The sequence below is a fragment of the Carcharhinus amblyrhynchos genome, chromosome 28 (genome assembly GCF_965287045.1).
Source record: "Carcharhinus amblyrhynchos chromosome 28, sCarAmb.v2.hapA, whole genome shotgun sequence".
NCBI lineage: Eukaryota > Metazoa > Chordata > Chondrichthyes > Carcharhiniformes > Carcharhinidae > Carcharhinus > Carcharhinus amblyrhynchos.
The window spans coordinates 24,351,446-24,423,534 of record NC_137351.1 but is presented as its reverse complement, the minus strand read 5'-3'; the positions used below and the strand labels follow the sequence as shown (position 1 = coordinate 24,423,534).

General features: G+C 42.6%; 1 long non-coding RNA gene across 3 annotated transcripts; it reads right to left on the bottom strand.

Annotated features, from left to right (window-relative positions):
- Window positions 1-37,278: 37,278 nt before the first annotated feature.
- LOC145359518 (uncharacterized) lies at window positions 37,279-70,804 on the bottom strand. 3 transcript variants are annotated; one of them, XR_013889592.1, is made up of 4 exons: window positions 41,614-42,018; window positions 39,278-40,908; window positions 38,925-39,159; window positions 37,279-37,893 (listed from the first exon to the last, which is right to left on the bottom strand). It is a non-coding gene; the product is annotated as an uncharacterized LOC145359518 (long non-coding RNA). The 3 variants fall into 3 exon arrangements; XR_013889591.1 differs by lacking the exon at window positions 41,614-42,018 and adding an exon at window positions 70,626-70,804 and having other exon boundaries at window positions 38,925-40,908; XR_013889590.1 differs by having other exon boundaries at window positions 38,925-40,908.
- Window positions 70,805-72,089: the final 1,285 nt, after the last annotated feature.

The following is a 72,089-nucleotide window of genomic DNA, read 5'->3' as shown; positions in this document are numbered from 1 at the left end:
GGGATCAAACCCGGGTTCCTGCCACTGTGCCACCGTGCTGCCCTGTTTTAAGGCCATGCAACTTGTAAATGCTGATCCTTAGTGAGACTTGGGTGTGCTCACACAAGAGAAACAGTAAGCAGATTGCATGTTTGCCTTTATTGCAAGGGGATTGAAGTACAAGAATGAAGAAATCTTGCTTCAATTATAGAGGACTTTGTGAGATCACACCAGGAATATTTGTGTAATCTTGATCTCCATATTTAAGGAAGGATTTGCTCACACTGGAGGCAGCACAGTGAAAGCTCTTTGGATTTGTGCATGAGATTAGAGATTAGAGATTTGTGCTATGATGAGAGGTTGAGTAAATTGCATTTATGTTCTTTGGAATTTCAAAGAATGGGAGAGGACCCTTTTGAAATATTCAAAATTATGAAGGAGCTTGGCAAAGGAGAAACTGAGATGTGGACTGGGACAGAATTGCCTATTACCCTTGAGAAGGTGGTGGTGAGCTGCCTTCTTGAACCACTGCAGTCCCTGTGGTGTAGGTACATCCACAGTGCTGTTAGGGAGGGTGTTCCAGGATTTTGATCCAGTGACATTGGAGGAACGGTGATATTTTTTCAAGTCAGGATGGTGAGTGACTTGGAAGGGAATTTGCACCTGGTGGTGCTCCCATACATCCTCTGTCCTTGTCTTTCCTGGTGGTACAGGTCACAGGTTTGGAAGGTGCTATTGACAGAGCCTTGGTGACTTGCTGCAGTGCATCAATGGTGGAGGGGTTGAATGTTAAAGAGTGTGGATTTTGTACAAATCAAAAAGGGCTGTTTTGTCCTGGATAGCACTGTGCTTCCTAAACGCTGTTGCCACTGAACTTTCAGCCAAGTGGAGAATATTCCATCAGACTCCTAACTTGTGACTTGCAGATGATGGACAGTGTTTGTAGAGTTGGGAGGTAAGCTATTCATCACAGAATTGCTAGCCCTGAGTTGCTCTTGTTGTCACAGTATGTATATGGCTAGTCCAATTCAGTTTCTGGTCAACGCTGATCCCAGGATTTTGAAAGTGGAGGATTCGGTGATGATGATTTCATTGACTGTCTTGAGATAGTTTGATTCTTTCTTTGCCTGAAACTTGTGTGGGGAGAAAGTTACTTGCCACTTATCAACCCAAGCCTGAATGTTGTCCAGGTCTTGTTGTACTTGATCACAGACTACTTCAATATCTGAGGAGTTGCAAATAGTGCTGAATATAATGTGAACATCAGTAAACATCTGTGTTCCTGGGCTTATGATGGAGGGAGGTTCATTGATGAAGATGGTTGGGCCTAGGATCCTATCCTGAAGATCTGCAGCACCAATGTCCTAGGACAATGACTGATGCCCAACAATCACAACCATCTTTCTTTGTGCTAGGCATGACTCCAACTAGTGGAGAGATTCCCCCAGGTCCCATTGACTTCAATTGTTCCCAAGCACTTTTATTCCACTCTCGGTCAAATGCTGCCTTGTTGTCAAGGGCAGTCACTCTCACCACACCTCCTTTGGCCATATTTGGACCAAAGTTTGATTTGACTTGATTTGATTTATTATTGTCACATGTATTAACATACAGTGAAAAGTGTTGTTTCTCACACGTCAAACAGACAAAGCATACCCTTCATAGAGAAGGAAATAAGAGAGTGTAGATTGTAATGTTACAGTCATAGCTAGGGTTTAGCGAAAGATCAACTTAATGCAAGGTAAGTCCATTCAGAAGTCTGACAGCAGCAAGGAAGAAGCTGTTCTTGAATCTGTTGGTACATGACATCAGACTTCTGTATTTTTTTTCCTGACAGAAGAAGGTGGAAAAGAGAATGTCTGGGGTGCATGGGGTCCTTAACTATGCTGGCTACTTTGCCAAGGCTGCGGGAAGTCTGGACAGAGTCAATGGATGGGGGACTAGTTTGTGTGATGGCTTGGGCTACATTCACGAAATTTTGTAGTTCCTTGGGGTCTTGGGCAGAGCAGGAGCCATACCAAGCTGTGATACAACCAGAAAAAATGCTTTCTATGGTGCATCTGTCAAAGTTGGTGACAGTCATAGTTGACATGCCAAAATTCCTTAGTCTTCTGAGAAAGTAGAGGCATTGGTGGGCTTTCTTAACTATAGTGTCAGCATGGGGAGAACAGGACAGGTTGTTCGTGATCTGGACACCTAAAAACTTGAAGTTCCTGACCCTTTCTACTTTGTTGTAATAAGTTATAATGAGGGCAGATGCTGAGTGACCCTGGTGGAATCCAGATGGAACATCAATGAATCATTAATTCACAGAAATGTTACAGGTAGAAGGAGGCCATTCAGCCCAACATATCTGTGCCAGGTCTCCAAATGAACAATTTAATTAGTGCCATTCTCTCACTTTCTCCTCATAACCCATCATGTTATTCCTTATTCTCTAGAAATCCCTCCAGAAATGAACCACAACACTTTGTTTGATTTTTTTTATGGGCTTAATGAGCTGAATCGCTAATGTTGGTGATTTGTGGGCCAGTGCCCAAAGATCCCTTTGCTCCTCTGTTCCACTTCTTTTCCCCCCAAGGAGTATGTGATCTTCTTATCATGACAAGGAAAATACACCTCCTCAAGCTCAATATTATTGACATTAATTTGGCTAATACACACTTATTCTGAAAGCTTACGATCGATAAGGCAGTAATTGGCCAGATTGGATTTGTCCTGCTTTATCTGGATGAGACATACCAGGGAAATTTTCTACACTGCTGGGTAGATGCCAGCATTGTAACTGTACTGGAACAACTAGGCTAGAGGACACGGCTATGTCTGGAGCACACATCTTTAATACTACCAGTGGCACTGTGGCTAGCACTCACAGCACCAGGGAGCTGCATTCCATTCCCAGCTTGGGTCACTGTGCAGCGTCAACATATTCTCCCTGTGTCTGCATGGCTTTCCTTCAGATACTCTGGTCCGAAAGATATGCCATGCATTGACCATGCTAATTTCTCCCTCAGTGGGCCTGAACAGGACCCAGAGTGTGGCAACTAGGGAATTTTCATAGTAACTTCATTGCAGTGTTAATATAAGCTTACTTGTGACACAAATAAACTTAAACTTAAGGAATATTTTCAGGGCCCATAGCCTTTGCAATCTCCATACCTTCAGCTGTTTCTTGATATTATGTGGAATGAATTGAACTGGCTGAAGACTGACACTCGTGACACTGGGGATCTCTGAAAGAAGCCAGGCTGGATCATTCACTTAGCACTTTTGGATGGAGAGGGTTGCAACTGCCTCAGCCTCATCTTTTGTACTGATGTGCTGGGCTCCCCCATCACTGAGGATAGGAATATTTGTGGAGGCTCCTCCTCCAGTGAGCTATTTAGTTGTTCACAACCATTGGATGTGGCAAGATTGCAGATTTTAATTCTGATCCTGGGTTTTAACAGGGCCAACGCAGGAACGATGTTTTCTCTGGCTGTGGAGTCCAGATGATGAAGGTTCACCTGACGAAGGGGCAAATCCCGAAAGCTTGTGAGTTTACTATCAAATAAATTGGTTGGACTTTAACCTGACATTGTGAGACTTCTTACTGTGTGGAGTCCAGAACCAGGGGACATTGTCTCAGAATATGGGCAGCATGGTGCCACAGTGGTTAGCACTGCTGCATCACAGCACTGGAGACCTGGTTTCGTTTCCTGGCTTGGGTCACTGTCTGTGTGGAGTTTGCACATTCTCCCCATATCTGTGTGAGTTTCCCCTGAGTGCTCCGGTTTCCCCCCCACAGTCCAAAGATGTGCTGGTTAGATGTATTGGCCGTAAGAAATTCTCTCTCAGTGTACCTGAACAGGTGCCGGAGTGTAGTGACTAGGGGTTTATCACAGTAACTTCATTGCACTGTAAACGTAAGCTACTTGTGACTAATAAATAAACGTTAATTTTGAATAAGAGGTAAGCCATTTTGGACTGTGATGAGGCTGGTAAATCTTTGGAGTTCTCTATTCCAGAGTTTCAGTCGTAGGTATGCTCAAAGCAAATGTTGATAGATTTCTAGGTTCCAATAATATCAAAAGACAAGGGGATAGTGCGGGAAGATTGAGTTGAGATAGAAGATCAACCGTGATCCAGTAAATGGTGGAGTTTGTTGGAGGGGCCAAATGGCCTACTCCTGCTCCAATAACCTATGTTCCGATTATTTATTAGTTATGGAGTCTCTTAATTCTGTTTATGGCATGCTGCTTCTACTCTTTGGCATGTTGCAGCTTCACCAGGTCAACACCTCGTACCTGCTTCTGGCAGGCCCTCTTGTACTCTTCAGTGCTCCCAGGTTGATCCTTTGGTTCGATGTGAACGGTATAATGGGAGATACGCTAGACTATAAGTTAGAGATTGTGATTGGATACAATGCTGCTAAAGGCTCACAATGCCTCATGGTTGCCAGTTTTGAGTTGCCATGCCTGCTTGAGGTCTATCCCATTTAACACAGTGATAGTATCACACAACATAGTGGAGGGTAACCTCAATGTGAAGGTGGGGTGTGGTCTCCACAGGTCTGTGCGGTATGACTTCTCCCAATACTGTCATGGAATGATGCACGTGTGACAGATAGATTTGTAAAGATGAGATCAAGTATGTTTGTCCGTCTTGCTGGATCCATCACCACCTGCGGCATACCCAGTTTAGCAGCTATGCCCTTTAGGACTTGGCCAGCTTGGTCAGAACTCCCTCACCTTAAGTACATTTTGTGCCCTTGTCATCCATAGTGTTTCTTCCAATTGGTGTTCAACAGTGGGTGAACTGATTCATCAACTGAGTGGGGCGGGCTGTGGGGGGGGGGGGGCTGCTGTGGAGAGGGGACAACGGTAGGTGGTAACCAGCGGGAGGTTGCCTTGCTATGTTTGACTTGATTCCATGAGACTTCATACAGCGCAGAATCGATGTTGAGGACTCCCAGGCCAACTCCCTCCCGACTGTATGCCACCATGCTGCCATCTCTGCTGGGTCTGTCTTGCCAGTCAGACAGGGCATAGGCCAGGGATGATGATGACGGTGTCAGGGACATTGTCATGATTCCATGAGTTTCACAGTGTCAGGCAGGCTATTGCCTGACTAGTCAATGGGGTAGCTCCCCAAAGTTTAACACAAGCCCTCAGATGTTTTAAGTACCATTTTGCAGGGTAAATAAGCTGGATTTGCCATTGCCGTTTCCTGTGTCTAGATTGATATTTTATTGTTTTCTAGGCTTTGATAAACCCTAGTGGCTTGTAATCCATTTCAGACTCAACTGTGCGTCAGGTGTCACAAGTAGACTAGATCAGGTAATGATGGCAGATTTCCTTCCCTAAAGGGCATTAGCAACCCAAATGGGTTTTTATGGCATTTGGCACCAATAGACTATCTTTTAATTCCAGATTTATTAATTATCCTGTCAGTAGCCATGGTGGAATTTGAATTCTGTGTCCCCAGAACATTAGTTGGTCCTTTGGATTATTTGTCCAGTGACATTATCACAACACCTCTACTCAGTCTGTTTCCCTGGCTTATGAATCAAAAAAAATACAAGGGGACACTGGTTCAGGAGAAAGGCACAACCATTTGGAATTGTGATGAGGATAAACTCCTTCACTCAAATGTGAATCTTTGGCATTTGCTGCCTCAGAGGGTTGTGGACGCTCCATCACTGAATATCTTTAAGGCAGGGATCAACACGTCTTTTGTCTCTCAGAGAATCACAGGATGTGGGAAGTGGGCAGGAAGGTAAAGTTAAAGCGGAAGATTAAAGCCAAGATTGTACAGAATGGTGGGACAGACTCAATGGGTCATATGGCCTTCACCCGCTCCTATTTCTTATGTACTTTTTTCCTTTACCTTCTAGTTTGTTGTGTGTGAATATGTCAATTGGATTGGCCCCTTACCTGTCTGATTGCATTATTACTGCTGTATGACAAGGCATCCTTGGACTTGGAATCAGAGTTGTCTGCACTTCAGTCTCACGGTCCTGATCTACGGACATCTGGTGAGAAGGAGGAGGAAGGACCTCCTTGTCAACCTGCTCCTGGGCTCGGCCAAGCTTGCCATGAACAGGTCCAGACAGGGGGCAATAAAGTCCAACCTGACTGTGTCCCCTCTAATGTGGCTACATTAGCAGTCCGGTGTCCTTGCAGAGAAAGTATGCTGTATCCACGTGACTGTTGTGGCCGTCCATGCCCATTGGGCCCCACAGGAGCTGACGTGTATTATTGACTTCTTTAATCACATTTTGGTTTGATGTTTTAAGTTCCCTTTATGGTTTGCTTTTTGTTGGGGGCACTTCCCCCCTTCTTTAAGGAGCTGCCCCTTTTATTTTGTCCCTCAATTTATTTGATTTGTATTTGATTGGCCAAAAAAATTGGCACCAGAGTTAAACTGCCCCTGAGAAAGGGGAAAAACACACCACAGGGATTTCTGGATCCCGTTCCATTGGGAATTAGAATCTTAGCTTTGCCTGAGGGCCCTGCTTCACTGCTGTCTCCAAAATCCTCTAAGAAGTCTCACAACACTATGTTAAAGCTAGCAATGATAGATAGATTTATTTCATAGCAAAAGCCATTATCTTTCGAGCGCTGCCCCTTCAACAGGTAAGTGGGAGTCCTGTTCACAAACAGGGCATATAAAGACACAGACCCAATTTACAAAATAATGGTTGGAATGCAAATCTTTACAGGTAATCAAGTCTTAAAGGTATAGACAATGTGAGTGGAGAGAGGGTTCAGCACAGGTTAAAGAGATATGTATTGTCTACAACCAGAACAGTTAGTGAGACTTTGCAAGCCCAGGCAAGCCATGGTGGTTACAGATAGTTTGATATGAACCCAAGATCCCAGTTGAGGCCATCCTCATGTGTGCAGAACTTGGTTATCAGTCTCTGCTTAGCAACTCTGCGCTGTCATGTGTCATGAAGGCTGCCTTGGAGAACGCTTACCCAAAGATCAGAAGCCAAATGCCTGTGACCGCTGAAGTGTTCCCCAACAGGAAGAGAACACTCTTGCCTGATGATTGTCGAGCGATGTTCATTCATCCGTGTCCAAAATCCTGATGCAATGTTGGAAGTAGATAGGTTGGGTAAGATCTGACGTCAGTACGTTTTATCTCTAGAATGAGTAATTTGCAGGTGGAAAATGAATGGATCATTGCAGTTTGGGGAAACATATTAGCAACCCAAATCTATCTGTTGGATTATCGGAAGTACAGAGAGATGTCATTTACAGTAAACCACAAAACAGGAAGACTGGATATGGAATACATTGTAACACCATTCACCCATACTGACATAGATTTAACCTATTCCCAATTGAAGAGTGAAAGTCTCCTCCTTCCCACTTGCCTTATGAATTTACAGAACAATGAATTGGTACAATGCCACCAGATCTCTTTTGTGTGCTTCGGCCTATTGTGTCTGGACGCATGATCAATTCAACACTATTTGGCCATTTAAGTCACAGAAGCAAACAAATGCCTGGTAAAGGAAACCATCATATCATAGTGGTGAAGTAAGAGAGGTTTGTCGAAAAGGCATGGGGATAGTACAGTGGGAATTAAAATCTCAGTCTGGACTGCAATTCTCACCTCTGACTGGCCCTCCCTTCGTGACTGAACAAAAGAAAATTTGACTTGCTTTTGGTTTGATTTATTATTGTCGTATGCATCAGTGTAAAGTGAAATGTGTTGTTTCTTTCACCCTATACAGACAAAGCATACCATACCTAGAGGAGAGGAGAGAGTGCAGGATGTTGTGTTACAATAATAGCTAGGGTATAGGGAAAGATCAGCTTAATATAAGGTAGGTCCATTCAAAAGTCTGATGGCAGCAAGGAAGAAGCTGTTCTTGAATCAGTTGGTACTTGACTTCAGACTTTTATATCTTTTTCCCAATGGAGGAAGGTGGAAGAGAGTATGTCCAGGGTGCCTGGGGTCCTTAGTTATGCTGGCTGCCTTTCTGAGACAGCGGGAAGCGTAGACTGAGTCAATAGATGGGAGGCTGTTTTGCATGATGGACTGGGCTTTGGAAGAATCTACAAAGAATTATATTTAAAAGTTCACACTGACTTCCAGAGGAAAAAGAACAGTCAACAATGAGATGATGAAGCATGGGACAGTTCCTAACTGTCCTAAACATCATAGTAAGATACACACGACATGCCCTTATCCACAGACTGAGCTGCAAAGCGACAAATGTGATCAACTCAAATGATTTTCGGTAGAATGTTTAATTGTTCTTTCATATTAAACGTTTGTTTTGCTGTGACCTTTCCATGATGCTGGGTGTAATGAGGGACACTACCAGCGTTTAGTAATCAAGAGACGTATTTGTTAAGCCTCACGGAGATTTATTATGTAAATGCAACTTAAAAAAAACTTTCAATTGTGTTTTACTATTTCTAAATGACCTTTGTCTGTTGGTTATATCTTCTGAATTAATTTGCTCCAGCAGTTATAATGGTTGACCGACTGATCAATTAATAACCAGATACAGGTCACGATTAACTGACTGCACTATTCATTAATCATCACATCCCTAAATGTCAACACATAACGTCTGGGGAATATAGGCTGAACCTTGAAGATTTCATTGGATGCAGAACAGTTCAGTCTTTGCATAAGCTCATGTGACAATACCCAGCATGTTTAAAGAGCTCTGATTTTTTTCCTGTTTTCTGGTGTATCAGATCTGCTTTTCTATTTCCACTTAGCATTGGATTTCCAAATGAGGTTCCAATCCTTCCCACCTACATTGTGGTTTGCAAAAAAAAAGTGTTGCGTTGAAATGTTTGACAAATATGTTTTTTTGGTCTCCAGAGCTCCTGCGTCTGTTTTATTTCAGAGCTGCAGTGCTCTCCTTTAGCTGGTCTTGGGTGATCAGTTTGCAATCCGTAAAGCATTAATTTTCCAAAATTGCCCTTTATTGGCCCTCCGTAATGTCTCGAGTGTATCCAGCATTCAGAAACACAATAAGCATTTAGATACGAGAATCTACAAGCATGTCTCTCTTCAGCTCCACACTGTATCATTCACCCTCTCTCAATAAAGAGCAGCACCTATCTAGAATGTAGGAAACGCTGTAAACATACTTTAAATAGTTTACCTAATCGGCACACGGAAGGAAACTCAATCTCCTTGTTAAGCCATTCCGTTAATCTCAGTTTTGCAGGGAGATATTAAAGTGCCTTGTATTTACATATGCACAGAATCCCGCTGTTCAGGACTCTCCATTCACAAGACAAGGCAATTAATCACAGCCAAATACTCCTGCAGAGTCCCCGAGTACCCTAACTGTTCTATCTGCCAATGAATAAGCAGGTGTAAACCACAATGCAGCAAATCTGTCAGAGGAAAATTAAAGTCTACAATAGTTTGAATGGGCAAAGGATGCATTATAATTTACCTTATTAATCCACGCAAAGTAGCATGAAAATTTTGAGGAAATAAATAACTTTTTCATTTTCTAAAATAGCTTTTTGTTTATTTTGGATAAGGAAGTTTATTAAAAGCTGAGGTTTACAGTAACGCTTTCAGTTCAAAGCAACAGAATAATCAGAAAGATTCAAGCAACAGATTCCTGAGAGTTTTTGTTTTGTTTAGAAAGTATTTTAACATATAAATGTTTGAGAGGAGTGTGTGAATTAAATACGTGTCCCTTTTGAAACAGTCTGGTAATTTTGGTAATTCTCCACGCTTATACCAAATCAATAGCGTTTCTAATTAAATCCAACATTATGCTCACAATCAGCTCATAAGAGGTTAAGACTATTTTGTGAAAATGCACACAGGCTCTATCACTTGCACCCTTCCGCGATGAGATATTTGTTCATCTGCAGTCCAAATATGATGACATTCAAATGATAAAAGGTAGTAGTCAGACTCCAGACTTGTGGATATAAATGATATCCGTGTACATTAATTCCCGATCTACTAAATCTTTCTAATTGTTTTGATAAATTGAGGTCGGTCAGTTGAAACTTCATGTTATTATGACGCAATGCGTTATTGTTTAAAAATTGTATATTCAAAGGCAATTTGCACTTTTGTTGCTAATGGAGGTGGTTTAATGCGTAAAAGTGAAATTCATTTTTCGGGGCTTCAATTCAAGATCATTCCTGGAGTCATACTACATAAAGGACTTCACCATGAAAAGCTTCACTCTAAACAGTTTTTCTCTCTGATAAGCTACTTTCCTCAAAAAATTAAATTCCTTCTCTCCCCATTCTTGTTATTATTTTTAGTACCAGGAGACATAGAAACTAGAAACAGGAATAGGTCGTTCAGCCCATCCTGCTCCACCATTCATTTTGATAATGACTAACCATTGAATTCAATATCCTGACCTTCCTTTCCCCACATATCCCTTGATCCTTTTAGCCCCAAGAGCTGTATCTAATTTCTTCTCAAAATCAGATGTTTTGACCTGAACTACTTTCTCTCGTAGCAAATTCCGCACATTCACCACCCTCTGGGTGAAGAAATTTCTCCACACCTCTGTTCTAAAAGGTTTACCCTTTACCCCCAAACTATGGCCCCTAATTCTGGATTCCCCCACCATTAGGAACATTCTTTCTAAATCTACCCTATCTAACGCTGTTAGAATTTTATAAGTTTCTATGAGATCCCCCTCTCACTCTTCTAAAGACAAGAAACAGAAAGGGATTTGTTTAAGAAGAATAAATAGATAATCTTAACGTGGTTTTTATGCCGAGGTGACATGGATGGGTGATTAATATATTTGATAATGTGCCAGTATTGCTTACATTGTGTGCGTTTGACCACACAGTAAGCATAATTATTTTTCCTCAGTATAGCTATTATCTTCAAGGTTTTACGATCAATAATTCCTGTGATATTTGTGTAACAGACATAGAATAATCAATAGCAGGTCATATAAAGTAAATTACATTTCTCACGAGTGATTCTTTCTGTTGATGAGAAACATATTTTATTGGTTGATTAAAGTCTAATATTCTGCATTAACTCTGGGAATGCCAAAAGCGGATTACCTTTTTTTCAAAAATGTGAAGAAAATATTTCCCATGTTCAGATTAGAGACAACCTCAGCGAACCCACCTCCTCAATTCTATGCAAACCACAGCACTTTGAGTGCACAAAGCACTCAGCGAATGTGCAAACTGCAAACAACAGATTCAGCAATGTTAGCAAAATTATGGATGAATGAGGAAACAATGAGAAAGTGAACAAGGGTTAACAGTGATCTGTTCAGTACTGGATACTGAAGGTAAAATAGAATGACAGACATGTATGGACACAGATATTAGAACAGAGCTATTAATGAACATTTACTGACAATGCAGGCATCACGATATAGATCTACATTCAAACTACTGGTGCTCTGAGCCAGAAACCCCATTGCTCATTTCCAACATTTTGATGTTTGCCACTTGCTTAGCTCATATGTCTTGGACTATCAATCACTAATTGCATCTATAATCGTAGATACCAGGATTAAAAAGAGGCGGACACAGGGGATTACTAGAATGCGCTGATATTAGCTATTGATTTGTATATGAAAAGCAGCTGGTTCAGTCTGGAGCTACACCTTACAGGAGCAGACTGAAAGAGGTCTACAGCCTCATGCGACACGTACAGAGCAGAAGTAAATAACAGCACTTAAAAAACTGTTTTAAAAAAAAACCCATGATAGTCATCACAAGTCTCTGGAACTACACAATAGACTTTCACAAAGTGTTAACCTAATTAATTCTGTACAATATTCTCAAGCTTGCGTACCAAGAGATAAGTAGCTTTGTTTATTTGAATGGTTGTTACAACCATAAGGAGTCTGCAATTTACCCAAATATTCAACCCCAATGTTGTAAAATCGGCAGAAGATTCAGTGCAAGTGTTTTGCAGTGTAGAGTCAGGGATAGTGATTACCGAACAATCTCCTCCGAGAAAATGTGAAGGGCTCGGGAATGTCTAGACTTTGAATGTGTGCCCTAATGTCTGTTGTCTTTTGGCATTTCGTGAAGCAACTCCGGAGATCATCTTTCCCTTCTGGCTGGTAGCAAAATGACGAACACTCGCTTGTTCATCTTTATAAATTACTATGATATAGTCATAATCAATAATCTTACTATTACCAAATGACTGTCAGTGTGTGTTACTTTTGTACCAGTGCAGTTATTTAATTACTCTTGAAACAGGTTAAAACATTAAGTGTGCTGGAAATCTATTGAACTACGCCTGTTATTACTATGTCAGTCTTGACAGGAGAATTACTTTAAAATGTTAGACCTGGAATAATCATGGCAGCTCACCTAGTACTCATGAAATGCACAGGGAAAAAAAAACATTTCCAATTATAGAGTAGTAGATAATGGCTTCACTATGTCTTTTCCCTGTCAATGCCTTTTCAGGTGTTGCTTTCTGAAAAATACCTGTTCAACAATGATTTCACATGCAGTACTGGGAGGACAGATTATCTCAAAGTAATAACAAACAACGTGGTGCAAATTGATTTCCAGTCCCCGACAAATGAGGATTATGATAGAAAGCAATGATTTATGAATTTTAATATCGGTGCCAGTATCAAGTGGATTTCAGGACTTTATACCAGCGAAGACTTTAAGTTTATTTTTTAGTGCCACAAGTAGGCTTACAGTGAAGTTACTGTGTAACCCCTTTAGTTGCCACACTCCGGCCCCTATTCGGGTGCACTGAGGGAGAATTTAGCAAGCCATTGCACCTAAAACAGCACATCTTTCGGACTGTGGGAGGAAACCGGAGCACCCAGAAGAAACCCACGCAGACACGAGGAGAACATGCAAACTCTGTACAAACAGTGACCCAAGCCAGGAATCAAACTCAAGTCCCTGGCACTGTGAGGCAGCAGTGCTTCCTTGGTTATTAGGCTGCTGATTATACCTGTGAGCAGGTCTTGAATGGGTGGAGGGTGAGTTGGGAACTTTTTGGCTACAGTAGGAAACAAATTCACATGTTGTCAGCCCACTCCACATCCAGAACTAATGGGCAATGGGTGGGAAATGATCATAGAAAGGCTACCATCCTTCAGAAAATTAGTGGCTAATTGCCAGGTGGGCAAAGAGGTATGTGGAGCAAGAAAAGCATCCTTTCTCCTCTTAACCTTCTAAAGACAAAGGAAAAATTATCATGAGCAGCATCTTAGAATCTCTACAGTGCAGAAGAGGCATTTGTGTCTGCATCGACTCTCTGACAGAGAATTTTTGCCAGGTCCTCTCTCCTGCTGTACCCCAGTAACCCCACTTATTTCCCATGGTTAATCCTTCTAACCCCAACACATTTAAGTTTATTCATTAGTGCCAGAAGTAGGCTTACCTTAACGCTGCAATGAAGCTACTGTGAAAATCCTCTAGTCACCACACTCTGGCTCCTGTCCAGGTACACTAAGGGAAAATACACCTAATACACCTAGCTAGCGCTAGATTCAACTCCCAGCTTGGGTTACTGTCTGTGTGGAGTTTGCACATTCTCTCCATGTTTGTGTGATTTTTCTCCAGATGCTCTGGTTTCCTCACACAATCCAAAGATGTGCGGACTAATTGCCCCTTAATGTCCCAAGATGTGTAGATTAGAGGGATTAATGGGGTAAAGGTGTGGGGCTGTGGTGATAGGGCCTGGGTGATGAACCGAATGGCCTGCTTCTGTACTGTAGGGTTTCTGTGATTCTATGATTCTAAGTCTGACGGCATCTGTGGAGAAAGGACTCGAAACATTGGCTTTATTTTCTCTCCATAGATGCTGTCAAACCCGGTGAGATTTTGCAGCATTTTCAGATTTACTGTTAATTCTGTTTCCAAGTAAAGGTCATAAAAATGAAGTGTTAACTCTGTTTCTATCTCCTCAGAGGCTTCCAGACCTGGTGAGGATTTTCAGCATATCCTGTTTTCAATTTCAGATTTCTGCTGGTGGAAGCATTTTGATTTTGTGCTAGAATATTTTTTCCTTCTTAAGGGAACAGAACTGGTGTTTAAAAACAGGGTCCTGAAGTCGTGTGGTGAAATTTTAGCTCGCAGGTAATAAACGGATGAAATAAAGTTTCTCTGTCCCTACTTTAAGCAGAATCATCAAATAGCTACAATGCTGAAGTGAGGAATTTTAAAGCAAACATGTGGGAATGGATTTTACAGCCTTCTGCCTGGCACAGAAAATAGGTCAGATGGTTAGCCCACCACTCTTCCATCCACCCCCCCTCCCCCATCCAGTCCAGCTAACATGCTAACTGGGCAAGTGCCAAAATTGGCAGCCCACCCACTGTTTTTTAATGAATGATTGAAGATCAACTAAGCCCCTGCTCCTGGCCTTAGCATCAACCAAGTGTCTGCTGAGATATTAGATGCATTGGTTTTAATTTTCCAACCTTCCTGAAGGGTCCCATCAAATTGGAAAATAGCAAATATGACTCTATTCGAGAAAGGAAGGAGATAGGGAGCAGGAAACTTCAAACCGGTTAGCTTTGCATCTATCATAGGCAAATTGCTGGAATCAGTGACTAAGGAGGTTATAGCAGAGCACTCAATGCAATCAGGCAGAGTCAACATGGGTTAGTGAAAAGGAAATCATTTTTCATCAGTTTATTGCAGTTCTTTGAAGAAGTAACAGGCAATGTAGATAAAGGGGAACTTGTGGTCGTGCTGCACTTGGATTTTCCTTGATATGATGCCACATCACAGGTTAAAATACAAAATATGTTTCGAGATGCACTAGTGTAAGGCCTTTGAATGATATTGATATTTATTTAAAATCATGTGAATCAGGCTCATGCACTTTCTGGGTATGAGTCTGATGATGTTATTGGCAGGGTGTGAGAAAGACCTCAACCTTAGATCTCACCGACGCAAATTCTGTTATGACCCTCTCGTGAAATTTGTCAGCTGTAAGGGGATTTGAGCCTGCGGCAAAGGGATGCATAAAATCACACCAAAGGGCTGGAATTTTACCATCTCGCTCTCCCCGGAATCAGGCGGGTTCGCAGAATGGAAATCTCTGTTGGCCTTGGGCAGGATTTTACGATCTCACCCTAACGAGGTTGTAAAATCCTGCCCCAGGAGTCTGCAAATGGACTTAGGTAGGTTATGGGGGTGGGCAAAAATGTGGCAGTTGGAGCATGATATGGGAAAATGTGAACTTGTCCTCTTTGGCAAGAAGAATAGAAAATCAGTTTAAATGGAGAGGAATTGTAGAACCATGAGGTACGGGGGGATGTATACATGGACAAGGAAGGGTTAATATGCAGGTACAGCAAGTGATTAGAAAGATAAGCGCCTTATTGTTCATTGCAAGGGGAATGGAATATAAAACTAGGGATGTTTTGCTACAATTGTACAGGGCACTGGGGAGGCTACATCTGGAGTTCTGTATACAAGTTTTGGTCTCCTCATTTAAGTAAAGATATAAACGCATCAGAAGTAGTTCAGAGATAGCTCACTCAACTGATACCTGGGAGGGGCTGGTATCTTACAAGGTCAGATTGGAAAGGCTTGATCATGTATCCATGGGATAAGAATATTGAGAGGTGACCTTACTGAAGATCCTAAGAGGATTTGACAGGGTGAATGCTGAAAGAATGTTTTCCCTTATGGGAAAGACTGGAACTAGAGAGCACAGTTTAAATAAAGGAGATAAGAAGAAATAGTTGTTCTCAGAGGTTTATGAGTATTTGGAACACACTTGCCCAGAGAGTTGTGCAGGCAGGGGCAATAGATATTCTTAAGGCAGTGGTTGAATGATTCTTAACTAACTAAGGAGTCAAAGGTGATCGGGAGTAGGTGGAATATGGAGTTGGGGTCACAATCAAATTAGCTACGATTAGCCATCTGGGTAGCACAGTGGCACGGTGGTTAACACTGCTGGCTCACAGTGCCAGGGACCCGGGTTCAATTCCCATTTTTGGGTGACTGTGTGGAGTTTGCACGTTCTCCCCGTGCCTGCCTGGATTTCCTCTGGATGCTCCCTTTTTCTCTCGCAGTCCAAAGACATGCAGGTTAGATTGATTGGCAATGCTAAATTGTCCCTTAGATGTGCAGATTAGTGGAGTAAATATATGAGCTTATGGGGATAGGGTAAGTTTCTCTAATGGGGAGTCAGTGCAGACTCAATGGGCTGAATGGCCTCCTTCTGTACTGTAGGGATTCTGTGATTTCTATGATGATCTTATGAAATAGCAGAGAAGGCTAAAGGGGCCAAATGGACTGATCAAATGCTTCAGGCACTGTTCCATTTAGTCACGATGTGGAGATGCCAGCGTTGGACTGGGGTGGACACAATAAGAAGTCTCATAACACCAGGTTAAACTCCAACAGGTTTATTTGGTAGCACGAGCTTTCAGAGTGCTGCTCCTTCATCAGGTGATTACACACAAGTTTAGCCTACTTTATGTTTGTTTTTGCCTGACTCTCTATTATCTCTCTTTAAACTTTTGGACAAGTTAATCCTTCTTCTACTTGTTTGGCTATTCTTCCAAGAAAAACATTTCTTGGTGATCATTTCATTGTCAAGCACAATTAAGCTTTCCGACAGCAAATTTTAGCTCCATTACCAAGTTAGCAGGGTTGGTGCCAATAATTTTTCGGCAGACAAACAAAGTATATAAGTTCCAATTGTTTTAATATTATTCCAGCAGATATCTGTGGTGATAAAAGCAAAATACTGCAAATGCTGGAACCTGAAACAAAACACCAAATGCTGGAAAATCTCACTGGGTTTGACATCATCTGTGGAGAGAGAACAGTCAACGTTTTGAGTCTGGGTAATTCTTTGTCATAGCTGCGGTGAGGTGATTTTTTCCATAATACGTCAGGATTGTGTTTGAAACAAGAGGCAAAGGATTGAACTGGACATCTAGGGAAGGATTTTCCATCCGTGTTTGCCCCAAAGCTGGAAAATCCCACCCGAGGTCAATGGACCTTTGCATGGTCCATGTCCTGCTTGCTACAATTCCTGTGGTAGATGGGAAGATTCCACCCCTAGTGTTCCAAGAAGCAAAGGTTAGTGGAGTAAATCCATGTGGATAGGGTGGGCGATGGGTCTGGTTGAGTTGCGCTGTGCTGAATCAGAGAAGCCCTACAGTGCAGAAGGAGGCCATTCAGCCCCTTGAGTCTGCACTGTAAGGAAAATTCCACCCCAATAGTTTCCATCTTAACTGGGAGACACCGAACACTTATTTAATATATAGGTCATCACACACAGGCTGGTGAACATGTGGAATAGTCCAGTCATGAAAATGGAGGATTTTATGAATAGAAAGAGTGGATTGGAGACATTCCTGGTTGGTGGGAGTAGAGAGAGCGATGAGAGTTAACAGAAGGCATGTAATCTGACATTTTGGGACTAGTCTGCTGAAAAGGAGCTTTGCATTTATAGAGCACCTTTCACAATCTTCGGACTTTCCAATCCATCTCAGATACAATCTTACCAATTGTAATTATCAGTTGGCAAATTGGAAGATATAGCACTACCCTGACCATCCCTTCACTGTCACGGGGTTAAAAACCTGGAACTCCCTTTCCAATAGCACTGTGAGTATACTTACATCACTTGGACTGACGCGATTCAAGAATATTTGTGCGAAACCTCTGATAATGCATACATCATTTGTTTTTATGTGAGGAGGCATGGTGGCACAACAGTTGGCATTGCTGTCAGACGGTACCAGGGATCTGGTTGGATTCTGTGTGCACAGCTTGCAAGTTCTTCATGTGTCTGGGTGGGTTTTCTCTGGGTGCTTTGGTTTCCTGTCACACTACAAAAATATGCAGGTTAGGTGGATTGGCCATGCTAAATTGTCCTTTAGTATCATAGGGATTTTCTGGGTAAATACATGGGATTACAGGGGTCGGACTTGAATAGGAATGTTGTTGGTGCAGATCAATGGGCCAAGTAGTCTCCTTCTGCTCTGTATGAATTCTATGATTTGACATCGGTTGATGGCTAAACATTGGCCAGGACATGAAAGAAATCTTCCTGCTCTTCTATTAGGGAGATAGAATATAAAAGCAGGGAGGTCTTGCTGCAACTGTACAAGGCACTGGTGAGGCTGCAACTGGAGTACTGTGTGTAGTTTTGGTCCCCTTATTTGCAAAAGGATATATTGGCCTTGGAGGAAGTACAGAGAAGGTTCACCAGGATGATACCAGAGATGAGGGGGTTAGCTTATGAGGAGAGATTGAATAGACTGGACCTGTACTGGTTAGAGTTTAGAAGGCTGAGGGGGGATCTTATAGAGACTTACAAGATAATGAAGGGGCTAGATAGGGTAGAGGTAGAGAGATTCTTTTCGCTTAGAAAGGAAAACAGAACTAGAGGGCACAGCCTCAAAATAAGTTGGCGGGGGGGGGAACAGTTTAGATCGGAGTTGAGAAGGAACTTCTTCACTCAAGGGGTGGTGAATCTCTGGAATTCTCTGCCCGTTGAAGTGGTGGAGGCTACCTCGCTGAATATATTTAAGTCACGGGTAGATAGATTTCTGATAGACAAGGGAATTAAGGGTTTTGGGGAGAAAGCGGGAAAGTGGAACTGATCCACTTCAGATCAGCCATGATCTTATTGAATGGCGGGGCAGGCTCGAAGGGCTAGATGGCCTACTCCTGCTCCTATTTCTTATGTTCTTATGTTCTTAGGTATTCACCTTCAGAAGGCAGACAGTTTACTGTTTTATCCAAAAGACACCACGTCAAGTATGAACCATTCCCTCAGTGCTGAACTGAAGTGGCAGCCTGGATCATAAGCTCAAGCCTCTGAAGTGAGGCCTCCACTCAAGTCAAGGGTCTGATGGACTGAGCTACAGCTGCTGAACAGAAATGTTCTCCCTTTGTCCTGGTTGCGAAGGAAAGGAGATTAGTCACATACGCCTAATGATTCTTCATTGGTCTTCCAGGAATTCCTTGATAGCTTTCAGGGATCATGAGAAACTTGCCAGAAATGATGGCCTAAGTTTTCCAGTCTTGCCCATCACAGGAATTGTTGTGGGTGGGATGGAAGATCAGATAGACCGGCATTGACATTGGGCAGGAATTTCCAGTCCTGTGGCAGGCAGGATCGGAAATTTCTGTCCTATCTTTTTTCTTGCTGCAGTTGGGAATGAGCACTACTAATGGTTGGGGGTGAATAGTACATTATGCTACCCTGTCGAATGCACAGCACACATATTACTTAACTTTTTATCACCCTTTTTCCCATGTGTAAGTTTAGAAATTTGGTTGAGTTCCCATTTAGCATACCTCTAGCATATTCACACACATAAGTTATTTAGAATGGATTAACCATGATACTGACTAAAAGGAATTATTGCTACCTGTTGTAAGGCTGGCATAGTGGTTAGCATTACTGCCTCACAGTGCTAGGAACCTGGGTTCAATTCCTGGCTTGGATCACTGTGTGGGGTTTGTCTGTTCCCCCGTGTCTGCGTGGGTTTCCTCCGGTTGCTCTGGTTTCCTCCCACAGTTCGAAAGACATGCTATGCTAAATTCTCCCTCAGTGTACCCGAACAGGCAACGGAGTGTGGTGACTAGGGGATTTTCACAATAACTTCACTGCAGTGTTAACATCAGCCTACTTGTGACAATAATAAATAAACTTTAACCTTTAACATTTACTATCCTGGATGCTTGCTAACTCTGTCACCCAATGTACAAAATAATAACAACTGCAAAGCTGAAATAATCACAAAAATGGAAATGAAACAGCACAAAGTTGAGGTTGAACTGTGTGAAAGCGTCTGAACTTTGCAGTGGAGATCTTTATATGAGAGCCTCAAGGGCAAAGTTTGTGAATTCAATTGCCAGCAGAATCATTCCCTTTTAGTCCTTCCCCCCTCCACCGCCCAACGCCCCCATTCCCACCATTAATGCATTGCTTTACTGTGAATGATATCCTCCAACATTGTGCTGTCATAACTCCTTGTCAGAAAAGCATAAAACACCATCTGTACAGCACAATCACGAAGCTTGCAACTCCGCTGTGCAGAAGTATGTTTGTTTTAATTCCTGCAAGCCCGGAATTAAAATAGGCACAGCTTAAATGTGGGGATGTCAGAGCTAAGGAAGATCCTTTGTCTCCTGCACTTTCTACATCACCTTCAAAAAGGTTCTGCAGCTTGGAAAACTGTTTCCATCACAGTTCCTTTCTCTGAAGTTGGGAGAAAGGGGAACGTCTCTATATCATTCTGGGCGTTCGCTTTCATTGAACTGGAAAATGATACTGATGTTTCGACATGAATAACAACAATGTTGATTTATAAACTGCTTTAAGTGTAATAAAATATCACAAGGCACTTCAGAAGAATGTTATTGAATACTGAGCCACAAAAGGAGATCATAGGTGGCGTTCTCCAGCCATGCTGGTCTAAAAGCTGGAAATTTCCTCCTGACTGTCAATGGGGGTTCACGTTGCCTGCAACCCATCCGCTAAATTTCCGGTGGAGGGCAGGATGGAGAATTCTGGCCAATAGGACAGGGGACCGAAAGCTTGGCCAAATTTATAAGAACATTTTAAAGGAGATGACAGAAGTAGACAGTGGAGAGGTTTCAGCGGAGAATTCTAGAGTTAAGACAGCAGACGGTTGAATAATAGAATCCTAACAGTGCAGACATGATGGGCTGAATATCCTCCAGAGGGCTTCCATTTCACTGGAAACCTTTGATCTGCAACAAGTTCAATCTGCAGAGCCTCATAAAAGAGTCAGCTGTCAGATCAATTTATCATCCTCCAGCCACCTGTGATTATTGTGACAGCAACTCACAAGTTAAAGTTACTCAGTCAGCAAAGAAGCTGCTTCCTTTACCAATTAACATTAACTTGCTCAGCATTTTACAATTGGATAACGATGGCCAGGATTTTCTGGTCCAGCCTACCGCAGGACTTGATATCCCTGTCCAAAGTCAGAGGACCTTTTGCGAGTCTGTCAAATTTTCCTTCCCATCCATGACTATGCCTGTTTCTAGTGAAAGTCCCAGCCAATGTTCATGTTATGAGATTTATGTTGGGACATGGAGTTGGGGGTAGGGTGTTAGCGTGGATAGAGGACTGGTTGTCAAATAGGAGGCAGAGAGTGGGGGTCAATGGGTGCTATTCGGATTGACGGATGGTGACTAGTGGAGTGCCCCAGGGGTTGGTGCTGGGGCCTCAGCTATTTACCATTTATATAGATGATCTGGAGGAGGGAACCGAGTGTATGGTGTCGAAATTTGCTGACGACACCAAGATTGGTGGAACGGCAAATTGTGCGGAGGGTGTGGAGAGTCTACAGAAGGATCTAGATAGGCTGGGCGAATGGGCCAGGAAATGGCAAATGGAATTTAATGTTGGCAAGTGCGAGGTGGTCCACTTTGGTAGGAATAATGGTAGGAAGGATTATTACTTACGGGGCGAAAAACTGCAGCAGGCGACGGTGCAGAGGGACCTCGGGGTCCTTGTGCATGAGTCACAAAAACCCAGCTTGCAGGTGCAGCAGGTGGTCAGGAAGGCTAATGGGATGCTGGCCTTCATAGCGAGGGGGATTGAATATAAAAGTAGGGAGGTCTTGCTGCAGCTGTATAGGGCATTGGTGAGGCCGCAGCTGGAGTACTGTGTGCAGTTTTGGGCGCCGTACTTATGCAAGGATATTTTGGCCTTGGAAGGAGTGCAGAGGAGGTTTACTAGGCTGATGCCGGAGTTGAGGGGGTTGAACTATGAGGAGAGGTTGAATAAACTAGGCTTGTACTCGTTAGAGTTTAGAAGAATGAGGGGAGATCTCATTGAGACGTATAAGATGATGAATGGGATGGATAGGATAGAGGTGGAGAGACTCTTCCCACTCAGAAAGGATAGTAGTACTAGGGGGCACAGCCTCAAGATAAAGGGGGGGCGGTTTAGAACGGAGTTGAGGAGGAACTTCTTCACTCAAAGGGTGGTGAATCTCTGGAATTCTCTTCCCGTTGAAGTGGTGGAGGCTACCTCGCTAAATATTTTTAAGACGCGGGTTGATGGGTTTTTGATAAGAGAGGGGATTAAGGGTTATGGGGAGAGGGCGGGGATGTGGAACTGAGCCAAGACAGATCAGCCATGATCTTATTGAATGGCGGGGCAGGCTCGAAGGGCTAGATGGCCTACTCCTGCTCCTATTTCTTATGTTCTTATGTTCTTAAACATAAAGCACTCTGGGGGTAAATAGGTGATAGCCAGTCCATTTCCATGTCTGTCTGATCTACACCAGCGACTCCAGTGGAAAGGAAATGAGAGATCAGATGTATGATGGGCAACTAACTCAACATCACCCAGTTTAAACCGTCATCCAAAGTTCAGATAGCTTTCTTTCTTTTTGTCACTGATATTTAATAATAGCATTTCTATAAAAAGAGAGATTTCAAATGCCATGGGGGAAAAGTTCATTTTAGCCAAAGGTACAAATTGATGATACCTGAACGACCACACATTATATGCTGCCCTTGGTATTTAGTTCTATTGCTTTCACTGGAATTAAACATCAGGCGCTGTGTATAATTGCCTGCTGATTTGATATCACCTGGTTTTCAACACCAACGAAAGCATCCTTTCCGGGTGCATCACAAGTTGGTACGTCTCCTGTTCTGACCAAGACCGCCAGAAACTACAAAGGGTTGTGAAAGTAGCCCAGTCCATCACACAAATCAGCCTCCCATCCATTGACTCTGTCTGCAGTTCCCGCTGCCTTAGAAAATTAGCCAACACAATCAAGGAGCCCATGCACCCTGGACATATTGGCCGGAATGCTACCACCTCGCCCGCCATGGAATCGGAGAGCCCTACATTCCGAAAACAAAAATCTCTGTTGATCTCGGGCAGGAATTTCCAGTCTCACCCAAGTGAGGCCGTAAAATCCCACCCACTCTCCTCCACCTTCTTCTGTCCAGAATAAGATACAAAAGTTGAGGTCACATACCAACCGACTCAGGAACAGCTTCTTCCCTGCTGCTGTCAGACTTTTGAATGGACCTGTCATATATTAAGCTGACCTTTCTCTACACCCTAGCTATGACTGTATTACTACCTTCTGTACCCTCTCTTTTCCTTCACCTGTATGTACTCTATGAACAATATACTTCATCTACATAGTGTTCAAAAAACAATATTTTTCACTGTCTCCCAATAAACATGATAATAATAAATCAAATCAAATCAAATCACCACAAATTTTGATGTCAGCCATAGGTCCTCTGATCCTTGAATATTCAAACAAAACTTTAAAAAAGAATAATGTTCCATCACATCCTCATTGCATCTTCCTGTGGTATTTTAAACAAGAAATAACTGAAAAGAAAGCCAAAATTTTCCAGCCGCTCTTGCCAGTGAGATCTCCTTCAAAAAATCCTGCCTGAAGACTCTGCTTAGTCAGCCATGTTGTTGCACTTTATTCAGACCTCCCAAACAGAGAGGGCAGTATCACAATCGGATCAACTCTTAAAACATATTACAAATATCTCTCCACATCTAAATGTATTGTCGATACTAATTCAGTCAACCAACTAGAGGTAAAAGTTCCTTTTGACGTCGCCATATGGAAAGGTGTTTTCTTGTATGTTTGATCTCTGCAATGAAAATCAAATTTGAAAAAGATCATGTGCAAGAAATAAGCAAAACTTTACAAAGTGTAACCTGGGTTTCACTTTACTCAGGACAATGGTCCAGATCTGTGTCATGGTCAAAGTTTATTTACTCTTGTCACAAGTAGGCTTACATTAACACCACAATGAAGTTACTGTGAAAATCCCCTAGGCCCCTCATTCTGGCACCCGTTCAGGTACATGAGAGGGGAATTTAGCAAGGTCAATGCACCTAACTAGCACATCTTTCAGACTGTGAAAGGAAACCAGAGCACCTGGAGGAAACTCACGCAGACATGGGGGGAACATGCAGACTCCATACCACAGTGACCCAAGCTGGGAATCAAACCCAGGGTCCTGGCACTGTGAGGTAGCAATGCTAACCACTGTGCCACCGTGTTGCCCTCAAATTCCTTGTACAATGTACACACGTTACAAAATGTGATGGGAATGATACCCCAGGCTTAAAATGTCTTGAAAGATGTTTGCACAAATGAGAATGGTGATTGTCAAAGTGAACAAATTAAAACTCACAGTTCATTATTTTACTTATTTTATTAAACAAGTGAATAGTATGTTCCTTGCACTGATAGCATGGATCACGAGTTCAAAAATGCCCTCTATAGCATTTAAATGACTTCTTTTCTACACCCATAAAGTAGCGCACAAGCACCAGAACACACTTTGTTGCTGACGAACCCTTTGATTCAATTATTCCAGAATTGAGATCAAAGGCTGCACTTGATCATCGATGACACTGTGCTGATTTTTGTTAGGATACATTTGATACACGTGGCTTTGATTAACACTACCCACCCCACCCCACCCCACCATCTCCCCGCCGCTCCCCCCCCTCCCCCCCCTGCAACAGAGAGATCTTATTCACCTCCTGCGTCCACACCCCTACACACCCGTCAGGAGCAAACTGCTCTCCCAAATGCAGTTTTGTGTGTACTGTACCAGCTAAAAATAGCAGACAGGAATCCGAAACCGCAGCATCTGCTGCGCTCACGTGATGCCGTCCAGATGTTTAATTCCAGATGTTAGCAATCTCACCTGTGTGCTGAGGACCTTGTCCTCCTTCAGATGCAAGGCTGACCCTCCTCCTTCCCCCACTAACCCCAATCCCCGATGCCAATGAGCTGAAAGGCTGGCACTAATCTCTGATATTGATTGGCTATCTTCAGGACAAGAGCTGTAAATCCTCATCTGAGATCTAAGTCGATTTATTATCAAATCACCCATCGACTGGCTGATTCATTGCCATTCCGTGCTGCTGATTTATATGCAGAATCTTAAACAGATGCAGTATGTGATACATATTTATGGTGAGTGCTGTTGAGAAGATTTATTACTGATTCTTTCATCAGGGGTGTGCATGAGTAAAGCGATGATGGCTTGTATTTCCTCTCAGCTGTCAATGCCAAACTCATTAAAAGAGGTGTGACTATTAATATACATTGTAATACTGACAGACACTAATTTATAATAGTGTGGTCTGCTCTAGATGCTTGACGTAGAGATGTTTTGGGTCCCTTTTCTCTAATATTGCTCCTAAATGGTGCTTCTAATCCAGGTGATCGCTAGTTAGAGACGCGGAGGAGTATTAGAGAATTGAATCAGAGAATAATAATTCCTGTTGACTGTGCCAGTCTTCCATCTCCGGAGATACTGCTTTGTACCGCGTTGGTGAACTCTGAGTTAAACATTGCCCGGTGTGGCTCAGGACAGTCTATACTTGCCGGAGGAGGTGGTAGAATTAGATACAACAGCAATGTTTATGACATTGACAGATACACAAATGAGCAAGGAATATAGGGATATGGACCACGTAGGGACAAAAGAGCTTTAGATTAGAAAAGCGTCATGTGGTTGGCGCAGACTTGGTGGGCCGAAGGGCCTGCTCCTGTCCCCTTCTTTGTTGCGGACAAGACAATGAACTGAGAAGGTGCACGATTCTCTGGCCTTTCTCTTCTCTGGGCCTTAGCTCTCCAAGGGTTTTTTATTTCTGCTTGCCTCTTCCAATAGCCTTCCAAACAGTCAGAGGTTGTCAGCGACGCTCTCACAGTTATCAGTGTCAATGGCTGCCTTCTTTCTATCTCACTTGCAGGTGTCCTTTTGGCAGAAGGGAGTCATGACTCAGATTCACTGTACAGAAGGGTCTTTGAGTACCTGGACGTCATCCATTTGATTAACGTGGCTGAGCCAGTACAGACATTGTTGGGTTGGTAATGAGGCTGCTGATAGAATGTACTGATAGAATTAACACACGCAGTGGCCTCTGAGTTAGTGATCAGGTTCTGCCAAGGATATGCCTGAGAAATCCAAGACATAAAACGTTCAGCCTTTTCTCCTGCCTTGCATATGTCTGTCCACTGTAAAAGAATGCACTAAGGATGCAGGCTTTTTCAACCCACAGTTTGATGTTGTCAGTCAGGTTGCGGTTGTTCCACACTCTCTCACTCATCTTGAACGCAACACCTGCAGATTTTGTGAGCCATGTATGGATTTCGGCATCAGTTGACAGATTGCTGGTGATTGTGGGGCCTAGATGTGTGAAGTGATCAACAACATCCATCGACATATAGTCAATACTGATAGTGGTACAGCAACACCCTGGACCATGACATTTGTCTTCCTGATGCTGATGGGTCAAACCAATCTCTTTACAGATGTGAGCAAGTCTGTCCATTTACTGCTCCAGATGTTCCTCAGTGTGGAATGCTGGTACGGAATCATCAGCATAGAGCAACTCCCTGAGGTGGATTTAGGACACCTTTGTCTTGAATGTAGGTGAGCAATGCTAAGAAGAGAGAAATAAGACGATAAATAAACTGGTCTATGTCTTCAAGTGATACATTTGTCACAGCACATTCTTGGAAATCACCACACAAGTTCCTTTGGCAGAATTTACACTCCCCACAAATATGTCTTTAGGTGAGAAGGAGGATGAAGCTGAGGGGACGATCTTCCCTCTGGGTTCCCATCTGCCCCAACTACACCATGATCTTTTACTTGGGCTGGAAAGGCCACCTGCCCTTGCCATAAGTGAGACCTTTAAGTGGCTAATTATTGGCCACTCAAGGCCCAAAAGTTACACCTCAGGTGGGAAAAGAGGGGCAGCATCTCCATTAGAAGCTCCCTTCCAAATGCAGGCACCACCAACACACCACCCACGTCCCCACTCTTCTTCCTCCTCACATCTCCAGTGGCCTCTAGATGTCCCTCCTACCCTGGCCTCTACCCGAGACCCCGATTGCTCCCCTCAGACCACCCCAGTCTTCCCTACCCTTGTTTCCCTGGGACTCCTTGAACTTACTTGCACTTCCCATAAAGTCAGAGAGGTTTACAGCATGGAAACAGGCCCTTCCGCTCAACTTGTCCATGCTGCCCATTTTTTTAACCACTAAACTAGTCCCAGTTGCCCACGTTTGGCCCATATCCCTCTATACCCGTCTTACCCATGTAAATGTCTAAACGTTTTTTAAAAGGCAAAATTGTATTCGCCTCTACTACTCCCCCTGGCAGCTTGTTCCAGACACTCAAGAGAATTGTCTCTCTTGGACCTTTTTGTATCTCTCCCCTCTCACCTTCAACCTATGCCTTTTAGTTTTAGACTCCCCTACCTTTCCCAGACTTAGGGGGGGGATTTTCCATCTTCCCCAGTGAGGCGGCACAGTGGCACAGTGGTTAGCACTGCTGCCTCACAGCGCCAGGGGCTGGGATTCGATTCCAGCCATAGGTTGCTGTCTGTGTGCAGTTGGATGTTCTCCTGATGTCTGTGTGGGTTTCCTCCGGATGCTCTGGTTTCCTCCCACAATCCAAAGATGTGTGTGTTAGGTTGATTGGCCTTACTAAAAAGACCTTTAGTTTCAGGGGGATTAGTGGGGTAAATACACAAGATAATGGGAATAGGGCCTGGGTGAGATTATGTTGGTACATGCTCGATGGGCCAAATAGCATCCTTCAGTACTGTAGGAATTCTGTGATTCTATATTTGGTGGGCACACATAGCAGAAGTGTCAGAGTTCAGGGGGAAACCTGAAACAGCTTTTAAGCTGGTGGGATTTCCCCACTCGCTTGTCCCAGCCACTCCCTCAGTAATATCCCCCTCAGTGCAATGATGGGAATCCCATTTGAATTCAGTGAAATATCATTCCTGTATTAATCTCCCCGCTGAAAAATCCCCCCCACACTGAAAATGGTTGGAGGTGGTAGGGATTCAGTGTTCATGAGGGTGGGTGAGGATTCCATGTCCATGGTGGGAGTTCCTTTGGGGTGTGGGGCCGGTTCTGTGTCTGAGGTGGAGGGGTTTTTTTTTAACTTGTGTTCTCTTTAACATCGGAGCACCCTGATCCATCAAGGGCCAAGGTTACGGGTTTTGAATGAATCTGCCTTACCAACATGACATCATGGGAACCTTCTCCAGGAATTTTCTTTTCAGAGTGTTTACAAAATTGGCAGGAAAAGCTGGTGGGGTGGGACAATGGGTGACACATCCCTTTCCCTGACTGAGTTGACACTCCGGGAAAAAAAATGGGAAAATTCCCCCCAGTGCCTTGAGCTTCCTTTTCTATCCACTGCAGCGCTGTTGCCAAGCAACTGGAGCGCTGCTGGCCAATCAGATTGGCCGGCAGTTCGCTGAGGCGGGGCTTCCTCCCGAGTGAGGGGCAGACGACTTGCCTGTAGCCGTCAATGCTCATTGGAGTGTAGATTGACAGTAGGACAGTTGAAATTGGCAGAGTTATGGCAGATTGACAGTGGGGCAGGTGAAGTTGGCAGAGTTATGGTCCCTGCCGACATTACGGATGGCTGGAAACAAGACCCCACCATCTGAAAAGTTCAGGCTTTTATAACTAAAGTGCTATGCTGATCCTGGATTGCTTCGGGGCCATTTTGGGGTCCACAAGAGCTGATCTCTTTTCCTTTGTGTGGCACTGACAAGAATTTTCTCTTGGGTTATTTCTTAGCATTGTCCTACATTATGGACAGAATTTTACGTGTTATTTAACCTGTGTTAGAATGTAACCGGTGATAAAGCTGAATATGTTGTACCGTGACCGATGGTAACAAGCTGTAAGAGTCAGCTGACCAAAAAATTATGTAACCAATGACAGAATAATGTGATGATCAGCTGACTAGCTGACTCAGTATAAATAAGAAGCTGTTGGAAGTTGCTTGGAATGGCCCAGGGTGAGGCCTCAGATGTTGGAGTAATAAAGTTTCTCTATTAAATCTTCTTTGATTGATAAGTTGGAGGAAAAGTTTTGTTACATTTTATTGCCTACAATTGAAGAGTTCCTTCCGGAAGATCAACAGTCCGCACGCATATGAATTTGCGCGAGATGATGTCAGACCCGCATCCCGACTGCGGCACCTGATATTTCAGTCAGTGAGTGCACCAATATTCAGAAACGCTTCTGCTGACAATCTAGAATTTTACTGAATTTTATGTGGCCCATCTGCCTTTACAGTTGGCGAGCAGATCAATTGGCCAGGTGGCATTTTCATTTAAGTTGCAACCTTGATTCAGGGTGGGTGAAAGATCAGAGCAGAATAAATTTAGTGTCTGGGAACTGAGGTCTGTGTCTAACTGTGCTGCCTAGACACTGGTGACAGAGTTTTTGCATCGATATTTATTTCTCACCATTCAGCAGTTCCCTGAGGAGGGTTCCACAGTGGCAGACCCCCTGAGAGAATGCACTAGCATCACCAATCCACACCTGCCCATTTCTCAGTGCCCACCTCATTCCCGCACTCCCTGACAGCGTTCAGCTTTTCACAGCATGCATTTTACTCTGGTTGGCCATTAGTTAAAGTTAACAGAGTTTTTTTTAATTAGTATCACAAGTAGGCTTACATTAACACGGCAATGAAATTACTGTGAAAATCCCTGAGTCGTCACACGCCGGCGCCTGTTCGGGTACACCAAGGGAGAATTTAACACTGCCAACGCACCTAACCAGCACGTCTCTCAGACTGTGGAAGGAAACCAGAAGAAACCCACATAGACATGGGGAGAATGTGCAGACTCCACACAGACAGTGACCAAAGCTGGAAATCGAATACAGGTCCTTGGCTCTGTGAGGCAGCAGTGCTTACCAATGTATGGCCATGTAGGCCATGTTGGCCAGTCAGAGTTGAAATATGTTCCAGGGCCCGCCACAGCTGGGAACGTGTTTTGTTCCTGCTTCCATACCCACCGAGTACATGCATCTGACAGACAAGCATTCCTGCTGACATTTTTCCCAGGGCTTTCCAAGCCATGAAAACTAAACTGATGTGACATCTAAGATGCACCATCACAAGGATTTGTTAAATAACCAGTAACAATTGAAACTTTTTGCTGATTTTTGTATGAAGTGGGCCAGCATGATGATAGAGGTTCTCGGGTAAACTATGGAACATTAGCAGATAGATTAACCAAACGAAGGAATCTGATCGTCCAAGACAATGGTTATTAATATGCATTAAAGTTTCCTATTCTTGGGTCAGATACATTTTAAAGCCCCACGTACTGCTGCATTTTGAGCATGAATATGAAATTTAAATCAATTAAGTCCCATGTATCTATTTAAGCCGATAATAAATGTTCCATGGTGTTTAATGCTGTAATAGGGTAACCAGATTTGATTAAAACATGAGGTGTAGTCTCACTGCCCACTGGTTCAACATAAAACATGCTGAAACCTTATGGGTGTAATTACAATCCAATTTTTTACCATTGACCTTCTGTACTCCAATCTGAATCATGAACTGGCTAAAACAGGACTTTTTTAAAGTTCCGATATTAAAATTGTTCCCTTCATGACATAACTCACTCCTTTTATGACTATCAACTTTTTTTTAAACAAAAAAAAATTCGGCTTAAAACACTTATTTTGGCAAACTGGGGACGTGTAACTTTTTTTCTTTGGCTATTCAGCATTCAGATGACAGGATTCCTGAGTAAAGTTTCATCATTCATTGCTTAAGCAAGATGAAGAGAGTGAGTGGAATTCGGGCAAGGATCAGGGAAAGTAGATGAAATGTTAAAGTGAGCTGGAAAGGGATACTTGTTTTTTAATATATTGGAAGCTTTAATGGGTCAGCCAACGGACTTTGGAAGTGTGAAAGGATTGAGGTTGGCAGCCCCCAGGTTTGGCTTGCATCATTGTCCCTGAAAACTAAGTCTTTGGAGGCAGAAGTCCTTTCACCAAAATCCCTTTATTTATAAACTCTAACTGCGGTACACAGAATGCTTGTGGTTAGCAGTCCACCTCCGGGTGTGTCAGAGGAACTAAAACTCCTGGTTAGGTACAAGGCAAAGGCTCCTTGATTGGCCCATCAATTGGATCCTTCATCAGGGAGTTAATACTCCAATAGGCCAAGCTCAATGGCCTGACTAAAGTCATTAGAGTCCCACAGACCACAATTGGACAATCTACAAGTAGACTGCTCTGCCTGAAGAGGATAGGGCCGATAATGTTCACCCGGCAGTAAGGATCTTCAGCTGCAAGTAATACAAGAACTAACTTCACATAGTAAATGAAAGAAAAAGGTTTAATATAGAAATGTCATTACAATCAGGCCACGCCCTGGGCCACACAAGCTTCCCATAATCCCTATCTGCTTTCTATTTATACCAGGTCAGCTGACCCATCAAATCATTTTGCCATTGGTTACATTGTTGACCGAGTCAGCTGACTCTCACAGCACGTTATCATTGGTTACTTTAGAACAGATTCCAATGTTGTCATTGCTTAAATTGTAACAGAGAAGGGGAAGAAATTTAGAAGCGAGTCAGAGAATCCTGGTCAGAGAAGAAAATGAGCAAACAGGATAAAATAGCATTAAATCAATTCTAAATCATTGGCACCTTTTACATACAATTCTCATGTGGCAAGCGTATCCAAAATAATCTTAGTCTAAAAAGGAAAACAAAAATAATTAAGGCAAGAGAAAAAGAAAATGCATACTATAATAATGGATAACGTGTTCAAAATTATTGGGCAGGAACCCAATAGAGTGGTTCAAACTATGTTGTATAGGAGGACACAAAGATCCGAGAAAGAGATGTTAATAAAGTGAACCCAGAACTGATGCACTTTCTTAAGTAACTGCAGAGCAATAGGTATGGCATAAAGTCTTTTATTTTTCTCATTGTTGCAGTACCTTATTGCCTCTAGATTTTGAATGTCAAGGAGTCTGAGGAACTATCACAGTCACAATGGAGAAACTGCAACAGAGGATGTGAAAGTCTACTGAATTTGTAACACAGGGGACACAATGTTATATTTTTAACAATGAACCGCCGGAACTCACCACCCTGTCCATTTGACATTATAGGATTTACAAATTTGGTAATCACTTGGACTTTTATATTTAATTCATCATTAACTTTGCAAAACCTACAAAAATTAAAAACATCACCCTCCATAGATCCGTAAAATACTTTATAATGAGATAATACTATCCCATTCTTAACATTGAGTGGCATGGTGGCACAATGGTGGCACATTGTTGTCTCACAGCTCCAGGGACTCGGGTTCAATTCCAGCCTTGGGCGACTGTCCATGTGGAGTCTACACGTTCTCTCCATATCTGCGTGGGTTTCCTTCGGGTGCTCTGGTTCCCTCCCACATTCCAAAGATGTACATGTTAGGTCAATTGGCCATGGTAAATTGCCCCACAGTGACGGAAACTACGAGGATAGGGCCTGGGTTGGATTATTGTTGATGCTGGGTCAATGGGCCCAATGGTCACCTTCTGTAGAGATTCATGATTATTTTCTAATGAAGGAAACGTATTCCTTTTTTGTGCTATTTATAGTTTACAGCAGGACAACAATCGTTTTTATGCAGAATACAGTTATCAATGCCTTACAGATAACATAATGCAGAACTCAGCCACATCTGCCAAGCCCCAACCCACCCTTCCTGTTCACCCTACATAACTGCAATGACATAGTAGACTCACATCTGAAATATTCAGTACCGCCATAAAGTTTAGGAAGTTTAAGCATCACTTATCGTGCTTGTACAATTAGACTTTTGTAAAATGAAAATAGCTTGAAATTCCAGCACAGAGCAGCATGGTGGCACAATGGTTAGCGCTGCTGCCTAACAGCAACAGGGACCCGGGTTTGATTCCAGCTTCAGGTGACTGTCTGTGTGGAGTTTGCACATTCTCCTCGTGCCTGCGTGGGTTTCCTCCATGTGCTCGGGTTTCCTCCCACAGTCCGAAAGACGTGCTGGTTAGGTGCATTGCCCATGCTAAATTCCCCCTTAGTGTACCCGAACAGGCACTGGAGCATGGCGGCTAGAGGATTTTCACAGTAACTTCACTGCAGTGTTAATGTAAGCCTACTATGGCACAAATAAATAAACTTTAAACTTAAAAAAAGGGTACATTAAAAATAAAAGGCCCTTTGCACCAAAAACCTCAGCAACAAAAACACCAATGAAGAAAAACTAAATCTTTATGAGGCAGTGAGGGCCTAATGAGGCTCTGTGAACCATGTCAGGCCCCAGGGATCTGCTACACACCTGCACTTATTAAGCAACCTGGCCTTGAGCGTTAACAGTTGTCCCACAACTGGGAAGTTCATCATCTTCAAGTTTGTGCTAACATGCCATCTTATTCCTGGTCACTCTCCAAGACTGTTATTTTACAGCCCAACTGCAAGACTCTCCAGGCAACCGTGTGGAAGAGGCTATACGTTATAGGTGTCTTAATCAACAGAGTGCATCTAATGAAAACATCAATCAATTATGCATATTTTCTGTAGAATGTATCCTGCAGTGGGGGGAAAAGAAAGGCTGCCTCAGAAAAATAAATGCTGAGGATTCGAATGGCTCATTTCACAACTGCATTTAATTTGGTTAAGAAATTAAGTTTACCGAATATTCCTCAGCACTGCAGCATTTAAGAATAAAACTTCTACTTCAAGTGCAAAATACCTGCTTTCCTTCCCCATAATTAATGAGCTGCTGATGAAATTTCTGTCTCAAACAAAAATGCATATTTCAATGCCACACGCTTTTGTTAGTGGGCGGTTAATTACAGATAATACTATTTTTCATTCCACTAAAAAATGGGGAGGGGATTCCATGGCCAAAGCCTTTTTTTTTAATTCACAAAGACTCGCGCTGTTTCTAAGTTGTCCTGAAATGGGAATTCCATATTGTGACATGAAGATGGAGTTTTATAGGGGACATCGGTCAGATAAGTTTATTAAGTTTGTTTATTATTATTGTCACAAGTAGGCTTACTTGTGGTTAGCATTGTCACTGTGCCGGGGACTCCGGTTCGGTTCCCAGCTTGGGTCACGGTCTGCATAGAGTTTGCACGTTCTCCCCGTATCTGCGTGGGTTTCCGCCGGGTGCCCCCGTTTCCTCTGACAGTAGAAAAAAAGATGTGCTGGTTGGGGGCATTGACCCGAACAGGTGCCGGAGCGTGACGACTGGGGGAATTTCACAGTAACTTCATTGCAGTGTTGATGTAAGCCTTACTTTTGACTAATAAATAAACATAAACATTAAACATTAACATTGCAATGAAATTACTGTGAAAGATCATCTGCAAAGCACTGAACGGTTATCCAGAAATTATTAACTGGGTAGTAGAATTGGTGGAATGTCGGATAATAAAGCTTCTGATGTGTAGATTAACGCATACTGCCATGTTTCTAGCCTCTCTCCCATATCCCACAACTTGTGCACAGCAATCCTTACTTCCTGAAAAAAAACAGGGAAGTGTTTTATTCTTTCTAATTAAATCTTGTTCGGAAGAAAGCGGATCCATTTTTTTTTTGGACTCATTTTTCTTCCAATCAAGGAAGCTGCAAATTTTGTATTATACGAACTTAATTACACTCGGCACTTAAAAAGCTGATGGAGATTTGGAGAATTTGCTTCAGAAATCATGTTACCTGTACAAAGATTACAGTGAAGTGCTCAGCCTAATTGCTAGAACAGTCGTAGGTACATGATTCACAGTTACCTTACTATATGGAAACAAGTTTTCTATTTTTCAGCTTAATTAGACAATGTAATTGTTGACAGTTCATTTATGTTTGTGTTTCCTTTAACTTCCTTAACTAACGACCTGGGAAAAATTAAATTCTCTTTCTAATCGGAGGTGATGCACACCGAAAAGTAAAGATGGCCATTGAACATAGTGCCCATGCCCTATTTTGAGTGTCAATGCATAAAATATCTACTTAAAGGCCACTGCTACTGACAGTAACCATGAAGCATAACAAGAAATGGTGATTCAGAGCGTTCTCAAATTGTGTTGAAAATATCCCTTTAACTTTTACGATAATGCGGCAATTCAGTAGAAGCTGCGACCCCTTTCTAAAAAGGCAAGAATTGAAGATATTTATCATAGAAGAATTCATAGAACACGACAATGTAGAAGAAGCCATTTGGCGCATTGAATCTGTATCGACAGACTCCATGGGCCGGAGTATCTTGCCCTCGACAGAATATCTTACCCAGGCTCTCTACCCTGTCCTATTCCAAGCCCCCCGATATTAGCATGGCTGATCCATCTAACGTACACCAAAAAATGACCATGGTTAATCCATCTAACCTCCAAATCTTTGGACTGTGGGAGGAAATTGGAGCAAACTCACGCAAGCATGGGGCAGCACGATGGCACGGTGATTAGCACTGCTGCCTCACAGTGCCAAGGACCCGGGTTGGATTCCCAGCTTGGATCACTGTCTGTGTGGAGTTTCCACATTCTCCCCGTATCTGTGTGGGTTTCCTTTGGACCGTGCAAAGGTCATTTGACCTTAGGTGGGATTTTCCTATCTTGGGCTGACTGCGGCCGGAAAATCTTGTCCCAGGTCTCATAAAGATAACAACTCTAATGAAGAATTCAGGAGCACTTTCTTTAGCCAGAAGAGTGGTTAGAATGTAGAACATGGTGTAGTGGGTGTGGTAGATGCTTAAGAGGAAGCAAGGGAAGAGCATGAGAAAGGAGTAGTATTATATGTAATTAAGATAGATGAAGTTGGATTGGGAGAGGCTTCTGTGGAGCATAAACATCAGCACAGAATACCAGCTGACCTGTTTGTATTCTATTCCATGGAAGTTGTATATAAATTTCATGCTTCTTCAACCTACCAATGCATAAAGAGTCAGTTTGTAATGTCAATATTTTGCATAAAGGAGCAAAGTTACAGTGGAAATAGTTACAACTTATCCAACATGATAATCAACATGTCAGCCCTTTGTCAGGATTTGTTTCAGTTTTTTAGTTTATTTATTAGTGTCATACTGCAATAAAGTTACTGTGAAAATCCCCTAGTCACCATACTCCTGTTCGGGTACACTGAGGGAGAATTTAGCATGGCACAGTTAGACTACACAGTCTTCTGGACTGTAGGAGTAAACTGGAGCACCTGGAGGAAACCCATGGACAGTGACCCAAGCCAGGAATCGAACCCGCATCCCTGGCGCTGTAAGACAGCAGTGTTAACCACTGTGCCACCCTGCTGCCCCCAGACAAGGGAGTCCCATACCATATAAGGAATATATCCCCCACTATCTTCTTGCTCAGATTAATTGCCATGATTATGAGTCTGATTAATGTTGACTTATATTTAGACAGTAGCACGTTTACACACAATGTATATTGTTCCATATATTAGTGAAGAAATGTAGCTTTATGTTTCTTAGTGTAATTGTTTTATTTAAATATTTGCTCTCCCACTGTGGTCATATGTCCATCATCAAAGCCATTTCATTTTGCCCATCTCCAGTCCATACCAAAATGTTTATTTATTTATTTATCCGATTCATGCAAAAATTTCCAACAGATTCTTTTTTCTTGATTACTTCATGGGACATATGCTGGCCAGCATTTATTGCCCATCCCTAGTGCAACTGAGAGTCAACCACATTATTGTGGCTCTGGAATCACATATAGGCCAGATCGGGTAAGGACAGTAGATTTGTTTTCCTAAAGGATATTAGTGAACCAGATGGGTTTTTGCGACAATCGACAATGGTTTCATGGTCATCAGTAGATTCTCAATATGTGAAAAAGGTACAAGCTTCAGAAAGTATCTGAAATGATTCTGAATTGCTGCATATTTTGGATATGCACCAAGAATTGTTGTTTTGACATTGATATCATAGCTTGACAAAACCACTATTTCATTCATAATGTTTGCATGTGTTATTTCAACTATATGATGAGGCAAAGATTCAAGGCTACCCAGGGTGGGGGTGGGGTTGGGGGTGGGGGGAGTGAGGAAGAATTTTTACATTCAGTGAGTTGCAATGTTATGAAACTTGTTGCCCACAAAGTCAGTGAAAATGGAAACAATCAATGAGGATCATCGATGGGTACTTGAAGGGAATAAATTTCAGAGTTATTAGGATAGAGCAGAGGTAATGGGGCAGAATGGATTGCTCCACAGATAGCCGAATGGATTTGATGGGCCGAATGGACTTCTTCCGTGCCTTGATGGCTATTAGGGTTAATAGTACCAGTTACCCCATCTTGAACATGGAACTTGCCCCATGACAGAAAACAATACGGAATGCCCGGAGATAGAAGGGGAATGGAGAAACAGTGGGTAGGCCATCACTGTATGCCAACAGGAAGTACATTAACCAGCTGGTCAGCAGGTAACAGAGGCAACCATTCACTGAGCTGGAAAGCAAAGTAAAGTGGCATCAACCCAGTGACTGAATGGGATTTTTCTTTTTGGAAACAAAAGAATATATGTATCAGACATAGTCCACAAAGAAACCTTTGTAAGGGACTGTACAACAGAATCACAAATACATTTTGAAACAAGGTCAACTTGGCACATTTTGATTTGATTTGACTTATTATTGTCCCATGTATTAGGATACAATGAAAAGTATTGTTTCTTGCATGCTATAAAGACAAAACATACCATTCATAGAGAAGGAAACGAGAGAGTGCAGAATGTAGTGTTACAGTTATAGCTAGGGTGTAGACAAAGATCAACTCAGTGCGAGGTAGGTCCATTCAAAAGTCTAAAGGGAAGAAGCTGTTCTTGAATCAGTTGGTATGTGGCCTCAGATTTTTGTATCCTTTTCCCGATGGAAGAGAAAATGTCCAGGGTGTGTGGGGTCCTTAATTATGCTGCTGCTTTTCCCAGGCAGTGGGAAGTGTAGACAGAGTTGGGAGGTTGGCCTGCATGATGGACTGGGCTTTGTGAACAATCATTTATATTTTCTTGTAGTCTTGGACAGAGCAGGAGCCATACCAAGCTATGAAACAACTAGGAAGGATGCTTTCTATGGTGCATCTATAAACGTTGGTGAGAGTTGTAGTTTTCATGCCAAGTTTCCTTAGTCTTCTGAAAAATTAGACAAAAATAGACAAAGAGAAAGTAGTAAATATTTACACAGGGACACCTTCTGCCCAGATATCATCATGACTTTTTTTTGGATTAAAAGCACAGCTAACCATTGTGCCACTGTGTTGCCCAACTTACTCTTAAAACCAGAACTAAATGCGTGGCAAAACTATACCACATTCAAAATGGTAAAAATAGACCAAACCCGGCTCCTTCATTTTGTTTTGGAGCGCCATCATATTTGTGCAAAAATAGTCTTTTCCTGTTTTACTGGACACTTCAAGGGGGTTAGTGAAAATCTCACACGTTTTTGCTGACTCTCTGTTCTTTGTCAACTTGATATTCATTTAATAATACCAGTGGAATGAGGTTAATTCATAAACAAGGTCATACTGTAACATGATTTTCATAGAATCATAGAATCTCCACAGTGCAGAAGGAAGCTATACAGCCCATCGAGTTTGCACCAATCACAATCCCAAACGAGCCCTATTCGTGTAACCCCTCATATTTATCCTACTAATTTCCCTGACATTAGGGTTAATTTAGCATGACCAATCAACCTAACCCGCGCATCTTTGGACTGCGGAGGAAACCCACGCTAAGAGGGGAAGAACGTGTCAACTCCACACAGACAGTGACCCGAGGCCGGAATCGAACCTGTGTCCCTGGCGCTGTGAGGCTGCAGTGCTACCAAATGTATGAATGCTCCTATATATAACTCATGATACTAAAAACCATAAGGAGATCACTTGGCTCGCCTTGTCTACCCTGGCTCCCTGAGTTATCAACTTCGTCCATTCGCCATACTCTTTCAAATTAGTATAGTGGTTGTGTTCTGGGACAAGTAATTCAGAAGTCTGGCTGAATGATCTAGGGACATGAGTACATATCCCTAAAATAGCAACTAGGGAATTTAAATTCAATCTGGTATAAATAGCAAGCGCCAGTAATGATGATCACATAATTACCCAAATAAATGGCCATCTGGTTCACCATCATCTTTAAGGAAGGAAATCTGCCATCCTTACCTGATCTGAACTCCAGAACCACTGTCTTTTAACTGCCCTCTGAAAATTTGTCAAGTCGGCAGCTAACTCATCATCTCAAGGGCAATTAGGGATGGGCAATAAATGTTGGCTTTGTCAGTGATGCCCTCAGCTCATGAGTGAATAGTAAAAACACATTTTCATCTGTGCTTTAAAAGATATTATGTATTCCGTATCCGTCACTATTTCTGGAGGATAATCCATGTCAAGAAACTATCTGTGTGGGGAAAAAAAATCTCTTAACCACTTAATTCATTCATTTTTGATGAATTTAAATTGATGCTCTTTGGTTACTGACTCGCTGACCTGTGAAAATAGTATTTTCTGCTATTTACCTTATCAAAACTTTTCATAACTTTGAATGTCTCCCTCAGATCCTCTGCTAACTCTCCCTGCTCTGATGAAAGTTCCTCTAGTCCTTTCTCTCCTGATTATTTGAATTGTGCTAAAACCTCACCTCGAATGGAAAAATAAACTTTGTGAGAAGCACACCTTCACACACTAAGTTTAATTTTTTTTTCTTTAAAAGGGCAGGCTGAAGCCGGAGTTTTGATTGACCACGTGCTGCACTGCGCGACCTCCTGCTGGGAGTCACAGTCAGAAGTTTGTTGGCCTCAGTTGTATCCGGTGGATTATCAGATATAACTTCAACACCGCCACAGGGCGCTGTTACAAAGGCCGGCTGCAGTGAGTGCTGCAAGGTTTGGCTGCGGATGCATGGGGCAGCCCTCCCCCGCCAGTCCACTTGGGCAGGACAGCAGAGCTGCAGCGGAGGCAAAGCACTTGGCACCTTCGCCCCACTGCAGCTGCGCCCTCCCCCGGCTCGCTGGCCGATTGCGCGGCAGCGCTGACAGGACTGATGAAGAAGTTTGCAGACGGACGGATCCGCCCCTCCCAGCTGCAGGATGAAGTGTGTCGACAGTCAGTCTGAAAAGGGGAAAGAATGAGAAGTAAAGTTCTTTAATAAAAAAAATTAAACATTGCAACTAACATTACAATTCTTCCTTACCTTAATTGCACATCCTATACAAATGCCTCAATTTTAATTGTTGCAATTTCCCTTCTAAATGATACATATAGCTCATAAAATACACACCAGCACTTATTTTTTAATATATTTATAATCATTTATTTCCTTCCTAAGTTTAAAAACAAGGGTGCTGGAGAAAACTTTGAAGGAACAACAATTAATATTTTATGTAGGATTTTTCTTTCCCCAGTTATGTGGTGGAACACTTGTACGATATCAACACTATTCAACATTCTTTTACCCTCCGTACGATGAAAGCAAGACCCCGGAGCAGCTCCCCTCACCCACCACCCCCCTCCCCGACCAGAGCTCTTGTTCAAATCAAGACCGCAAACAATAGATTGACATCAATGTGTTCTATCTGGTGCATCTAATGAGATAAAGTGGGCAGATCAACGCCACTGGTTAGTCATTCAAACCAGGAGGAAGGAGTGAGGAAGGAAAAATACAATGGTTTTTTTTCAATATCAGAGTAAGTGATGTGTATCTCAGCCTCCCTGTGAAGGCTGGAGGGAGCCTTCAAACTGCTGAATATTGTTTCTTAACACAGCCCATCCTGTGCTATTATGCCTTCTGACAGCTGATTGGGAGAAGGTTCCTCACTCTCTTAGAATGTGCAGCCAACCATTCCATTAACCCTCGAGGTTCCACATGAAATCCCCCCTTTAGATAAATTCGTACTCAACAAATGTGATTAGCTTTACAGCCCTGGTGCTTCTAATGTATAAAAGCAGGACATCCATGATCAATGAGGGCCGCGATTGTCTTCTTTTAAAGTCGGGTGCAATAGCCAGGGCCTGTGAAGATGTAACAAGCAGCAGCCCTTTTTGAAGATGACAAGGCGAGCTTGACAACCTAATCCTTCAGCTTCACTTGCTGTCTTAGTTAGTGGTCGCCTTTAGAAAATGCAGAAGCGCTGGCTTCCAAGGCTTCTGCCTGCAAAATAAAAAAGGATGAACATTTAAAGTTAAATCCCTCCGTTCGAAATTTGGTAAATCCAAATTTTTTGTAGTTGATGTCCGTTTCGGCCACATGCTCGCCGCAAGTACACCACATCGCGTCAAAAATGTACGCGGAACAATTACACATTTATCATTATCGGCTAATACTGGACACTTATAAGATTCTGCCGGCGTCCCTGTTTTGACATTTTGTGAAGCACGCATCCCCATTACCACTGGCTGCACCCAAATAGGATTTTCTGAGCGCAAACTTTTAGCATCTGTTTCAATCCTAGGCCCAGGTACATCCAGAGTCTGCTTCAGCAGCCTTCAGCAGGCTGCGACAAGGGGCTATTTAGGAGGTTTTAATTTCTAAGCCGCGCAGCAGTCATCTAAACAATCAAAGAGGGCCCGAGACAACAGAACAGGGTCATTTCCATTACAGATCTCTGATACTTATAGCATTAGGCTGCCTGGGCGATGGTCGAAATCTTGGGACATTTCTAGCCGGCCGCCTCACAAAGTGGCCAAGAAGTGTTTACAAGTGAGAATTTAAATGAGTGCTCCATTCTCCTACATGTCATTTTCCCACAGTTATATGATTTGGACTTGTTGCTGTTGACACTGAGTTGCGCAGAATGTGGGGGGAAAAAAAAAGGAGTGAAAGAATTCTTTTCAACTCATTTCATGTTGCACTCACTTCGTCTTGGCACCACTTTAGCCTCTTTATGTTACACGATCAGTTGGAATTTGCACAGGAGGAGTTGAAGGAATGCATAGGTTCCCTGGGAGAAGGAACTACAAACATGCTTTAGACCAGATGTATAATGTTATATGGTCAAACAGTCAAATACAAAAGCTTAAAAACAAAGCTGTGAATTAGGGAGAAGCATTCAAAGAAATGTTTTCAAAACAGCCCAGCTGAGAGCTTGGATGCTTCTCCTGAGACTAAATGCTTAAAAAGGAACCAGAAAAAGAAAGGAGGAAAAAAAAAGCCCATTTTGCTAATTAGGTGAGGCTTGGCTGCTGAATTTAGCATCTACTTTTCATCAAGAGCTGGTCTGTGAGGCTAAAAATATGCTTAGAGACTTATAAAAGGAAACCTATAGAGGATCAATTTTGAAGGGGGGGGGGAGAAAGGAAGGTAGATGATACAGGCATCTGGGTTACATCAAGGTTTGCATAAAGCTTTTATGCTTTTAAACACGCAGGAAGAAACATGGAAATCCTATCTGTTGAAACACACTTTACTTCAAAATAACACTAAGCCAAGTTTCTAAAAAAAAGCGCAAATTTGAAGATGGAAATCAAGCAGGTTTTGAATTGGATCCAATGTATTATGCCCTCTTAAAGATTTAACGAATGCTTAATTTGTAATGTTAATGTTGATAAATTTGTTAAAACCCTTCAAAATGTTTCAACTGAATGTTTTTAAACTCTTTTGGCTCTTAAAAATGACAAGAGTTTGAAAAAGGCTTTATGCCCTCAGGGTCGTGGATAGTTTTACACGTTTAGAGAAGCAGACAGTTTCAGCATAGATTTTACTTTATCTTGTTGCAATTTTTTTTAAATCTATAATTCTGGCAAACTTGGTCAGCAAAAGTCAAAATGAAAATCTTGAAACGTTTCTTGCCGGGGGTTTTTATTTATGTAGCAGCAATAATAGCTATATACATTTCAGGAGGACAATAATGCTCGAGAAACAATGGACACAAAGAAGGAGCGCTGAAACGGGTCAATCTCAACCTTGCCGACATACTGGAGAAAGTGCGTCAGTGATGAAGAGAATATTAACAAGTTACTGGTTATCTTCAGTGACACAGTTTTGTTTCGAAGGTTGAAGATGCAGAACATTTGGTGATGATTTACAAGTCAGCACTCCCTTCATCAGTAAGGGGCTTGCTCTCACAAGAGGGGCAGAGCTCGGTGGAGGAGGGTGGGGGTTGGGGGTTGTAGATGAGGGGGAGGTGGGGGCAAGTAAGTTTCTGCATCTTGCCAGTCTGAGATTCATTTGGTAGCAACACTGAACCATGTGTCTGATGCTAAATGCTGTTAAAAGTAACATTCCCTCTTTCGATAAAAAATGCTTATCTACACAGATAGCCTGAAGTCAAAATAAACTCTAATAAGACGTCTATTCACCGATCAACAGATGAGGAGTCAGTGTGCTAACTCTTCCGAAATAATTGTTCTGTAACATGAACTTTTTAATTTTAATTGAGGGATGAATTTAATTCCTTTATCGTATCAATGTGAACAAGCAAACTGAAGCTTGCTTAAAAAAGAAAACAGCATCTCACTTAATAAAAAAACTTTGAGCACTTTGAACTGTCCATAGTCTGGTCATTTAATCGTTATATCTTATTAATGTTATCAACTTGCAAAAATATTTTCCAAAGTAACTGCTTCTTATCAGCCTATGTCTCGCTTCCCAACAAAATGTCTTCAAAGACATCTCATTTCGTGAAGTAGGCTTAAAGGGGAGCGCCATCTGATCCTCACCTTCTTAACACCATTCTAAAATGTTGTTACGTTAAGCAGTTTTCAGAAACTGCTTGACCTGAATATTACGTAAGTGACCCTTATAGGGATCCATAACATGTTACACATTAGTTAGCCTGCCTTATGTTATCAAAGTCCCATCGCCCCTCTTTAAGTGCTGACAAAACTGTACATGTTTTTAATTGTAATAGTGTAAAAGCAAATAGTGCAAAACACACCTGCGATTTGTCGCAGAGATTAGAAAATAGCGCAGCAAAAATCCGAGGGAATCTGTAAGTGGAACTTGGCGAGAGAGCTCCCATATGTGGAAGTGTGAGAGGCCTGTGATGTGTTAAAGGGGATGGAGTGCGGATTGGATGTCGGATTGCTCTACCATACTCTGATAAAGGATATTGAAAAGGGAGATACTGCAGCTTTCAGGAAAAGAGGAGTCATAACAATTAGAGAAAATTAAATGTGAGGGGGGGAAAGTAGCAGCCATCTGAATGCTATCACTTAAAAATACCTCTATTGACGAAATTGGGACAATGACATCTTTTGGCTTAAGTTTGCCCGACTTGAAATGTTTTATCTCACTTTTTAAAATATAAAGCATCTGTCAATCTGACAGTCAGCATACTTAATCCATCGGCCAGCTTGAAACAATGACTCACTGTTTGGCTTTAGATGGAGGCAGTGAAAGAGAGCGCAATTTCCACTGATAGGGTCGACTGTGAAATCACTCAAGAATGATTCATAAAGGGAGACCACTCTGGTCAAAAAATCCAGATTCCTCTATCAGCTTGTCCTCAGTTCTGGTTTTAAAGTAGGGGGGTGGGTGATGGGGGGGACAGTGAAAGAGAGGCTTGTAAAAGGGTAACTAAGATTAATGAAATAACCAGCCTGCTAACATGCAATCATTCTGTTAAATAGCTCCACAGACTGCCCCGTGTGCGGCAGACAAGAATGCAGAAGACATTCTTTTCTTTTTTTTTTGGGTGGTACAGAAGGACAGAGCAGGGGGGTTGGTGGTGTTGGGGGGTGGGGGTGGGGGGGAGAGCGACCAGAACCTCTGTGAGTAACTGGTTGTCAAGTGCACCCATTGAGAAATGATGAGGTCAGCAGATCTGAGGGGCTAGCACCATATGCTTCAGATCCAGGCGCGTACCGGTGTGACCTCCGCAGCCATGTGGAGGGGGCTGGGGGGAGGGGGGGGTGGGGATGGAGAGGGAAGGGTGTGTGGGGATGGGGGTGGGGGGAGTGCATGCTAAAAGGAAATGCGCCAGAACAAGGAAGGGAGATGCGAGGGAAGATCTGTTACAAAAAAAAAGTAACAGCCCAGCCAAAAAAAACAGTCAAACTGACATTTCTTCAATTATTAGCCACCAGTATTTGGCCTGAACCTACAAAAGGCACAACTTGCATTTACAATGCTTTTGCTAGTGTTCTAGTTCAATATTTTGATTCTAGTATATCCTGTGTATAGATTTTATTAAAGAGCTTATTACATTGTCACGTGACAGTGGCCGGAATTTTACTACGCTGCCCGCCATGGGAATCGGAGTGGGCGAGGGGCGGACAATGGAAAGGTCCATTGTCCTCGGGTGGGAATTTTACAGTTTTGGGATGAGCGAGGCTGTAAAATTCCGCCCTTTTCATGTTTGTAGCAGCTTTCAGTGATAACCTTGATTTGAACTGAATTCGAGAGTTAACTATTTCTGGTCTGGTACATCACAGACATCGGCTGTAGTGACGATTTTCTCCGCAGTCTGGCGGGAAGGGAAGATGGCGGGAGGGTGGGGGGGTAAGTGAAATGTTCCAGAATGCACACATGAAGGGACAGCAATAGATTGGGAAGTTTCGCTTGCCAGATTGAGGATCAGGGGAAAAGTAAAATACACAACCTTGAAGGAAAATTTCAAATGGGCAAATGGCGGGAGTCACGGCTATCAGTGCTCCCCACAGTTGTCCACCGATCCCATTGGGACGCAAAGAGTAATTTTCCCTTGAAAAACAAGAGAAAAAAATCTTACTTTTAAATGCTCTCCACATCCTGAGGGAAAGCCGCTTCTAATGTAAACACAGCTTCAAATGCCAATGTTGCTGCACAGGATTTGAACTCTACTCTTGCTGATGATCTAAAGCCCCATTCACGTTATATCTATTTGACCGACATTGTGGGGTCAAACAGCAGCTTGTCCGAAGGATATGGGGGACCACTTTCCAAAGCAAACGGGGCTTTGACTGAGGCGAAAGCTGCCACACTGCTCCGCAGGCAAGACTCACCGGAAAATCTTCAGAAGTCTTTACCGCGCGGCAAACAAACTAAACAAGAGCTACAGGGCCGAATTGGCTCTCGTCACACACTGGTTATTGTGAATTTGTCTCTGGGATGACGTCAGCCAAAACATTCCCTGCAGTTCACCACAGTAAATTTAAAATTGGGACAGAGCCCAGTATATAGGAACCGCAAACAACAAAAAAACTTGTAGCTAAGTTTTTGGCCCTTTGATTTATATGTAGATATTCGCTTCTTCCCTCCAAGAATTTGCAGTTTCCAAATGACACAAATATTTTCCCATCAAACACAGAATTACTTTACTATCAACCATGCACACAAATACATTCTCATAGAAACCCCATAGTACAGAAGTAGGCTATTCAGCCCATTGATTCTGCACCGGCAACAACCCCACTTAGACCCTATTCCTGTAACCCCACATATTTACCCCACTAACCCCTCTACCACATCCCAGGATACTATGGGGCAATTAAGCATGGCCGATGCAACTAACCAGCTCATCTTTGGACCGTGGGAGGAAACTGGAGCACCGGACGAAACCCACACAGACATGGGGAGAACGTGCAAACTCCACACAGACAACCAGGGATTGAACTCAGGTCCCTGGAGCCGGGAGGCAGCGGTGCTAATCACTGTGCCACGGTGCATTGTGAATGAGAGAAATACAAGGGAATCAGAACCCAAAAGTCTTTGCTTATATTGCCCATTGAGTAAGCAACAAAAAGCGTGACCTTGTATATTTACAGTTCATGATGCTGCCATATTTCTCAAGGGGTTAATTACGCTGTGTTGTGGAAATGCATAAATCCGTCAGGTGAAGGCCTCCGTCCAGGGATCGGGCGTGAGGAGCAGCAGGAAACAGGATACTTCTATTGCAAAACAAGACCCTCCACTTCAGATTAACTGCTGCCAGTATTATATTTGCGCACCATAATGGAAATAAACAAATGGCTAATCTTAAACATCAAGTCAAGACGTAAAGGTTGTGCGCTTGTGGCCTGCTCCCCCTGGTGGCTGGAAGGTGACCTAGAGACAATTGGAGAAATTTAGTAGTTGCACGAAACACAGTCACACACTGCGTAATTAAAGGGTTGTGCACTGTAACTTTTGGTTTAGCAATAGGACATAAGATACAGCCGAGGATTCAAATCGAGAAGTAATTAAATATTTTCCTCAGGATTTTTTGGGGCATTCAAAATGCATTGTATTTTTTTCCAGCACTTTCATATTGCTTTTATAACTGACCACTTATGCCTCGGGAGTTCTTACCAATGCGAAGCATGCACTATGAAAGGCGTGCCACAATTTTCATCCTGAGAATACTGAATATTCAATTTCAACATCAGAAAGTTGTGATATCAATCTTTAAAAGGGACAGAATTAAAGTTTTATGTTTGTTGTTACGCCTCTCATGCCTCATTCTCTCTTAGTTAAAACAACCCACTTCTCTTTGGTGTTTAATGATAGATCTTTTATAATAAATAATATTGTTGTTATTATCAGAAAACTATATAAAAAGTCACCTTATTGATAAAACAATCTTATTATAACAAATAATTTAATCAAAAGTGTAACATTTTCAGTATAGTATTGAAGTTTTCTTTTTAGTGTCACAAGTAGGCTTACATTAACACTGCAATGAAGTTACTGCGAAAATTCGCTCGTTGCCACACTCCAGCACCTGAGGCAGAATTCAGCATGTCCAATATACTTAGCCAGACTAAGGGAGGAAACTGGAGTAGCCAGAGGAAAGCCGTGCAGACATGGGGAGAACGCGCAGACTCTGCACAGACACTGGCCCAAGCCAGGAATTGAACCCGGTCCCTGGCACTGTGAAGCAGCAGTGCTAACTACAGTGACCCCATTAAGGCTGGGCTTTTTATTCATAACTTTATATTGCCATGAGGACTAATATTTCTTAAGCTAGATTCCCCACGTTAAAGTAATAGTGATAAGCAATAGTAACAGATTTATGTTCATTACTGCAGTGCTTTAAGATTTCTAGAAGATATGTCCATCCATGCCTTGCACACAAGTTCATCTACGCATTAAAATGAACACTGAAAGTGGCCGTTTCTATAATATATCATGGCTTAAAGATGAATTTTGGACAACTTCCTTAAAAATGTTATTGTTATTGTTTTCTGTGATGAATTTGGAAATGGAAGCCAGTTTTATAAACAAGAGTTAGATTCCTTTAAACCACGTGCCATTCTAGTGTGAATATATGATGAACTCGTTTAGCCTGCCCCACTGTTCAATTAGATCATGGTTGATTTTCATAAGAACATAAGAACATAAGAAATAGGAGCAGGAGTAGGCCATCCAGCCCTTCGAGCCTGCCCCGCCATTCAATAAGATCATGGCTGATCTGTTGTGGCTCAGTTCCACTTTCCCGCCCTCTCCCCATAACCCTTAATCCCCTCTCCTATCAAAAACCCATCAACCCGCGTCTTAAAAATATTTAGCGAGGCAGCCTCCACCACTTCAACGGGCAGAGAATTCCAGAGATTCACCACCCTTTGAGTGAAGAAGTTCCTCCTCAACTCCGTTCTAAACCGCCCCCCTTTTATCTTGAGGCTGTGCCCCATGTATCAACTTTTTTCACTTTTACTTAACAAAATTCTACTGATCTCTGCCCTGACAGCTCCAATCACCCCAGTATCCACAGCCTTTGAGGGAGAAATTTCCATTGGTCTACTAAACTTTATATGAAAAGTCACTTTGACTCCTAAACTGAGCTGGCTCTAATTTCAAGATTATACTTCACTTGTTCATGATTTTCCCCCCACCACAGTAAACAGTTTCTCTGTATCTAGCTTCGTCAAGTCCGTTACACATTCTAAACACCTTGATCAGATCACATTTCAACCTTCCATTGTCAAAGGGGTGACACGGTGCCACAGTAATTAGCACTACTGCATCCCAGCTCCAGGGACCCGGGTTCTATTCCAGCCTTGGATCACTGTCTGTGCGGAGTCTGCACATTCTCCCTGTGTCTGCATGGGTTTCCTCTGGGTGCTTCGGTTTCCTCCGCAGTCCAAAGATGGGTGGGTCAGGTTGATTGGCCGTGCTAACTTGAGTTTTAGTGTCAGGGAGATTAGTAGGGTAAATGTGTAGGGTCACAGGAATAGGACCAGGTGGGATTGTGGTTGGCACAGTCTCAATGGGATGAATGGCTTCCCTCTGTATGGTAGGGATTTTAGATTAGAAGGATTGGCCATACTAAATCACCCCATAGTATCCAAAATGTGTAGATGTGGGCATTAGCCGTGTGAAATGTGTGGGGTTCAGAGATAAGATGGGGGAAATCCGAAATGGAAATAGAAAGTGTTGGAAAAGCTCAGCAGGTCTGGCAGCATCTGTGGAGAGAGAGAAACAGTTAACGTTACGAGTTGAATGCAAGTCTTCTAATACCTCCTCTTCCACCTCCTCATCTTTCACTCCTAGTTTCAGTTTCTGCTTACCACAAGCACTTTGGGAGATCTGAGCTCCATGTATATCGGTTCATAATTAAAACATTTTAGAGTCTGTTGTTAGGAAGTTTATATCGTGCAGAGATGGTTTGGCGGTGAAGTGGTTAATGACTTGAATCAGCTCGGAATGCTGAACCCGTCTTAAACTTTGCTGGACACATTTCCCATAAAAGTCACTGAAAGAAGAGACAGTGACTGATTACAATTCGCACTGCATTGTTTTGTTAGTTTAAGCATTTGCCAAGTAACTCTAACCATTTCGACGAGGTTCTGTTTTCTGACTGTGTAAAACTGCGAGCACTTTGGTAATTAAAAGAGATGCCTGCATGTCCATGAAGTAAAGCTGACTGGCGTTTGACAGCCCCTGTCTCACAGAGGTGCTTCAGAGACATGCTGAGGATTTCAAGCCTGTCAGCAGTTAGGTCCTGACCTGCAGGTCTGGGAGTGCCAGTGTAACATGACCTGATACCAGGTGTATGCCCAAAGGGCTTTGGGCTGGGAAGCCAGCACTAACCCACTCTCCCTAACCACCCAGATCCCATTAGCTGTTCAGCGTCCACATTCTTTGTTTTGATAGGTGTTTGCTATTTTGACTGAACCACACACAAGTGCCTTTTTGTTTTACTTCAATGTATCAATTCATTGGGGGAGGAAATGGGCCTGCATGTAAAATACAGTTTCATTTGCCACACAGCAATAATCTACATTTGATTATCTCGTGACATTACATGATGTATGACTTGCGCAGGGAGGATAAAATGGCAGGGAAAATTTGTCCAAGAAAATGTTCTCAGAATTAGTTGCAAGAGAGTTCTGGTGATTAAGCATGAGTAGAAAAGGGTGATCCTTTACAGGCATGTTTCTCATCAGGCAAGATTAACTTTCCTAACCTTTGGAACTATTGCTAAATGGCTACTGATAGAAGGCAAGGAACGCTGGGCTTAGTTGTAATAGTTATAAGAGGATTTTTTTTAAAGTAAAAGTTTATTTATTAGTCACAGTTACATTAATACTGCAATGAAGTTACTGCAAAATTCCCCTGGTTGCCTGTTCAAATCAATGAACCTAACCAGCACATCTTTCAAACTGTGGGAGGAATCCAGAGCAAACCCACACAGACAGCACACAAACTCCGCACAGACATCGATCGAAGCCAAGAATTGAACCCAGGTCCCTGGCATTGTGAGGCAGCAGTGCTAACCACTGTGCTACCATACTGCCCTGGGAGGATGTCACTTTGCAGAAGCTTTAGTCATATGCATACATGATTTCTAGCAGCTTTGTGGTTCCTTCCATTTTATTTTAATAGGCTTTTAAACTTTTTTGCCCCAGACCAGCTCAGTAACAGACATTTTATGTGGAACCTCTCCTGCAGTGACATTGCCAGCTGGAGGTTGAGGTTGAGGTTGGGGAGGGCGTGGGGACACAACATGACCCCAGGAGTTTCAAAGCAGAAACTAAACAGGGAGATGGCTGAAAGATATCAGTAAGTGTACAGAGAGCTCCCTCTATATTCAGGAGCATGGGAAGGTCTTAATGAATACAATTCTCCGTTAAAATGTCAGACTGATTGAATTACAAAATGTTGCAGATTAAATCATAACATACACAGATGCAATTTTCTTTAATCAGGAAATTTGACAATAACATTATTCATGATTTAATAAATATTAAAGACATTACACTCTGGTGTGAAATATGAATAACCCTGAATTTGAATGCAATTTCCAAAATTTTCAGGCTAGAGTTCAGGTTTTAGATAAGACAAACATTACTGAGGAGGTGTCAGCAGCAAGAGTTATATCCATTTGTGTCGAGATTGTCTCACTGAAAGGATACAGAGTTTTTAATATTCTGCACGATTAATCATTGTATACCCAGTGATAGTCTAAGTGAATAAAACAAGCAAGGCAAAGGTTGGCAATTCTGCAATGGATGGCTCCTCTCTCAACTCATTGTCAAGGCTTCAAGGCAGGAATATTATGAAATACTCACCACTCACTTGGATGAGCATAATTACAACAACACTTAAAAGGTATGGTATCAGCCCCAGTTAAACGGTTTGATAGGACAGATACACAAATTATTTCTTTTGGTGGAATAGTCCAGAAATGGGGACATAACCTTAACATTTAGGCTAAACCAAAAAGGATTTTTTTTCCATTATTTCTTCACAAGATGTGGCCATCACTGGAAAGGTCATTGCCACTCACTAATTGCCTTTGAAAATTTATAGAATCCCTACAGCACAGAAAGAGGCTATTCAGCCCATTGAGTTTATACCGACTCTCCGATAAAGCATCTTACCCAGGCTCACGTTCTGCCCTATCCCCATAACCCCACACATTTATCCCACTAATCCCTATAACCTACACATCTTTGTACTGTTGGAGGAAATCAGAGCACCTCGGAGGAAACCCACGCAGACACGGAGAGAACGTACAAACTCCACATGAGCAGATAACCAAGGCTGGAATTGAACCCATGTCCCTGGTTTTCTGAGGCAACAGTGCTAACCACTGTGCCACCATGCTGCCCATAAAATTGCACCAACTGCTGTGGTGGGTTTGGAAACCAGGGGCATCCAGATTACCCTGGGTGTTTAGTCTTGTGAAAATACCAGTGTGCTGCTGCCGCCCTGTGAAGGTGGTGGTGAGCCATTTTGTTGATCTCCTGCAGTCCATGTGTAGTAGTTACAGCCAATGTGCTGCTAGGGAGGGGCACTCCAGGATTTTGATCTAGTGACAGTGAAGGAATGGTGGCATAATTCCATGATGTGGAGATGCTGGTACTATCAGACTTTTGAATGGACCTACCTTGCACTAAGTTGATCTTTCTTTACACCCTAGCCACGACTGTAACACTACATTCTGCACTCTCTCATATCCTTCTCTATGTACGGTATGCTTTGCCTGTATAGCATGAAAGACACAATACTTTTTACTGTATACTAATACATGTGACAATAATAAATCAAATCAAATCAAATCTACTGGACTAAAGAGGGATTCCACTGGGTGCTCTGGTTTCCTTCCATAGTCCAAAAGACGTGCTGGTTAGGTGCATCGGCTAAATTCTCCCTCAGTGTATCCGAACAAGTACCAGAGTGTGGCTACAATGAAATTTTCACAGTAACTTCAGTGCAGCATTAATGTAAGCCTAATTTTGACACTAATAAATAAACTTAATTTAAATTTTTTAGCGATACCATCAGCTCCAGGTTCCCACATCTTAAATTGAATGTATATCGCTGTTATTTCAGTGTCACTGGGGGTGAAAATCCTGAAATATCCCAAGAAGGGCATTGTGGGAATCATCACTACTCGACGCATAATGATTCAAGAAGAATACCCCGACCCCTGTCCCAGACAAGTCAAGGGGGCAATTCTCCCAAAAAAACCTCTGAGTGTCGAATTCATGGAAAAACTGAAATAAATCCCATTGGTTTTTGCAGCAGGAATTTCAAAATGAATCATCCAGAGTGCACCGAGTCTCCCCGGAGAATCACCTTTAAACCACGTTTTAAAGTTTTTTTTAATTAGTGTCACAAGTAGGCTTATATTCATACCGCAATGAAGCTACTGTGAAAATCCCTTATGCGCCAGCGCCTGTTCGGGTGCATAGAGGGAGAATTTAGCATGGCCAATGTGCCTAGCCAGCGCATGTTTTGGACTGTGGGAGGAAACTGGAGCACCTGGAGGAAACCCACGCAGACACGAAGAGAATGTGCAGACTCCGCACAGACAGTGACCCAGCCAGGAATCGAACCCAGGTCCCTGGCGCTGTGAGGCAGCAGTGCCACCCATAGGATGGGTGTGCCTATGGTGTCCAGATCACGAAAATAAGTAATAATTACAAATTGGATCTCATATTGCCCATGGACCACAGTACCCTGTGACCTGCTCCCTCTTTACAATCAGTAGAAAAACTAGTGCTGGAATCTATTAGGAAGTCTGAGGCACAGACGATGGGCTGGAAAACAGCCAGCAAGCCCGCCTCAGCGATTCGAGGAAGTCCTGCCTGCAGGTTGGGGCCCTCCCAGCAGCCACTTAGTTGGCATCAGACCTCCTGTCCCTTTATCAATCGGTGAGCTCTCAGCAGTGCCTCTGGGAGTGGTGGTTGCTACTGGAACTGCATCCATCCAAGACCAGGCAATGAAAGAAGTGGAGCAGTGTTCGTGAGGGCAGGGGATGTTGTTGCTGCAGGAGTTTTTGAAGGATGAGGGGGTATCTGATTGAAACTTGCAGAATACTGAGAGACCTGGATAGACTGAACATGGAGAGGATGTTTCCACTAGTGGGAGAGACCAGAACTCGAGGGCACAATCTCAGGATGAAGGGCTGATCCTTTAAAACAGAGATGAGGAGAAATTTCTTCAGCAAGAGGGTGCTGAATCTGTGAAACTCATTGCCACAGAAGGCTGTGGAGGTCAGGTCATTGGGTGTCTTTAAGACAGAGATAGATAGGTTCTTGAGCAACACGAGGATCAAGGGTTACGGGAGAAGTCAGGAAATGACAGAGGGAGGGGGGCCAGTGATCAGGTCTGGCCATCGGGCTGGATGTAGGAAATTGTAGCAGGCGGGACACGTACTACCCCAAGGGCCATTGACCTCAGACGGGATTATCCAGCCTTGAGGTGAGAGTGGCTGGAAAATTCCATGCTTAGTGTCAGGGAGATCAGCTGGGTAAATACATGGGGTTACAGCGATTGGACCTGGGTGGGATTGTTGTCGGTGCAGGCTCAATGGGCTGAATGGCCTCTAATTCACTTTCAGGATTCTATATTAATTTTCATTGCTATATTTGGATTGAAGTGAGTAATACTATGCGGCTTGGGTTGAATGGGAAGCAGCCATGTAATAGCTCAGTCGCAATGCAGCAGTCTCAGTGGGCCGACTGGCCTCTCTCTGCACTGTAGGGATGCTATATTAATTTTCATTGTTATGTTTGAAAGAAAGTGAGCAATACCACGTAGCTTAGGTTGAAGGGGAAGCAGCCATGTCATGGCTCAGTCATAATGCAGCAGTCTGGGAGAGGAATAGCTTTTGGAACACACTCCCCTACACCTGACTGTGCAAAGCAAGGTTACATGTCCCGACTCTTTCAGCCTCGCCCTTGTTTTTCTACTGAGGTGTTGTCTGAAATCTGGCCATACCTGTGAGCAGCACCTATGCCCTCCAGGGCAAGCCTGCCCTACAGCTCTAAAATAAGCTGACATGAAAATATGTGTGTGCTTGCACAGAAAGGTTTCCCTGCCTTTAATATTGAGACCTCCGGAGTTGTCTTACTATAATAATTCAAGGGAGGAAAAGTCCCACTGAAAGCGTAATAACATTTCACTTGATGGTAGAAAAAATAAAGCAGATAATTTACGAGTAGACCCTTGCCTCAAGGAACCACAACAGTACAGTGTATAAATGTTCGACAGATTATACCCTCTATCCCTGCTCTGAAAACGGCTCCAAAAGGTCTAAAGTCAACACTGCGCCAAAGTTAAATATACATTTTCTGATTCCTGTGTTTTATGCGAGAGAGAAGTGAATTGGCTCCTAATTAAATTTTAAAAAAACATGACCTTTTTCTAAACTCCACTTTCTTGTCGGTTTGAACTTCCCCTCAAATGATTCACTTTACGGGAACTCGTGGCTGAACAAGGTTTGTGATTCGGCAAGGCAATTTACTGGCCACGTTTGTTCCACAAACCACGGACAAATTCTTTTGTGCGATAAATTTCCATTCTCCACACCCCTCCCACCCCTGCACCCCCACCCTCCCGAGGGAGGATAAATATTGCTGAAAAATGCACTCTTTTCTCATAGATTATAAATTTGTTAATTTCCTTTACTTCTTCTGAATGCCTTGATGAGGCAAAAAACTTCAACAAAAAAGTATTTTGAACTCATTAGAACATTCTCAAGAATACAATGTAAGGGAGATCAACAAATTCATACTCTGGGAGAAGAGTATGAATTGATTGGCAAGTGAATGTTGATTGGTTGAAGTGTTGCCACGGAGAACGCACCAGTTGATGGTGACTGACAGTTAATTGCCAAACACTGTTTGAAATTTAAAACTGGCAGTTTTGTTCTGATTAGCCCGGATATTGCCCTGAGGAATGAACCATTGAATGACTGTCACTTATTTTGTTTAGCTGGAAGAGATGCAATGTGTGTATGTATTCTTTCTGTCTGTAAAGAACAGGGTTCTGTGTATTACTATGTGTAGCTTCCAGTACGTGTAAATGGGCCACATGGTGAGCCTGACTGACAATCTTAGATTGGTTGAAGATTATTTAGTAAATGCTTTCCAATCACAGAAACAAATCTAATGTTGGACTTTATGTTTTGAGGTTTTCAAGTATGAATGGATTGGGCACAGTCTGAACCTTGCCCATTGCGAACAGTGGATATGATCCACCAGTCTTTGGGGCATACAGCCTAAATACTTAACATCACACTGGCACTGAAGTTCATATACCACACACACATTTGTGGTATGACTGACAGTCACCATCAACTGGTGTATTCGCCATGGCAATGTCTCTAGAATCCACTTGCCAACCAATCAGCACTCTTTTCTCATAGAATATAAATTTGTTAATTTCCTTTACTTCTTCTGAATGCCCTGATGAGTGCAAGGCAAAAAGCTTCAACAAAAAAATATTTTTATAAGCATACTCAAGTTCTGTACTACTAAACGACTACAAGGATAAATTTGTTTTTATTACAAGCCTGACTTGATAAATAATGCAAGGCATTTCTCAAACTTATAAGTTGAGAAACATAAGCTAGAAAACATACCGATCTAATATTGACATCTGTGTGAATCTGCTTTGTGGAGGTGTAAACTACACAGGAGCAAAGAGAAAATTCCCATGAAGTTGAATATAAAAAAAAACTTGCATTTACATAGCACCTTTCCTCCCAAAATGTTCCAAAGCCAGTGAAGCACTTTTATAGTTTGCTCACCACTGTTATATCAGGAACACAGCAGTGAATTTACATACAACAAGCTCCCACAAACAGCAGTAAGGTACGTGCCACATCCATCGATTGGAGCGTTGTTGGTTAAGGGATAATATTGGGCAGGGCACACGGGAGAATTCCTCTGCCTCCTCTCCCACCACCACCGCCCCTTTAAAATAGTGCAGCAGATCCTTTGCATCCACTTCAGGCCCTGGTTTGACATCTCAGATGAAGCACGATGGTTGGCACTGCTGCTTCACAGCGTCAGGAACCTGAGTTTGATTCCCAGCTTGTGTCATTGTCTGTGTGGAGTCGGCACACTCTCCTCGTGTCTGCGTGGGTTTCCTCCGGGTGCTCCAGTTTCCTCCCACAGTCCAAAAGACGTGCTGGTTAGGTGCATTGACCATGCTAAATTCTCGCTCAGTGTACTGAAGAGGTGCCAGAGTGTGGCAACTATGGAATTTTCACAGTGACTTCATTACAGTGTTAATGTAAGCCTACTTGTGACACTAATAAATGAGCTTTAAATTTAAATTCCAATTGTGCTGCACACCTTCAGTACTGTAATGGAGTGTCGGCCTAGATTACGAACTGAATATGGCGCCTGTGTGGAGTTTGCACATTTTCCTCGTGCCTGTGTGGGCTTCCTTCAGGTGCTCTGGTTTCCTCCCACAGTCCAAAGATGTGCGGGTTTAGTTGATTTGTCATGATAAAATTGCCCCTGAAATGCGTAGGTTGGAGGGATTATCGGTTAAGTATGTAGGGATATGGGGGTAGGGTCGGGGTGGGATTGTGGTTGGTGCACACTCAATGGGCCAAATGGCCTCTTTCTGCACTGTAGTGTTTCTATGGTTTCTATGGTTTGAACCCATAACCCATTGACCCAGAAGCGAGTCTTTTACTATGGCTGCTGTCTGATCTATTCTGCCCTCAAAAATAACCATTTTGTGGTTTTGCATTTCTTTAATTGCCCAACAGTCATTATTTTGTTGTCAGGATTACCATGATAACCTTTTACATGCTCCTATAATTTTACTTTCATTCAGTGACATTGTTGAACCAGTAACGCCCAGGTCAACAGAACAAGTTTGGCTTGAGAAAATGATGATTACTTCTTCATGCCTCTGCATGCTTGAAGGGTGGGGTGGAATCAGTGTTAAGATCATTGTAAGTGGCACCTTGAACAATAAATGAAGAGTAATTGCTTCCATTCACAAGGCCCGTCCCCTAAATTTAGCACCAGCTGCAAGTTGTTATTCCACAAAATAGAAATAATGCAGGCAATGCAACCTAATGTCAAGGACATAACCATTCACCCAATAACTCTGAGTACCAGAGTTATTTTACCTTAGTGTGATCAAAGCAAAACAGATCAGAATTTGGAAAGACTTCTATATTACACAGAAAGAACTTTCTTTTATCCAAGCATGGAACAATGGCCGTCACTGGCTGGCCAGCATTTATTGCCCTCGGGAAGGTGGCGGTGAACTGCCTTCTTGAATCGCTACAGTCCACATGCTGTGGGTTGACCCACAAAGCCGGTAGGTAGGGAATTCCAGGTTTTTGACCCAGTGGCTGCGAAGGAGCAGTGATATATTTCCAAGTTAGGATGCCGAGTGGCTTGGAGGGAAACTTGCAGTTGTTTTTATTCATTTGTGGTCACTGGCTGGCCAGAATTTGTTCTCCGTCCCCTAGTTGCCCTTGAACTGAGTGACTTACTAGGGCATGTCAGAGGGCAGCTGAGAGTCAACCACATTGCTGTGGTTCTGGAGTCACATGTAGGCCAGACCGGGTAAGGACGGCAGATTTCCTTCCCTGAAGAACATTAGTGAGCCAGATGGGTTTTTCCAACAACCGACAATGGTTTGATGGTCATCAGTAGACTCTTAATTCCAGATTTTTAAAAAGTGAATTCAAATTCCACCATCCATCGAATCCGGTGGGATTTGAACCCAGGATCATTTGATGAGTTTCCGGATTAATAATCTAGAAATAATACCACTAGACCATTGCTTCCCCAAGGGTGTTCCATTGTAGAAAGACAAAACTTTAGGTTCACACAGATGAGGCTAATCTAAACCAGTACAGGCCAAGGTATCCAGATACATATTGCCATCATGCTGCAAAACAACGCAAGTTAAATCTCTCTCTCTCCCTCTCTGTACTCCTCCATTGATTTACGTCACTTTTGTCTGCAAACTCTAACTCTGCTGGAATCCAGGTTAACATTTCAAAACCAATTAAAAGAAAAAGAAAGTGAGGCAATAGCGCTGCATTTTCAGATCCTCAAATGTGCTGACAAATTTGCCATTGAGTATTACCCAGATCCTTATTTCATTACTCATCCCCTGTTGAAAACAGACTTTCCCAATGCTGGGCCAGTTAATCAAATACTTCTACAGGTGTAATTCCCGTTTATACAGAATTGTCTCTTTAAATGAATCATGTTTTGAATCTTATCATTAAAATTAGTTGGCAAAAATTCAGATGTGACTTCCAACTGCCAAACAGCTTTATGGTAGCATCACAGTTAATGATGCTGAATGATAAGTTGTATAAACAACAGCTTTATATGCATTAGGGTGCATGTGGCAAATCTGTGACTCAGCCGTTCTTCAACCAAGAGAGGATCTCAAACACATTCGAATGCAGCTCATGTCTAGCTCCAAAAAATAATGAAATGTTCTCATTTCAGTCAGGCTCCCCCTGTAGTAATTATTTTAGTCCCTGCGAGGAGGAACACATTAGTGCTAGTGATTAACTAATTGCAACTTTATATGCTGGCATTAAAAAATGTACCAAATTTTCAGTACCAAATTACATATTCAGGAAGGCCATGCTTGCAGACAGGAATGTGCTCCCACCTTGCGCACAGGTAAGTATATACACTGTAACCTCTCCGGTTTGGAAATCTATTGTGCAGCAGCAGCAGTCGGTTGGAAAGATTTTGGGCATGTTTTTGCGGTCGTGGTCATCCCAAGGTAGGAAAATCCCGCCAGAGGTCAGCGGAACTTTGCACGGTGCGCGTCCTGCCCACTGCAATTGCCATGGCAGGCTGGATGGGAAAATTAAGCCCTTTGAGTTAATGCAAGAGACTCATGGCACGTAAAGTGCTTTGCAGTGGAAATATGGAAGGTAGGGATCTTACCAACTCACCGTGCCAATCCAATAGCATGGCGAGCCAGTAAGATAGGGCGTTGGTGAGGCCACACCGGGATTTTTGTGTGCAGCTTTGGTGGTGCCCTTATCTGAGAAAGGGTGTCCTTGTTAGGGAGTACAGTGAAGGTTTACCAGGCTGATGCCATGAGCGGTAGTACTGTCATATGAGGAGGGACTAAGTTGGTTAGGATTATATTCACTGGAGTTCAGAAGAGTGAGAGGGCATCTCGTAGAAACTTATAAAATTCTAACATGGTTAGACAGGGTAGATGGTGGGGGAGTCCAAAAGTAGCGGTCATAGTAAGATGATAATCGGTAAACCTTTTTGAACTGAAGTAAGGAGAAATTTCTTCACCCAGAGAGTGATGAATGTGTGGGATTCACTGCCACAGAAAGTAGTGGAGGCCAAAATGTTGTTTGATTTCAAGAAGAAATTAGATATAGCTCTTGGGACTAATGGGATCAAGGGATGAGGGGGGAAAGGGGGATCAGGATTTGAATTTGATGATCAGCCATGATCAAAATGAATGGTGGAGCAGGTTTGAAAGGCCAAATGGCCTACTCCTGCTTCTAGTTTCTATGTTTTTATGAGAGATGAAGAATCACGTTTGCGCCCAGTTTCTCACCTCTTGCGATCTTGCCGGCCCTGTTTTGACAACAGAATAAGCCTTGCGCACACTTAAGAGAAAATGTCATTAAAGAGATCCTGTTGTTATCATGCTATTGTTATCATGTGGGCTCACTTGCCTTAGCTCCTTTGCTGGTCTAGGTCCTCACCAGCGAGGATCAGAGATGGTCCCCACCAACGGGGACCAGACGCATTGGCCTCGACAGAGGGATTGGAGGTTATGAAGGCCCCCGGTTGTTGGGGGGCAGGGCTGGGCACCTGCCGTTTTCTCACCCATTCGACATTTCAAATTTTTTTGAGAAAATTCTGCCCACAGGAAATGGGGTTTTCTGGCCCTGTTCCCCCATCCCCCAGCAAGATGTCCCATCAAAGGTGACCCACCCCACCGCAATAGGACGGGTAAGCCATGTAAAGTGCCGTAGGCATGGGGGAACTGCAGCATCCTAGCAGTGACCAATGGCAAACTGTCTGAAAACAGGGCACGGTGGAGAGGGGAGGTGTGGCCAGGGGGGATGGGGGAGAGGAGGAGATGGGGGTGTATTTCACTCACAATATTTGGATAAGTAAAACAATTTTCATTACTGCTTGATGATGTTTCATCACTGTTTTATATTTCATGTAAATATTTAGATCTATGGCATTTTCTGGTTCACACATTTGTAGTTAAAGTTTTAAAATTTAAAGTTTATTTATTAGTGTCACCATTTGACTTACATTAACACTGCAATAACGCTACTGTGAAAATCCCCTAGTCACCATACTCCATCACCTGTTCGGGTACACTGAGGAAGAATTTAGCACGGCCAATGCACCTAACCAGCAAGTCTTTCGGACTGTGGGAGGAAACCGGAACACCCGAAGGAAACCCACGCAGATACGGGGAGAACGTGCAGACTCCACACAGACAGTGACCCAAGCCAAGAATCAAACACGGGTTCCTGGCGCTGTGAGGCAGCAGTGCTAACCACTGTGTCACCCTGCCGCTCTTAGGCGTACTAGGTTCGGCATACCAATGTCATTCTCTAACCCAGAAAATTCTGAAATCCAAAAATGACTTTGACCCAAGATCTCAGGAAAGGAGGGCTTACAGTGTATTATGGTAGCAGTTGTGTGTGACTAATGTAACGGCTGCATAAACATTGCTGCAGAACCCACAAGAACCTTGCGCATTCTCAAGGCTGAAATGGTAGCTTAAGTTTCTATTGGTGAACAATATGGCATGCTATTTAACAACTGACTCCACCCCATCCCTTCATAAAATGAGCACATTGTGGGGCCTCTGTAAATTGTGACTATTCTCAGTTGACTTTAAACAGTTTCCCACAAAAATTCTATGCTCCACAACTGGATTAGTGAATATTCTGACATTGATACCTGCTAAGTTACTTGTTAACTGTGCAAAATGTGCTGCAGCATCATGATTATAAGTCTCTTGTGACTGGTTACATTTTTGTTTCATTATCACTAACCAGTCAGACTCAGAACACAATGTGGATTTCAAAACTGCAAAGTTAAAATTATTTCATTGCAGGATCAATCATCGTGAAAAATAAATACTTCTTCTCTTTTTCTTTTAGATGAAACGGAAAGTTATTCCTTTGCAACTCAACTTTTTTAAATTCATCCTTGGGACATGGTTATTGCTGGTCAGCCAGCATTTATTGTCCATCCCTAATTGCCCTTGAACTTACTTGCTAGTGATTTACTAGGCCACTTCAGAGGGCAGTTGAGAGTTAACCACATTGCTGTGGCTCTGAAGTCACATGTACGCCAGATCAGGTAAGGACAGCAGATTTCCTTCCCTAAAGGACATTATTAAATCAGATAGGTTTACCGACAATCGACAATGTCATCAGTAGAATTCTTGATTCTAGATTTCTTTTTACTGAATTCAAACTCCAACATCTGTCATGGCACGATTCGAATCTGGGTCCTCAGTACAGTACCTTTTAGAAAATATATCTGATGTTCTACAGGCTGATATTTCCCAGTTACTCCTTATACACCTCTGACTGTGTGGCCAAATTCATCTCCAATTCAATATTCAAGTTTGCTGATGGCACCACCACAGTGGGTTAGATCTCAAACAACAATGAGATAGAATACAGGAAAGAGATAGAGAATCTGGTGGACTGGTGCAATGACAATAATCTCTCTCTCAATATCAACAAAATAATCAAAATTTCTCGATTAACGGTCCAGCAATAATACCATTAGGCCATTGCCTCCCCTGCAATTAGCTGAAAACCTAAATAGCTGATGGACTAACAGCATTTTTTTTGTTGCAGATGAACTTTCTGATTCATCCAAACCTCTCCACATTTTATTAACATCTTTTATGGTTCCGAACAACAGTTGATTCCTCAGAGCTTTGTCAATGGTAGTTACCTGTCTCCATTTGAATGTGTCTTTCTTGTAAGAAAATATAAGCATGATAATCCTGTAGTTAGCAAATTAAACATCTTTTGAGTATTCTATAGAGACATTCTCAGAAAAGTCTGTGATAATGGATCATGGATAATGCCAGAAGTCTCTAACTATTAAATTCCTACTGCAAGAGAAACAAAACGTATATTGAACAGTCGTTATCAATATGCAAGTAAATTAATGTGCAGGAAGTGGAACTATTTTAAATACTTGCTCTGCTTAGTTTGTGAAAGTCATGTAAATCTCATAATATTTGTTCAGCATTTTCTGTCTCATCGAACATATCACTTCAGCAAGCTCACAGTGAAACACACGGTGGCACAGTGGTTAACACAGCTGCCTCATAGCATCAGGGACCCAGGTTCAATTCTCAGCTTGGGTCATGGTCTGTCTGGAGTCTGCATGTTCTTGCATGGGTTTTCTTTGCGTGCTCCTGTTGCCGTGCTGGCTACACACATTGGTTATGCTCAATTCTCCCTCTGTGTATCTGAACAGGTGCTGGAGTGTGGTGACTAGGGGATTTTCATAGTAACTTCATTGTAGTGTTAATGTAAGCCTACTTATCACACTAATAAAAAAAAACTAAATAAACTAAAAAAAGGCATTGGAAAAAGAGAGATAAGGTTTTGTGGCACAGTGGATAGAGTCTATACCTCTGAGCAAGGATCTCTGTGTTTAGGTTCCACTTTAGGCCATGATTTGATTTGACTTATTATTGTCACATGTATTAACATACTGTAAAAAGTATTATTTCTTGCACCCTATACAGACAAAGCATACTGTACATAGAGAAGAAAAGGAGAGGGTGCAGAATGTAGTGTTACAGTCAAAGCTAGGGTGTAGAGAAAGATCAACTTAATGTGAGGTAGGTCCATTCAAAAGTCTGATGGCAGCAGGGAAGAAGCTGTCCTTGATTCAGTTGGTACGTGTCCTCAGACTTTTGTATCTTTTTCCCGATGGAAGTAGGTGGAAGAGAGTATGTCCAGGGTGCATGAGGTCCTTAATTATGCTGGCTGTTTTCCTGAGGCAGTAGGAAGTATAGACGGAGTCAGTGGGTGGGAGGCTGGTTTGCATGATGGACTAGGCTTCGTTCATGACCCTTTGTAGTTCCTTGCAGTCTTGGACAGAGCAGGAGCCATACCAATCTGTGATACAACCAGAAAGAATGCTTTCTATGGTGCATCTGTAAAAGTTGATGAGAGTTGACGTGGACATGCCAATTTTCCTTAGTGTTCTGAGAAAGTAGAGATGTTGGTGGACTTTCTTAACTATAGTGTTGGCATGGCGGGACCAGAGCAAGTTGTTGGTGATTTGAACACCTAAAAACTTGAAGCTCTTGACCATTTCTACATCATCCCCTTTGATGTACTCAGGAGCATGTCCTCCATTACGCTTTCTGAAATCAATGACTATCTCCTTTGCTTTGTTGATATTGACGGAGAGATTATTGTCATCGCACTAGTTCACCAGATTCCCTATCTCTTTCCTGTACTCTGTATTGTCATTGTTTGAGATTTGACCCATTACGATGATGCCATCAGCAAACTTGAAAATTGAGTTGGTGAGGAATCTGGCCACACAGTCAGAGGTGTATAAGGAGTAACTGTGAAATATCAGCCTACAGGACATCAGGTACATTTCCTAAAAAGAATAGTAAATAGTCCCATTTAAAAAAAGAATATCCGCGTTGTTTCAGCTCCAAGTTGCGCTCATAACATGAACAAACAAGTGAGGTAAATACTTTCAATATGGCTGACTGTAGGCAGTCAGAGCAGGAATGTCAGCCATACTTCAGAGGGCAATGGCAAACCAATGCCATACTTTGCCGAGTATTATCATGGACCAATTCAATGGAAGTCCCTGTTCGCCAATGCCCTTTTAGAGCATGGAATCTGGAGGAGGAGGAAAAAAGAGAAAATAATTTTGTATTGAGTAATCTAGAGCGTGGGCAATAAAGAAAGCTGGCAATTAAAAATTATGAAAAGAAGGGCAGGAGCAAGGATGGAAAAGAAAAGTCTACTGCAGATCTCAGAACTCATTCACAGTGATGTCCTGCAGGATTCAGAATGATATTTCAAAGTTACTATGAGTAGAATCCGGAGAAACACAGTAAGACGTGTCACAACACCAGGTTGAAGTCCAACAAGTTTATTTGTAACAAACACCACTAGCTTTCAGAACTGGCTGTTCGTTTGTCAGGTGGGTGGGAATTCTTACCTGATGAAGGAACAGCCAGTTCCGAAAGCTAGTGGTGTTTGTTACAAATAAACCTGTTGGACTTTAGCCTGGTGTTGTGAGACTTCTTAATGTGTTTACCCCAGTCCAACGCCAGCATCTCCACATCACCTGGAAGAATCTGGAAGAACAGAGCAAGAAGCTTGTCAGCTTATTGTGGCTTATTACCCAGTCAGGTATAAACTGTGTGACAAAGTGCAATTATGCTATCCTATTTGTGTTCATCTAGAGAAGACTTATATAAAACTGATAAAGTCTGCTTTTGGTTTTACTGTGCAGAATACAGCACATTGATTTTATTAGTGTCACTAGTAGGCTTACATTAACACTGCAATTAAATTACTGTGAAAATATCCTAGTCGCCACACTCCGGCACCTGTTCAGGTACACTGTGGGAGAACTCAGCATGGCCAATACATTTAACCACCACATCTTCCGGACTGTGGGAGGAAATCAGAGCACCCGGAAGGAACCCATGCAGACACGGGGAGAATGTGCAGAGTCCGCACAGACAGTGACCCAAGCCAGGAACTGAACCTGGATCCCTGGTACTGTGAGGCAGCAGTGCGAACCTCTGTGCTACCATGCTGCCCAAAATACAATCAAAGAAGATATACAACAAAGGAAGAAAAGGAAACAGAAAATAAGGCAACGTCACATTGATGTAGCGAGGATTAATAAAGAACACATGAGGATAATTGCAAATACCTGGTATTTTTATGTACCTATTTGTGTTATGTGTATATAAAGGTCAATTTTTCTCTTCACAAGAAACTGTAACTGTTGACTCTGCATACTAGGAAATTATTCTGGTTCCCATCCAATATTCCTCCCATTTATTTTCTTCGATGAGAAGTTTAATGTGGGGTCACATTCCTGCTGGGTGAGGCTCTGGGAACGTGTTTGGAAAGTTCACCCGATATCAAAATTCCAGGCTTGGTGTTCACAATGACTTGGAAAATGTGCTGTTTATAACAATAGGGCAGTGAAGTTCAGTAACATGCAGCATACCATTAGAACCACTGACCCACAGTGCTTCAACAAGCCAAATTCAATCTTTTTACATTGAGGGTTCGGCCCTTATGTGTATCTTTCATTCTGTTTTTGTCTTCCACCTGCTTAGCTCCCTCCCATTTGTCTCTCTCCTATTCTCTGTCTCTTCCCACGTTCTGGTTTTCTCTTTCTCAGTCATCGAGTCATAGAGATGTGCAGCATGAAAACAGGCCTTCAGCCCATCTCGTCCATGCTGACCAGGTTTCCGAAACTTGAACTAGTCACTGCATTTGGCCCATATCTCTCGAAACCTTTCCTATCCATGTACCTGCCTAAATATCTTTCAAAGGTTGTAATTGTACCCACCTCTACCACCTCCTCTGGCAGCTCATTCCATACACGTGCCAACCTCTGTGTGAAAAAGTTGCCCTTTGGGTCCCTTTTCAATCTTTCGCCTCTTACCTTAAACCTAGGCCCTCTAGTTTTGGACTCTCCTACCCTGGGGAAAGGTCCTTGGTTATTCATCTTACTTGTGCTTCTTATGATTTTATAAACTTCTCACTGTTGTCACTTCTCATCCACCTATGCTCCAAGGAAAGAAAGGCCCTTTCTGGTAACATCATCTCTATTTTCTCTTTCTACCTCAGCACTGCTGCTTTAACTTTCTCGGTGCTCTTTGTCTGGTTTCAAGTGGTAGGAAAATGGAGACGAACTAAACTGGCAACTGCACAGAGCTTGTAGCGTTAACGGGCTGGAATGGCTTGTCTTTTTTGGTGTGGGGGGACGGTGGGGGGGGAGCGTGGGTGAGAGATGCAGAGCAATCATCCAACAGGAGTCCTGCCATGTCAACCGATCTGTATAAGAAAAAATTCCAAAGCAAAGCGAGGCTGACTATTAAGAAATTTTTATCTCTTGCCTTTTTAATCATCAAATAATGCAATGGCGTTTAAATAATATTAACTTTTTTTTAACATTGCGTAACTGGAAGAGGCAATGAGATGTTTAGAGGATCCATTGTGATCAGCATTCGGCACAATACTCTGTGATCAGAAGGGTAAACTAAGCAGCGATAAGTATAGTTTAGACAAGGGTAGTAATGTGACAGAAATGCTTGGTGGAAATAAAGGTGACAGAAAATGACAATGACCTGACATTGCTAGCATAGGCTCAATGCGCCGAGCGGCCTCTCTCTACGTCGTAAACTTTCTATGATTCCATTCCATAAAAGTGTGACAAAATAATTGATAACCATAGAATCCCTACAGTGCAGAAAGATGCCATTCAACCCATTAAGTCTACACCATTTCTCTGGAAGAGCATGCCACCCAGGCCCTCACCTTTGCTCTATCCCTATAACCCCATGCATTTACCACGGCTAATCCCCCTAACCTACACATCTTTGCATACTAAAGACAACTTAGCATGGCCAATCCACCTCACTTGCACATTTTTGGACTGTGGGAGGAAATCGGAGCACCCAGAGAAAACCCACGTAGGCATTGGGGAGAATGTGTAGACTCTGCACAGCTAGCCATCCAAGACCGGAATGGTTCCTCGTGCTGTGAGGCAGCAATGCTAACCACTATGCCACTGTGCCACCCTTCAATATTACATGAAATTGACGAGAAAGGTCTCTGTCCATTTTGCATCAAACAGTCAATTTGAAACTGCTCTGTCTACAGTGGTACCATCCAACATGTCATTGACACTGCCATGCACTTGTGCTGAGTACACAGCTTCTCAAGCTAATGTAATAATCCTTCTGGCCACCAAAATCATTCACTTGATTATTATAACTAGTAAATTTTCATTCTAAGCAGTACCGCAGGGCAGCATAGTCACACAGTGGTTATCGCTGCTGCCTCACAACTCTAGGGACCCAGGTTCGATTCCCAACTTGGGTGGCTCTCTGTACAGAGTCTGCATGTTCTCCTTGTGTCTGCGTGGGTTTCCTCCAGGTGCTCCAGTTTCCTACCACAGTCCAAAGATGGGTTAGGTGGATTGGCCATGCAAAAATTGCCCATTCGTGTGAGGGAGATTAATAGGGTAATTACGTGGGATTATGAGGATTGTTGTCATTGCAGTGTTGATCGGCCAAATGGCCTCCTTCCACACTGTAGGGATTCTATGGGCAGGAATTTTTGGCTGCGTTCGCTCTTAGAAAATCCCGCCCTTTGCATGCTCCTGCCCTGCCTGTTACAATTCGTGATATGGGTAAGATGAGAAGATGCTGCCCTATGATTCTACAAGTCTAACTTCAAACACCGTGCAAACATCGCAAAGTGAGAAACAAGTCGTGATAGCTTTGTGATGAAACTTTTCATGCCTCACCAAGTTCAAATTCACCTGCAGAAATGAAAAACTGCAAGAAAAAGACTCAGATTACACTCACACACCTTTCAGATGGAAATACACCTTCCCTGCACAGAATCTGAAGTACTGTCATCTGTAGAAGTGCACTCATTGAGCTAGCATCTGTTTAAGTTGGAGTTGGGGCTGGGGAATGTTGAATAAGGCTAAGATTATGTTGGCCGTAAGTGTAGAATGTTTTTATTGTAGATAACAAGGCTACTTAACCTGGAAGGATAGATGTTTCTGTCAACTCATATTTGCGATGGAGTGGAGGAATTTGAAGTTTAAGAACCAAAATGCAAGTCTACAGCGCTGTTTGGGGCTTGTTGTTCCTTTCAGCGCAAATTGTTAACATAATTGAGAGATCCATCCAGGAATCTGTGTTGGTGGCATTTGGCCCAGACGATATAATTTATCCAATCCCTTTTTAAGTAACATAACTAAACTGCTAGGATTCTCTGCAGGCAAGTTTAATCCCTGCTGTTATCTGAAAAATGCATGAGATCACAATAGATGGTTAAGCCTGTGTTTAAATGTTCTTCAATATATTATAGCAGAGCGCCCTTTGGAGTTGAGTTTTTTTTTAAATGTTTTCCTGATACAAGGATTTTTTTTGTGTGCATAGGCGTTTCTTAGTGACTTTCTCAAGGGCAATTCAGGAGGGGCATCAGATTCTGGATTTGCCAATGATACTCATATCCCATGAAAAATTACAAAGAGTTGCCAAAACTAGAAATTTGGTGCAAATGTCAAATTTAACTTCTTCCCCTCCCTCCAAGATATTGCTTATTCCTTTCATTTTTCAGTGCTTTTGTAGTGGCATCTTGCCATTTTCATGCATGGCATGTTTCAGTCCAAGAGGGGTAGGGATTTGAACAAAGAGAGCAATCATGGGAATGTAAAACTCCGCCAGCAAGACTTAAATAATCTCTATAACTGTGTATTAAAAAAAAGATACATCACAGTCCCCACAGTACTGAATCCAATGTTTTAAACCTTATTTATTAGTGTCACAACTATGGTAACATTAACACTGCTACGAAGTTACTGTGAAAATCCCCTCGTCACCACACTCTGGCGCTTGTTTGGGTACACTGAGGGAGAATTTAGAATGATTGATGTACCTAACTGACACATCTTCCGGAGTGTGAGAGGAAACCAGAGCACCTGGAGGGACCCCATTTGGATAACATGCAAACTCCACACAGATGGTGACCCATGCTGAGAATCGAACCCGGGTGTTGTGAGGCAGCAGTGCTAACCACCATGCCACCGTGCATAACATATTTTTTAAAAAACAAGAAAAACATAGAAGCAGGAGGAGGTCATTTGGCCCTTTGAGCCTGCCCTGCCATTCATCACGATCATGGCTGATCATCCAACTCAATAGCCTTTCTCCCGAAAACCTTTGATCCCATTCACCCCAAGCGCTGTATCTAGCCACCTCTTGAATACATTCAATGCTTTGGCATCAACTACTTCCTATGGTAATAAATTCCATAGGCTCACCACTGTTTGGGTGCAATGTCCCCTCATCTCCGTCCTAAATGCCTACCCCGAATCCTTAGACTGTGGCCCCTGGTTCTGGACTCCATTTTACTTATACTTAACAATGCGGTGTATTTAACCTCTGTAAAGACAAAATGATTCATGTATGCTGTGGTGATGAAGAATCTCAGCAGCTACCAACACACCGTAATTATACCATCTGTGATTTGCCACTATATTTCTCTGAAAGATGCAGGTTCTCCACTACCAGTGAAAATTTGAGAAAGCATCCTTAATGCATAAAGAAAGGAGTAATGAAATTTAATTTACATAGTACCTTTCACATTTTTGAGATATGTCACAGCACTTCACAGTCAAAGAAGTATGTTTTGAAGCTTTGGTTTAGTAATATAATTAAATTACAAATTACTGTATAGCACACAGAACGGTTGTGGAATATTTTCAACAATCTCTAACAAAACAATATTCTTAAGGATTAGCACATGTTGCACACAAAAGCGGAATAATTTCACCCGTACTCAGATATAAAGAATTTTTCTTTCGTGAATCTGGGCATAAAAATGGAAGGATAATTATGCACCTACTCTTTGCGGATGTTTGTAAGTGTATGTAGACAAGAAGGTTACTCTCAGGCTTATTTGGGAGATGATTAATTGGTGTTCCTTCACGTTTCTTCTGGACCTTACAGAGACTGTCTGGTGAAGTCCCCTGAGCAAGCTCTCGCAATGTCACTTTGAACAGGCTGGGGACAGGTAGGCTGTGTTTATGAGAATATCAATGATTTGATCTATAATTGATTATTTGCAGGGTCATCTAGTTTCAAACATATGTAATTGTTATACCCCCTGAATTGTACACTTTGTTGCGAGCAGTTTATTTGTGTAGGTTAAGTCCTCAACTACACTCCACAGATATCTAATTTCCTGTTTCCTTTTTGCTTTGACAAAAGTGTTTGGTTACTGAACTTACTGAGGCTCTTCTGGGGAGAAAGCAATCCAATCCACAGAAACAGCGCGCACATAATGTGTTTTCCAGCGCGCTTCAATGGGCTACAACCTAGCCACTGAATGTCACTACATTGGCTATTAATATAAAATTACACCGTGCTCTATCCATTTTTGCTAAGGTCACAATGTGGGAGGTATTTTACCAAGTGGTCTCCTAGGGCTGAAGGAGTTCACTTACCATAGATGTTTGCAAGCACTGGCCGAACTGTATCAAGGTTGTATTACACAGCTCAGGGGCTGAAAGGACACAGTTGTGAATCTGAACCGATATAAACTTGAGAAGAAAGCAGCTTTGTTGGGACCTTGGGAGCCTCGTTGTATCAGGGAAGACCCGAGTACTTTTACACCAGCTTCTCACACGCATCCTGTCCTCAGTATTAAAGCATTCACTGCACAACACACCAGCATAATTTAACCAATTCACTGCCTTATATATTCAAAATAAACTTTTCTTACTTTGTCCATGATGCCCTGCTTACATTTAGAATCATAGAAACATCACAGAATCCCTGCAATTCAGAAGGAGGCCATTCAGCCCATCAAGTCTGCACTGAACCACCTTTTTCTATTTTACCCAGGCCCTATCCCTGTAACTCCATGTATTTACTTAGCTAAACCCCCTAACCTACACATCTCGGGACACTTATGGACAATTTAGCATGGCCAATCTGCACATCTTTGGACTATGGAAGGAAACCGGAGCACCCGGAGGAATCCCAAAAGCTTGCAAAGCCACTTAAAGTCAGTTCAGAAATAGGTAAGAATGCAAGAATTTGAATGCACGTACATAGACAAGTTGCATTTGGCACAACAAACAGGGAACTTAAACTGAATTACATTGTGGATGCACATGGAATGTAACAGGGAAAATGCACCATTTTCTGCAGACACGCATTGTCAATGACAGTACATGCAATTCCGTGGATGTTTGTCCGTTGAAAAATATTTTTTTGAACATTATAGGCTGAACTTTCAACCTGGGCTGAAGCGTAAGACAAGGCGGAGTGCTTGGACCACCCATTGAAGAAAATCTCCTGCCACCCAATGTTCCAGAAAGACAAACAGCAGAGGTTAATCATGTGTCAAAAAGATATGTCCAAATCTCCTTCATTTATCATGAAATCCAATTTTTTTTTGTTTATAACATTTAATCAAGCAATTGCATTTTGGAACTTGTGTTTCTCGAGCTATATTTCGACTTTGTGTTTCAGGCTGCTGTTGCAGCTCAGTATGCTTTTAAAGTTTAAAGTTCTTTAAAGTATTTTTTTAAAGTTTATTTGTTAGTGTGACAAGTTGGCTTACATTGACAATGCAATTACTGTGAAAATCCCCTAGTCGCCACACTCCAGTGCCTGTTCAGATACACGTGGGGGAGAATTTAGCACAAGTGTTTGCATTTATTCAGGTATCTAGGTAAAGTTGCGAAGGTCCCATTGATCAGGGAACCCTCTTCAATTTGTTTGTGATGCTAGTCCAAACGGTTCTGGTCTTTGGAAGATGCCAGGATAGCCAAACACAGTGTCGTGATAAGCATTGGCACAGTCTTTGGTTGCTAAACGAATGCAATAAACAGTAGTAGTAAAAAGCAAAAAAAGACTTGCATTAAAATAATGCTTTTCAAAATCACCAGGCGTCTCAAAGC